Below are 55,944 nucleotides of genomic sequence, written 5' to 3' on the forward strand. Positions count from 1 at the left end.
GTAATATGTCGTTTGCATTTAAACTCAAACAAACAACACAACGAAAGAAGGCAATGCTCTAGAGTGTGGACTTTTGTATTTCTTTTTATTGATGATATGTCAGTTGCTTAAAGTGACATTATGCTAATATTTTCATAGTCAAGCTGAGCTGAATTGACATTATATTTCCAAATATTGACTGTCAAAATGGCGTATGTCCAACAGTTGATATTGAAAAATGTTTAGAATTGAATTTTAAATCTGCCTTAAATTTAAAAAGACTGCCCCACTCTTTTTATAAACTAATCTTTTTAGGCAAATTCTAATGGATCTTTACAGAAATTCCATTTGGATCTGTGTGTTATTTATTGTTTATACGAAGTAAATAATTAAATTGAAAGGATTTATGGCAAAATAAAAACTAATGTTAATCTTCATCCGTTCACTCACTATATACCCATGGATGGGCATAATGTCTCTTTAATGCCGGCTCGCCACGGCGAGCCGGTATTACGTTAGGATTTTACTGAAAAATAACCTAAAACTCCGAGTCCATCCAAAAATTTAATCGAAGCTTGGCTTCCAGCTTTCTACAAAATTTATTTATCAGGGATAGGATCCAAAATTATTCAGCCAATCAAATTTAATCTTACATAGCGTCAAAAAACCTTCAATTTTCACGCCATTTTTAAAAAGCAGCAAGTATTATTTTGAGCGCAAAGATATAATGATGATTAAAATGTTTGTTTTCATGAATTCTTTTCAAAAAATCATATTTACACTGACTTTTGTTTTAGCGATCTCACCTGTTCCTCTGTAGTAAGTTTTCGTTTGGTTAATTAACATAAGTGTCCATCTGGTTTGTGCGTTTTTTTTCCTTTTTCCTTTTTTTCCGGTAATTTTATCCTTTATCGGTATTTAGTGTATATATTTACTGGCCGGGGTCCGGGAGGCCCGGACTGGCCGGGATCCGGGATCGTATAAGATATAGAAGAAAAACTAATAAACTATATTTGTATTGATTATTGTCGTAATGAAAGGACATTAAACGTTAAGTTTTTTTTATTGTATGTAATGAACGTTAAACTAATCAAACTTAGGATATAAATATATTTAGAGGTATTTATTAACAAACTTTAAATGCGGAAATCCCAATACTTATAATTATATGCCTAATTAATTGGAAAAATCAAAGACTACATAAATCCCGGGATCCCTTTATGTTTTAATGCGATCCCAGCTTTTCTGAAAACTATATTCTTGAACTGGCCAATTCCTGGGATCTTTTATATTTTAATACGATCCCGGCTTTTCTGAAAACTATATTCTTGAACTGGTCAATTCCCAGGATTCCTTCTATGTTTTAATAGGATCCCGGCTTATCTAAAAAAACATCTTAGACTGGTCAAAATCCGGGATCCCAATATTTTTTTATTAGGATCCCGGCTTTTCTGACAACTTGTGTTTACTTTAGGACTTGTGTCTGTCACTAATTCCAATACTAAATAACATTTTACAACTTAACTTCGTATAAAGAGACATCTTTATGAATTCTACCTATCTAAGATTTATTTGGTCAAGGTCAACAGGCCATACAGTAAATGTGCATAGACATAGGGACTTCATTCTATCTGTTTACATGCATCTTCATATATACTCATATTCCTCTTTGTTAAACTTAGAGAACTGGCTTCCATAACTTTATTTCACTTTTATTTTGATGTCCGCTGAAGTCTCTTCAGCTAACAGAACTATCATTTTTACATTTAAACGCACCCCTGGAAAAAAATTACGAAGCGAGTCGCTATTAGCTTTTTAAAAGCTAACCTTGTTACCATATCTCTGTTATTTTTTTTATTATCAACTTAGCAGGTTGGCGTATTTGCAAAAAATAATATTACTGTTGCCTCTAATGAATTGCATTAATGAAAGATTGCTATTTTATAACCAGCTAAATTCATGGAAGACATTTACAAAACATGTGATTGATTGATGTAACACATCATATTTACATTCATTCTCGAGTTAAAACTTGTTACCATTAACGTAATGTTTTGCTAATAAAGATTATAGATGGTCAAATAAAAAGAGATAAAGCAAATACGAGGGGAAGTCAGAAAATATCCGCACTTTTGACTCGTTCTCGAAAACCATTCATCATTTAAAAAAATAATCTTTCTACTGTTTTTCAAAATATTCCCCATCTACGTCTACGCACTTTTGCCATCTTCGTGGGAGCTTTTGTATTCCCGCTGTGAACCATGACGTAGACCTATGTTTTAGGTACTGTGTAACAGCAGATATCAAAGCCGCACTGGTCTTATATTTCTTTCCAGCAAGCAATTTTTTCAGTTCTGGAAACAAATAAAAGTCACAGGGGGCGAGGTCTGGACTATAAGGAAGGTTAGACAACAATTGCCATTTGTAAGAGTTGATAACCTCCACTGTAACTTCGGCGGTATGGGAGGGGGCGTTATCGTGAAGAAGGAGGGCATTTTTCTGTGGGACGCATTTGCTGCGGACAGCTGTCTAGGCATCCACCTGGCACTTACCTTGCTCATGTCTAGGTGTTCGTGTAAAATATTGTGTGCCGATGCCTTACCGATGCTAAACTTGTTGGCTACCTACTCCAAAGTTACCGGACGATTTTTGTTGACAAAAGCTTTAACATTTGCTACCATTGTTGGGGTCACCGGCTCAGTTGGCCGCCCAATCCTAGGCCTGACACAATTACTTGTTCTGCCTTCACGAAACTTAGAAACCCAGTTGTAGAAGGTTGAACGTGATACACATTTATCAGAAAATCTTTTTTTAAGCCTCTTAATGATGTGGCAGGGCTTTTCACCTTCTGCAACCAGAAACATTATTACAGAGCGTTGTTCCTCTAACAAAGAGTCCATGATAGACGGAACACCTATCTTATATCAGAGGGCAAAATACTGTGTATACACAAGTATCATTGAAAATAAACTGACCACGTTATTGGCAAATGAATGTAGTTTGCACCAATATATAAATTGTGCATATAGCTGCACGTGGAAAGAGAGGAGCATGAAAAGTCCGGGTATTTTCTGACCGTCCCTCGTACATCATCAGATAGAGATTCAACTAAGCGTTAAGGACAAAGCAGTATGTGCTTTTAACACATTTATACAAATCGTCACTATTTTCTTTAATTTCATAGTGAAAGTGTTTCAATGTAATACATATAAATGTACCTTTATGGTCTAACATTACTTTAAGTTCAAGCATCTACATTAATTTTAGCTTTAATCTTTCTTATTCTTATCTTTTATTACAGAAAGACAACACAGCAGCAAAACTTTACTTATGCTTTAAATCATCTTGTGTTTATTCAAACAATATCCCTCAACAAATGGTTAAAGCCATATTTATCAAGAAAGGAAATCTGTATCTCCTTCTTTAATAGAAATATAAAATCGAATATTTGTAAACTTTACAATACATTATTAATTAACTTTTCAATATTAGGCACGTTTTCACTTCATATTTAAGGCTTATATTAAGTTCACCACGACATTATGAACATAAAACCAGGCCATTATGCAAACAGTACGGCCTTTATGAGAAAACTCGGCTATTATGAGATTGGAGAATTATGATTGGCTCTCCAGCTCGGCCATTATGAATATGCTTTTTTTTTCATTAAAAAGTCGCCATTTTGAATTGCTGCAAGGTAGGTTTCCCAGACATTTTTAAACAAGAATCTCATTTGCAATACCTCACAACAACGGAATTTCACATTAGTTATTTCTTGTTCACTCAGTACTTAACGGTTTTAGGTTATGTGTAGTAAATTAATAAAATTGTCAATAATTAAGTATTTTCATAATGGCCTTGTTATTGGGCTTTAGACTGCTGTCATATCAGCCTTCTGTCTTTGGCCTCAAGGTAATATGACAGTCTTCAGTCCAATAAGAAGACCATTATGAAAGCACTTAATTACTAACATTAAAAGAACAACTGTTTATCAAGGTATTATTAACCCTTATCCTACTGTTAATGTATTTGTCCAAATTGAATTTGAGTTTGAAACGTCCATTTGAAAATCAATGGATGCAAAGTAGAGCTAGCAACCGTATAGAAAGTGCACAGGCTGCACGAGCGTACAGGCTCGCCTTGCTCTATACTTGCATGCACACGGATAAATACAGCTTGAACATATGCAACTTTATGCTTGAGGACGTAGGCTCTGTTCATTTTACCACTACATCTCAAGAAGACACTAGAACCGGTTTTGCAATGACCAATTTTCCATTATTATCTATGATACTTGTATGGAACTGAATTCACAGGTAAGCTTTGTTATTACTTTGGTAAATTGAGATTGAACTATATAATGTACTCAGTATTGGATAGGTAGGTTTTATGCCATGCCATATCATAGTCGATTAACAGTCGTGTTATATGATTTGGGAGCGAATGCTATTGTGCACAATGTTAATCTCTATGGGTAACTCCTCTACTCTACCTGTTCAAATGTGAATCTGGCTACGTGGACTTCAAGTCACGAAGTATGTGTTCTCTCATAGTAGATCTTTGTTTAAATAGAGTTTTTCTTGCACACAAACATAATAGCTTTCAAATCGATGAATACATGAAGACTAAAACAGTCATATACTTTTTTATCCTAGACAATAACAACGTAATATAATGTATCACTTTTATTATCAAATTTCATTTCATTTGTGTTTTTATGTAAGATAAGAGGAAAAACGTAAAGAAAAAAACAGAAAGTTGTAAATTTCAAATGAATTGCTTATTTTATCTTGGTAACCTCTGCTGACGCTTTTTTTTGTTGGTAACACTGGTATTGGTCAATTGCTGTTTTAGTGTATTTGACGAAATCCTTTGGTACTACTATGGGTATCCCTAAAATTATAAATTAACAGTTATAGCTAAATTGGTTTTCATCTTAAACTGAATAAGACATTGAAATAAAGTATTTAATATTTTTTGTGTGTTTTTCAACAAATCTCTGTAACGGCCGAATAATTTAATTCAAGTTAATGTTTATTTTAAAACATGTTTTAAATTATATACTTTAATATCTATGTTAACGATTGTATATAGTTGATATAAGTGGTAAACTTCTGTTAAAGATATACTGTGCTCATCTTTGAGTAAAATATTTTCATTGAAGAAATTTATTGAAATCTATAAACTTCTTATTGAATATGTCTAATTTGAATAAAAGAACGTATAAACTATATATTGGAATTTGCATTCCTTATTTAGGGCAAGTAATGCTGATCCTTCCTTAAAAAATGCCAGTTTTTTTAAAAGTGTGTCCACTTAAAGTGTTTAGTGTGTGATGTATAACATATCTACATTATATGAAGTCAAAACATGTATATCTTATATTTACAAAAAGACTGTGTAGCATTTATCAAAATTTTCTAATATCATATTTGAGCATAGTATATCTTTAAGTAGGTTTATTATTTTAAAAAGAACTAACATCGTATCACTATGGTAATATTCTCTTTGATTGTCTTAAAATTGCATTTTTTTTTTTGAAAAGACGGATTATAGAAAGAGAAACTCACTCTTCCTCCGCCGCCGCAACATCTGTAAGGCCGGTAGGGGTGTCTACAGTACCCACAAATATAAGTGCCATATCGACAGGTCGGATAACACGGGCCACCATATTGAGCTGAACAGATAAAGATTTGTATTACTTCATATAAAAGCTAAGTTTCCGTAAATGCAAATAAAATAACAGTTTCATTACAGTATCTAAATAGTTTGTTTGTTTGATTGGGTTTTACGTCACACCGACATAGTCGGGGTTATATGGCGACGTTCCAGCTTTACTGGTGGAAAAAGACCTCAGGTGCCCTTCCGTGCATTATTTCAAGCATGAACGGGCACCTGAGTTGAACCACCGATATTTTATGAAGTTTCTATACTGTGCATTTCAATGAATTACATTTTTTTATTATGTAATAATTCTTCAGTAATGAAAAGTGTATGTTCTTCTTCCTTTCTTATTGTAGAACCAAAATATCATATAAACTATTTAGCCCTTTATAACTCAAAGCGGAGATGGGGAAATCTTAGCTAGTGACTTTAAGCATTGCGCACAGGACATCCCAAACAAAACTGATATACATAAACAATTGTTTGAAATGTTATTAAAAATAAGAAGACATTGCATTTACTTTTGGATATAGATATACTGTTTTGGTTTTAAATAAATTATTTAACATACCTTCGGCAAATTCAGGCAGAATTGAAATCGCCAAAAATCCAACTAGAAATAACAGCATCAATAGCTTAGCCATTCCGTAGATGAACTTGTAACAACGTAGAATTAGAAAATTCTGGGATGCTATGTGTGAATATCATAAGTCCCTTCAGACTTATATATATATTTATATACTGTACCTATGTCATTATGTGCGTGTATATCCTTCACCTTTGAAATATTTTTATCAGATTTCTGATTGATGATTTATCATACCGCAGAATTTTAAAGGAATTGGTAATTATTAATGATTGAAGATACGTAATTTAATGAATAAATAATCACATTAAAACTTCAATTTAAGGTAATTAAGCTTATGTTTTGTAAATATAGATTTTATATATTCCTGGTCACATGGTTGTCATTGTTTGAACTCCTATTAAAGTTGTAACTGTAAAAGGTGGTTTGCACCCCGGGACAAGAAGGGAAATACCAATATTTTTCCTGAGTAGTTCTTTTACCCTAGCGGAAACTTTCAGTCATATGAAGAAACCCTGACACAGTCGATAAGGCATTTTCGGTATTCACAACCAATCATTGCAATTGTTCATTACAAGCATTATAAGCTTTTTTATGAAAGGACTGGTTTCGAACAGGCACAACACTTCTTGTCTGCTGGTGTTATGAGGGATGTTCGAAATGTATTGCTTATTTCTATCTGGAGACTTCAAATTTCAAGTTAGCTCATTTCATGCCCTCGAAGTACTTCCCGTGGCTAGAAATGCAAAGTTTCAGCCGATGTATCCACTTCTTGAAGGCGTCACGGTACGCTGATTTTGGCACAGTAATAAGGTACTGATGAATGGCAGATCCAAGTGCCTGTCGGGACTTGTAATTCTGCCCAACAAGGAAGGATTTCAATTTCGGAAAAAAAAGAAATCACATGGGACAAGGTCTGGAGAACACGGGGGGTTAGGCAAAACAGTTACTTTTTCTTTTTTCAAAAACGCCGAAACTATTGCGGAGGTATGAGCGGGTCATTGTCATGTAGAAGACGGATATGCTTAAAACCAGTGACAGGGCGTCGTTTCATATAATACTTTTTTCAGTTTCTTAAGTACTACGTCTTTGTTGTACTTCCCAGTGATATTTTTGCCCTCTTTCACCGGCACTTTTATTGCCACTCCTTCATCAGAGAAGAAAATTGCATAAAAAACCTTCTTTGCACTCAAAGACCGTTTGACAATTATCGGGCGTTTGTTGTGTTTAGTGGCCCAGACTTTGTTGCTTACTTTTCTGACGGGCTAAAAATAATGGACCCAAGTTTCATCACCTGTGACGACATTGGCAAACTGTTTTTGTCATATTTTTGAAGCATTTGAAGCAGCTTTTTGGCCACCTTAACCCGTTGCCACTTTTGCTCATCTGTCAACAGATGTGGCATCCATCTAGCATAAATTGTTCTGATTTTCAAATGCTTCTTCAAAATAAAGTGTACCGTCGATAGTGATATTCCTATCTTTCGTGCAATATCACGAACTGTAAATCTGGCATCTCTTTCAAAGATATCCTTTATTTTGGAAACGATTTCGTTACGAGATGCAGATTTTGGCCTACCTGATTTTGGTGCATTTTTATGCACTCTACACCTTTTCCATTGCCTAACTGTGTCATAAGATACACAAGAAGGCCCATAGGCAGTAGGGAGTTCAGTCATCAACTGCTTCAAAGAGCAACCCAGTTTTGAGCGAGCTTTGATGTAAGCCCGTATTTCATCTTTTTGTCGACGCTTCTTCCAACCATTTTTACTACAGTGGTCAATGACTGTGTGTTTTTAAATGGCAAATTGTATGTCTTACACTAAGTCTTACATGTACATTTATACACCGTTGTGTAGGTATTGAATTACCCTAAACAGGTATATATTGGTTTTTATCGTGTCCCACGTGGATCACGAGATAGAGGACAATATGCAATTCTTTTCGAATAACCCCCGTAAAATAGATGTGAGAAAATTATGAGTGGACCCATTACGATCTCAGTAGCTACTGTATGAACATTGTAATGATGTAAATATTTTACTTGATGAATTTGAGAAGGTTGTCAGTTTTTGTAGTGAATCTCTGTTGTATAGTAAACATAACAAAAACCAAAGACTACAAAATAGGGCATGGTTTGGTGCTGAATGTAAAACCGCCAGTAAAATTTCTAGGTCTTCACTGCGAAAATTTAGATTATGTCAAATTTTGAATAATTTAAACATTTATATTGACAATAAGCATTCATATAAAAATATATGTAGAAAAAAAGATATGCAATTAAAAGAAATTGATATCGATAATAACGTTAATAACTCCAAAGAATTTTGGAAGAAAATAAATAATATATCAAAACCAGGTAAAAGAGATTCACCTATAAGTATAGATACATGGTTTACTCATTTTAAACAGTTGTTTTCTGTTGCTGATATTGATGGAGGTATCGGTGGACATTTACCGGCTACAGTAAGTGAAGATGTAAATTCAGATGAAATAGATAATTTAGATGAGATTGAGAAGTTTCTGTTTAATAGCCAAATATCTGAGGATGAAGTAAATGAAGCTGTTAAAAAATTAAAGTCTAACAAGGCAACTGGAGGCACACTTATACCTTCGCATATCATTTATGGTTTAGATACTCTACTTCCTTATATTGTGCAAATTATTTAATAAGATATTTATTTCTGGGATATTCCCTGAAAAATGGTGTCATTGTGTAATTATACCTGTTCATAAAAAAGGTAATTTGCTAAACCCTAATAATTATCGAGGAATATCCTTAATTGATGTCATAAGCAAAGTATATATTAATATTATTACCAACAGAATTACTTTTTACATTGAGGCATATGGAAAGCTTTCAGAATATCAGGCAGGTTTTAGGAAAAACTATTGTACAACTGACAATGCTTTTATACTATACTATATTGTATCTAAATATCTCCAACAGAAACGAAAGCCAGTTTATGTAGCTTTCATCGATTTTCAGAAAGCTTTTGATTCTATAGATCGGACGATTCTATATGATATATTACGTAAAAACAAAATAACTGGTTGTTTGTATAACACAATTAAATCTATTTATGTATCGGTTAAAAGCTTTGTTAAATCTAAATCTGAAGTTTCTGATATTTTTGATTGCCCTACAGGATTACGTCAAGGCTGTAGTCTAAGTCCGATATTATTTGCATTATATATTAATGAATTACATGATTTGTTTTTAAGTAATAATATAAGGGTTTTTTAATTGTATCCTGATACTCTGGAAATATTTATGATTATGTTTGCATATGATATAGCATCTGTATCAGATACTATCGTTGGTCTTCAACGACAGCTCAATTGTCTCCAAGATTTTTGTAATCAATATAAACTTGTTGTTAATATAGACAAAACAAACATTATGATTTTTAAAAATGGGGGACAATTGTCAAAACATGAGCATTGGCACTATTCTGGTAAAAATATTGAAGTTGTTAAAGGATTTGATTATGTAGGTGTTCATTTTACCAGCAAATTATCTATGTACAAAATGGCAGAGCATATGTCTATTAAGGCAAAAAGAGTGTTTCTGTATATTCTTAGTTCTGTTCAGGAATATGGTTGCATACCTTATAATACTTTCTTTAAAATATTTGATGTTAAGATAAAACCCATTATGCTGTATGGTTCGGAATTGTGGGGTCTTCATAATATTTCCTGTATTGAATCACTCCATATATTTTGTTGTAAAAGATTTTTACAAGTAAACTCTAATGCTTGCAATGATGCAGTTATGGGTGACTTGGGACGATAACCAATGTATATCTACTCACCAAAAAATTGTATTAAATATTGGCTACGACTGTTAAAAATGCCAAACGATAGATATCCTAAATTATGTTATAATATGCTATTATATTATGATACAAAAGGTAGGAAAAATTGGGTTTCAGATATCAGAGAAAATTTATTTAGTAATGGTTTTGGCTATATTTGGGAAAACCAAAATGAAACTATTAATGATGATTTTTTGAATCTGTATGTCAATAGACTAAAAGATCAATATCTACAAAATTGGAGTGCCAAATGTATGCTTAACAAGAAATTGACATATTATTCATCATATAAAACAAAATTTACAGTTGAATATTATGTACATGTCCTGGATATTGTTAAATTTCGGAAATATTTTGCTTCTTTTAGATGCTCTGTTCACAATCTTCTTATTGAAACAGGTAGACACTATGGCTTAAGTAGAGAAGAACGTGTATGTCCTAATTGTGAAACTTCAATAGAGGACGAGTTCCATTTTATGTTAATCTGTCCTCTATATAATGATATACGCTGCCAATATATTTCGGAAAATTACAGAATGCTACCAACACTTGATAAACTTTATTCATTAATGTTTAACAAAAATCAAATTAGAAACACTGCAATGTATTTGTTATATGCATTAGATAAAAGACAAAGTTACTTAGATATTTTTCAATGAATATTGAAATACTGTTAGTTTTGTATGTAATCATGTCTGTATCACTCACTGTCTATGTATGTATATTATATATATGTTGTTAATGTTTATGTAAATTATCAAGCATGATTTAAGATAAGACATGTAAGAAGATAAATATGTGATTTATATAAAAAATAAACAGAAACTCCTTGAAAAAGAGGGGTTGAACCCCTCGAAACGTTGGAGATAGAAAAGTTTGTGTAGTAGATAATACTAAAGTAATATCGTTTAGAAGCAAATGAGATTTTAGGCTGTTAAATCTGTTTTGATATTTTCACATATTTATCAATACTCTATAAGGCGCTACAGGATAAATACACTTTTGTTGTAAAAGATGTTATGTTGTTTTGTTTGTGTTTTTTTTCTTGTTGTTGTTGTTTTGTTGTTGTTTGGGGGGGGGGGTAAATGTATATTTAGCTGTTACAACTTATTATCAGTATCGAAATTATTTTACATACAAAACAAAAACATACAAAACAAAGATTTATGAATGTGCATACTAAGAAGTGTGTGTCTTGATTTGTTTTTCTTTTGGCAAAATACATATGTTTACCGTTCAGTACTTCCAAACTATAGCGTTCTAAATTGATAAGTGTTTGAAAGTTTGAAAAAAAATCCAAATAAGATTGCCATATTCTAAATGAATTGAAATAAGTTACTAAACCGGCTACCTACATATTAATAATACTAATTAAGCGACTGTTTCTAAAAGAAAAAAGTACTTTCAAATACGTCGTTCTTGACCAATTTAATTTTAAAAATACTAACTAATGTACACTAATATTCAAAACAAGTCGTTAATTGCTTAAATCTGGTTGTTTGCAAGAAGTTAAGTGTTTTTATGAAATAATAGGCATTTCGTGCATTTTTATTATAAAGTATGAATGCAATCAAACTAAATTTATTATAGAAATCCGCTTTATCTTTTTTGTAATATTGATATGCATGACACGAAACTTTCTAAATAAAATTATAAAGTGATGACAAAAAGGTCTTAATTTAGTGCCATATCTATTTATCATTATAAAATTAATTGATTGAATAAACATTGTGGTTTCTTCAAGGGCATATTTCCTTTTAATTTGCGATTTTTTTTTTGTAAGTATATGTTTTATGTAATTAGTTTTGAATTTAAACTAATATAATGAGGAAAATATATGGTTATTATTTTTGTCGCATTCATCATCTAGATAGAGTATAGTCTAAAATAATTTTTGTTTCAAAACAAGTAACGGAATACATTGTGGTTAACGGTTTTACGTAATTACTAATTTGCGTCATTACACATTATTTTTTATTATTTATTGTACACAACTTGGATAAAAACGGATTTTAAATGATGCATTTGGTTAATAGTGTTAATTAATAAGATAGATATATAAATTATAGTAAACATAATGGATTTTTATTTATTTATTTATTCTTATGATTTCTATTTTATTTATCTTATTTCATGTTTATTTTTTAGATAAGAACACCAAATACTATGCTTATCGTAGCTTTTAAATGAAGTTAAAAAGGTAAAGTAGGAAGAAGTATATATTTTGAAGAGAAAAAAAATGATCCGAAGTTAAGCTGTTTGAACCTGAGGAAAGGCCAAAGCAATAAGAAATGGCTAGTTTTTTTATTGATCAGCCAATTTTCCTAAAAATAGCTACGCAAACAGAAACTTTTGACGGTTATAGCAAACGTTTTTGGAGAAATGGCATTGATATAGACGATGGAAACTTTGGGGAAATTCAATTAACATTAGTGTCACCTCATGGAGTATGAACTCACACCGTACAATCAAATGGGCAGATAGCAGTTTGGAATATGTAATGACGAAATGTTAACGTTTACGAATCGTATGATAAAAGGATTTATTGTCATGAGAAAATATAACTTTTTGTGACTTAAAAATAAAAAATGCCGCATCTCATCGGATAGTAAGTAAAGCTTGCACAGGGCTATGCTCCTTTGGATGTTGACTATGAATCCATAACATTGATTTACTCGAACACAGTTGGGATATGTTAAAATAGATGAAAACTTACCGTCCGTCAATTGTGTTTCGTGCGCCGACATATATATACTGGTACAGCTGTGTAACGCAAAAGAATCGATATTTCACACAATGTCTAATCACGTGATAAGGCGGAGTAAAAGAGCGAGAAAAAGACCTTTCACAAACAACATATATTGTTAAATCTCCTCAAGGATGGAGATGGTAGGGATGATAGAGGAAAAGTGGGAAATACTCAAATGTCAATTCACAAGGTAAGATATTTTATCAAGATACTAGGCGACCACTTGATACAAAATATAAAACTAGAAACAAAAGAATAGAAACATGGAGTGACACCGCTTAATATTAAGATATCACAAACGAACATTTCAAATTTTTATATAAAAGGTACAAGTGATAATAAGTTCACAAGGCTTTAGATTTAAATAAAATAAGCATACATTTTAAAATCCTATTTTGTAAACTGGTTAATATATTTCTATAAGTAGTAAGGTTTTGTAACTAGTACTTTTTAATGCTTTTTTTATTAATTGAGAGAAAAAATATAGCATTTCAGTTGTGTCTGTTTTTTGCATTGATGAGAAATAAATAAACATTTAGCAATATGAGCTTTCGTTATTAAAGGACATGATTATGATAAATTAGATAAGGTTGGCTAATTTTTACATTTCTTTAAATCGCTTTGTCATCCTTTTGTTGGTTTGTTTTTGTTTGTTGTTTTTTATTTTTTGTTTTTGTTTGTTTGTTTGTTTTTTATTTTGTTGATGTTTTTTTTGTTGTTGCTTTTTGGAGTTTTTTTGGAGTTTTTGTTTGTTTGTTTTGTATTCTTTTTGTTTGTTTGTTGTTGTTTTTTTTTCAGGGTTTTTTATGGGGTGTTTATGTTGGGGTTTTTTGTTGTTGTTTTTTGGCGGGGTTCGTGTTGGTTTTGTTGTTGGGGTTTTCTATCAAATATTTTGTTGATTGTTTTTCCTAGCAGATATCATCCATTCAGAAAACAGCCCAACGCTTTCTAGACACAGGAGCTCTAAAAGACTCGCTGAAAGACACAAATATAACATGTAACAAACATTTATTAAATACACTCAGGTGGAAACATTTTTACGGCCGTCACACGAATAAAGATATCTATTGTGAACAACAGGAAAGTATGGTGGCTGATTTAGTACGCTTTAGTGCGTCGTGTTGGCGCTAGCGACAACAGAATAAAGCACCAAACGGCGCGTTGCCGGACTTTCGTCTTGTCGCCCTGTCGCTAACGATGTATGCCAAACGGCACATTGTCATGCGGCGTGTTGTCGCGATATCACATTGTCGCTCGGTTCAAATCGAGGGATTGGCTTATAAGCAAAGTGACAAGGCGACATCGCGACAACGCGCCGCACGACAACACGTCGTTTGGCATGCTTCGCTAGAGACAGAACGACAAGACGACAGATCGACAACACGCCGTTTGGCTCTTTGTCGTGTTGTCGCTAGTGACAAGACGAAAAAGGCAATAACGATATAGGTTGCATTGTCGCTATCGACAACGCAACGCGCAATGTACTAAATCAGCCACCATATGAGAGTAATGTCAACGGAACGCGATATCAATAAACTCGCCACGCCATCCCATCTCTCACCGTACAGACGCGCGCAACATGCACGTGCATGCATACTGACCAATGCACATAAGTCAGACCAGCCTCGAAAATAACAAACAATACGTTAAAAGTAATCCTCGAATTTAAAATATAACAAAATATAACATAATTGATGATGTGGTAAGTATTTTATTAAGTTTCGTGAGTGAAATGAATAATTATAAACTATTATCCAATTTTAAAAAAAAACGGTAAATTAAGCAGCCATGTTAGATTGGTGAACTTTAAGATTTTTGTTCTGTTATTTTTTTCTCCAAAGCACTTTTCCCCGTCTACATGTTACATCCGTAGCTGCTACAAAATCCATTGTATGAACACACTCTTCTGTTTCTTATGGTTAATATTATTTAACTGTTTCGGTTATACACCTTTAAATCAACAAATCATTTTGAAATAGACTATACACACATTTTACTGCACGGGTGGCTGCCTTTAAAACTACCGGGTATATATGAAAAGAAATTGGACTGTCTCTATTATGCGACTGTGAAATATAATATGCAATATTGAATATACAATGAATTTAAGACTGTTTGAACAAATTTAAGCTTTAAAATTGACGTAGTTTGATATAATGGCGGACAACCAACGGAAGTGCTAAAATTATTTTATCTAAAGTAAAATGATGAAATATAGAACAATGATTTTAAGGCTGATTTTAATTTTATCTATTGTACAACATATTGGTAAGTAATCGGCGTTTCTATTATTTCGTTATATTCTTTCATGGTGATAATTTTGATATTGGGATCATTAACAATAAATGTATATGGCTGTGTGTAACTCTCGTATGGGAACAGAAAGTGGCTTCATGTAAAATTGTATTATATTTTAAGTCTTCAAATAAGATTTTCAAAACAATACGTATGTCAGTTAGAGGGAAATTTCGTCGCAATTCAACCGAATATCAGGCTTTGTCCGTCCTTTTAATTTACTTTATCGCAGTTTTTGTTTTGTCTTACTGTAGTACGATACTAAATAAAAAATAAATGTAGACTTTATAATACGTGTATTATTGTAAAACAATACGAGTGTAACTGACATTAATGAAATAAGTATAAAAATGATATTGTCTTGTGATGTGGAAAAAACAACGATTTATAAGACGTCATTAAATTACTTCTATGAAAAAATGTCCGAACGCACCTAAATATTTTTCATAAACGTCAGCGTCGTAACTGGGGATCAAATGTAATGTTGTTGTTTGTTGTTGTTGTTGTGTTGTTTGTTGTTGTTTGTTTTGTTGTTTGTTGTTGTTGTTTGTTTTATTATTTATGTGGGGGATTATTTTGGGGATTGTTATTTGTTGTTGTTTTTTTTATTATTATTTTTTTATTATTGCTTATGCTATTATTTTATTATTATTGTTTACTATTTGCTGCTGCTGCTGCTGTTGTTGTTGTTGTTTCTTTGATAACAAATAAAATGCCTTCACATATTTATTCAGGCCAATGTCTGAATCATAGAACATTTCACGTGCCCTGTATATATCCTTAACATTTTGTCGCGGGTTGAATTTGATGAGATTGTTGATAAGAAACGTTTCAATGAATCCTTAGTGCTATGTCTGTATCAAAATTGTATTACAATGGGGTTTGTTTTCCTTCATGATTGTCCATGTACTTGTCATTTATATGATACTCTTGCAATAAATTACATATTTTTTTAAAATCTGAACTTATTATTTGTTTGTTTTCAGCGGGTCTGTTGTGTTATTTCTGCCATGACACGAGTAATGAGGAAGGCAAGAACAAATGTCAGACCTACTACAGGACTATGAGATACTATGGGAAGAAGGCCAATGAAACTGGTTCCTTTAAAACGGATAAATATGTAAAGAATTGTTCGGACTACGGGCGAGCCGGACAAACCGAAATACTGTATGATTGCATCAGTGGAGGAAAGAAGTAATAATTATGTCTTATGCCTTATATCATATCATTTGTATTAAATCAGATATATTGATAGATATATACTTCTATAGATACTCCTCCAAAGTTTCTGCTGCTTTTTTAATCAAAACAAAATTTCCTCTACAATAAAACATCTATATCTATTTAAAAAAAAAAAATTTATACTAGGCATTAACTTTTTGTAGAAATTATATATGTGTCTGATATAAAAACAGATTCCCCGCTTTGTCATATATTGAAGACCGTTATGAATTCGATGCTTAAAATATCAATTATCCTTTTGTTTAACTCTTATTATATTAATTAATTTTGTTAAGTTTGTTTACTTCATCTTCAAACGGAAATACACGGCAGATTGTTTACAAGCCAAAATACCTTAATATTTGTTTGATTTTTTCAGAGGCGGTCAAAAGTTTTATTCGCGACTGTAGCGACGGGACAACTTTCTTCAGTTCGGAAATAGATGCACAGTTTAGTGAGGCATTGATACAACCAGACAATCAGACAACATGTAAATACACGGGACAGGGTTATCTTGCATGTGTGACTATATGTGCCGGTGATAATTCCATTTACGGAGATCAGTTCGGGTACGGGAACTTTTGTAACGGCCCTGCTATAGGATCTGCGTCAACTCTACATGTATCGTTCGGTCTACTGATGGTTGCTCTTAAAGTAGCATTTTCATAAAAAAAGAACTTATTCTTTACATAATATTTCTTTTTACTTAGTAAAATAGTATATGTGCGATTAATCTGCATGATTTATTGTTAGTTTGATGCTATTCAGTATCCAAGAAATGATAATCAAAAGAACCACTACGTTAAATAGGCCTAACATGGGTGTTTCTGTTTTTATTTTTCTTCGAGCTAAAAAGTCTTATTCTAATAACTGATATCAGTTCAAAGCAACATTATGTTATCATAAATACAAAAGCATGTAATTTCTTCTTTGCTTATATTGGCACCAAAATTACGTCACATCATGGACGTAAGTAAAAAGAAAAAAATAAGCCTTTGTAAATATACGGGGGAGTAATTTGTAATAGCTATGTCTTATCGTAGGACGTCGTATATATGTACGTACATGTATGTCTGTTTATGGGAAAATTTCCGATTTGTGTAGAATTGCACTAGTATTTCGTGTATAAACTTCAATGTCGTGCCTTTATTATCTTTTGTCAGAATTTTGTTTTATTCTCAAGTCAGAAATTAACTTTTGCTTCTTTCAATATGTATTTCGTCCCGACTATGTGTTTTCATCTACGTACTGTTTTTATTCAAATGATATTTATTTTGTACATGTATTGAATGTGTTTCTGGGAGTCAAAAAGGTGTAAAATTTGAAATTAAATAAACATGTTTTATATTACAATGTTTGTGCTATTACAGCCCACGCATAAGTATTCTTAAAGTCTTACACGTCATTAAACACATGAAAATTGCTACAACTTTAAAGTAACATAAGTGTAGCATAAAGCAATAATTAACTTACCCGTGTTTGTCCTAAATTACTTAAAGTAAATAAATTACTATTCATCTTAATAAAATAAAAACTACATTCTTAATCTTTCACACTCAGTGAAATTACTGTCCATGGTAGTATGCCGAAAATTACAAAAATGATGTTGATTTTAATATGTGTCTAAGTGTAAAAGCGTTCAAACACGTGTTTGTATGCGTTCATTTGGTATTTGAATACATTTAATAGCATGATATAGCCGAAGTATGCTTTTTCAGATATATAACTGCCTGTGACGTTAGGTGTAACAATTCCTCACATTTTCCGATGTTTTTATTCAAAACATGACCCGACCGGTATTCCGTACCTTTTCCCTCGGTACTGGTTAGTCGTAATCAACTTTAAAGTCAATATTTTTCAAACATTATAATATGCTTTTTGTTTTGCTAAATTAAAATCAAAATATTTCTGGATATACCGGTATTTATTTTTATATACAATATAAATTCACATAGATTATTTTTCTGTAATATATATTCATATTTCTAAATATTCCGTAAATCTTTGGTATACATTTTTATCTTATATAAGATTAATAAGAATGAATGTAACATATTGTTGACCACTTATGAAATGAGCCGCGTCACGAAAAAAACAACATAATGGGTTTTCGACCAGCATGGATCCAGGCCAGCATGGGCGCATCCGCGCAGTCTGATCAGGATTCATGCTGGTTGCTTACAAACCCTATTACAAGTAGAGAAACTGATAGCGAACAGCATGGCTCCTGATCAGACTGCGCATTGCGCAGGCTGATCTGGATCCATGCTGATCGCAAACACATTATGTTGGTTTTGTCATGACGCGGCTCATGTCATAAGTGACGGTTTCCACGAGTGAAATATGATAATTTTACACCAAAGATTAAAATGAATCCTGTATTTATAGAAAAGAACTTGGATATTCTGTTTATACAGAACGTTTTTTTGTGTTTTTTTTTCGTTATTTCAACATTACAATTTGAAAGACTTCCCCTTACAATTTGAATATTGACTTAATTTAGAAGAAATAAGTCCGTCAAGATACCAGTGAATATACGGAAAATATGTTATACTGCAGTAAAAAAAAAATATTTTGATGCAGTGAAAATACAGAAAATAAAAATACGCATTTTATTTCATCAATATTTTCTAATATTACATTTATAAGTATATAATAAACTAAATTTCGTCCTATTTTAAAATGTGCAATATTATATCATGTCCAATATTAAATTGGCAGTATGCCGATTTAAAGTAGTACATGTAAATGATTACTTATAAACACTAACCAATTTAGTGTTTGAAATTATTTAATAGAACACTCCCTGTTGATTTACTAGCCATATTAAATTTAGCCTTTTCACCAAAGTTAACATATGGTATGATTCATTTGAAATACTGCAATTCTAATGGATAAAATAATAATTTCAAACTCTAAAAGAGCGTTTTGCAAATACTATAGGAACGATATTGCATCTTGCATTTATTACAGACCATGTAGAGTCTTAGTTTGTGTTAGTCGGAATCAAATCGTGTAATAAATCAGTATTTGATGCATTACTAAATGATTTTACCTTGTTACTGATAAGTTCACAAGGTAACCGCGACTCATATAAAACTGGAGTACCTACAACCTATATATACAAGACATTATTTGTCTTACGTTTAAGAACGTTATTGTTTAGTGCGCGAAAACTGCCGTCAAATTATATATAGAATAGACATATTTTGTAAAGATTCTGGTATGGACTGGACAAGACGAACATTATGGTTTTCTGTTATGGAAGTCGTCTTAGAACCCACCAGTCTTGATTCTATCGAGGACCTTTCATTAACATGGTATATTAATTTATAAATATATGGGTGTTCATTTCACATCAACTATATCTTGTTTCATAAACACACAATACATTGTCTATTCAGACTAAAAAATCAATTCTAGCAATCTAGCTATGCCAAAAGTATTTTGTAAACATTCCTATAAAACAATACTGAAATTGTTTGATGATTTCTGGTAAAACCAGAGTTTTATTATTTAAAGACATCCAAAAAGCATACAACATGTATTTTGAAAATTATTTGTAAGTACATTAAAAGCTTATGAGAAAAAAAATTCACATAACACGTTATATATTTCATTTCCAACAAAATCTGACTATTCCTTCACACACACGATCATATAATGGTTTCATTAAAATGATTTACATTAAACAAAATAGATTTGATTTTTTATAACAGTTTCAGAGAGTGCACAATGAGCGCTGTTAAAATAAAAATAAAAAGATGGTTAGCATGCACTAAAGTCTGTCCGGCTGTAGGGCCGTTACAAAAGTCGGTATCACAGAGTTGTACACATATGTTAGCCAGATGACGATGACTGTATCCACAAGTAGACTGGTTGTCGGGTCTTAAATATTTCCTCTGAAAGCTCAACCTTGTCAGATTAAGATCTGCGGAAAAGTCTGTACCGTCACTACAGTCTCTAATAAACGCATTAACGCTACCTAAAATTGTAAAAATTGTGTGACTATAATAGTTGATTAGTGGTAGAGAGACGCAAATCTAGACTATGAAATCTATTGTAGTAAAATATTATTTTATGGCACAAATATAAATATTTCTATGTAATATATAAAATGGTTGGACCAGAAGTTATTTTAACATCGTCGGTACACTTTGAAACTATCAAATACTTATTATACAAATGTAAGTAAAATAGAAGTCAATTTAAATCATACACAAGTAAACATTACCTGAATCAATAGGCAGAAAACCTATGTTAGATCTAAGCATATCAAACACTAACCTTGTGAGGTGATAATCTCTATTTTGCAGAACTCGTACAATTGTTGGCCGGTCGTAGGTCTCCTATAATGCTCACATTCTTTTAAGTAAGGGTATTTCTGTAATAAAAGTAAAATATACGTGTATTAAATCAAAGTACAAAGTTATAGTCTAATTATAATTGGTTATTCTAGATCAAATAATGGATCTAGTGACATGCCTTTACGGGTTCTTGTATCTATCTTTATTAATTTAGATTTAGTTGCAGTATAGTTTGGTCTCTTTTTAACTATTTTATACACAAACAATAACAAAATCAAATATTTGAAACTTGTGTAAAACCGTGACCATTTCCTGTCATGGCTACAATTTATCTGTTGACATAATCCAAAATAAAAATCACATTGGATATATACTTATGCGTTACCATATAAAAGGGTGTTCCAGGAGGGGCCAGGAATGCGTATATTTAATATCAAATAACTAACCAATAATATTTTCTTTAACAGCTTTTATGATGGAGGAAGACTAGCATAGAATTATTAGCTATATAAACATAAGACATTATGGCTGTACCTTCAGAGAATTTGTTTTATTGTTCTTTTCGTAGTCCCCCCTCTCCTTGGCTAAACCGCGAACTCCTCGCAGACAGTCCGATTTTGCATCGTTACCAGAATCGCTGCATTGATAGCACTTTATAGCGGCTGAAAAATAAATAAAATGATATTATTAATTGCGTAAGAACTGCGTAAAAAAAATAAGAAAAAAAATGTTCTGCACTGCATCTAGACGAAACGTATGCAATAGATAGTAGTACTTCCGGGGGCAAAATAACTGATAAAAGGGAGATTACTCTAAAAGAGAAAAAACATACTGACCGACTCTGTAATTTATAGAGAATTATTCATGTCACGGTAGGTTTTATAACAGAAACTTAAGTTTGAAAGATTATTGAGTGACTTATATCGTCCGTTGTTTCGCTTGTCGCATTTATACATAAGTGAATTGATCCAATTTCTTTTTTATTTTCTTATTTATTTATATTTTTAAGGTGGTCAACACAGTATAGGTCATATGGAGACTTTTCAGCTTTACTGGTGGAGGAAGACCTCATAAGCCCTTCCAAGCATAATTTCAGGCACGAACGGACACCTGAGAAGAACCACCGACGTTCCGCATGCAGCTTGATAGTTTCCTCACATAAAATGAATCCAAAGTCCTTAATGGGATTCGAACCCACAGCGTTATGTTGATGGTATTTAGTATCGTACTTCACAACAAACCGCGATATAATCATTTATAGATGATGTTAAGTGTGAGAAAAATATTCAGATATAACAATATAGAAAATAATAAATCGTTCTAGAACAACATGTTATATTTTTCAGCATTTAAATGTTCATACTAAATCGCTTAAAACCCTATCAACATTATTTTTCCAAATCAATGTGTCATAAGAATATCCAAATGATTCATTTCTTTTGTTGTAATCAACTTTTGAAATATTTATCTAAATAAGAGGCCAAAGTAGACCAATTCACTTTAATGAAATTGCTTTAACGTTTATAATACCGCTGGAACCGAAACTAATAAACCTGTTCAACCATTATAAAACCAGGCCAGCTTATACATCCATGAAGTTTGACCAGGCTCTATAATGCTAACTGATCAACTTTCAATAACAGCGTGATATCTCTAAAATGAATAATAGACAGTTCTAAAACTGGAACCAGGACGAGTCCATTATTGAAATACACCAGCTATGATATTTTGATTTATTATATTCTTATAAATGAAATATTGAGAAATATTTATGAAAAATGCGTATTTTCATTTTCGTATTTCCACTGTAGAAATTTATTTTCACTGCAGTGAAACGTATTTTCCGTATTTTCACTGGTGTCTTGCCTAAAGTAAGCCAATACACAAAATTAAAAGGAATTTTTCCTATCCATAAAGTTAAAAAAGACAAAAAGTATATAATAAACAGAAAATTCAAGTTTTTTCTATTAATACAGGATTTATTTTCATCTTGTGGTATGAAAATTATTATATATTACTCTTGGCTACTGCCACTCATGAGATATTTATTTTCATACCACTCAATGAAAATGAATCCTGTATTCATAGAAGAAAATATCCTCTATATACCTTTCTTGCCATTTAATCTTTAAATTGTAAAAAAGGAGAATAAAAACATAAACGTTTAAAAGTTGTGTACATGGTGTCACAAGTTCTTAATAATAAAGTATTTATTTCTTATGTTCTATTATGTACTAAAGACTCAGTTTATTTATATATATGTAATTTTAAAAACTTACCACACCCTGATATGAATACAAGCAGAATGACTCCGCAAGTTACAGGAAACACGACCCCTCTTATAACCATGGTTTTATATATATTATCAAATTAAAATCCAAAATACATAACAAAAAAAGAAATCGATGATTATTTTTAGTTTCAACCAAATTCGTCCATTCTTCCTGTTTGTCAAATATCACAAATATTTAAGTTTTGAAGAGCAGTTAAATATAAATACATTGTTTGATTATTCAAATCTGTTCATACGTAACTTTAGCTATTCAACTTACCCGGAATATCGAGTTACAGTCAATATAGTTTATTTCCACTTTGTATATTGACAACATGTTAAAGGTTTAAACACAGGTTATGTAAAATTTTAAAATACAAATGGGACATTTATCGTTGCTGTTTGTTTGTTTGTTTGTTTGTTTGTTTGTTTGTTTGTTTTAAAGTTAAATGCAAAATAAGAAATTTGATAGAAATACGAGATAAGTTATTGAAGTAAAGAAGATACGAGGGTTGTTCACATATGAATCGTCTGGGTCAATTTTCAGAAGTGCTTAAAAAACATGCCAAAAAAATCATCTCAATCCTTCAAAATACTCACCACCATGTGATATACAAAGTTTTAATCTTTTAATACAAATTTTAAATGCGTTTTCATAATCTTTTCCATGTATACTGTTCAGACACGGGAAAATAGCCGAACCGTCATATTTTTGCGTACAGCAAGGTGTTTTTTGAGCCTCGGAAATAGAACATAGTCACAAGGGGCAAGATCTTGCGAATAAGGTTCGGAAGCTCGACAACCTTTTCCTGTTTCAGATATTCTTGTATGATGGCCGCTTTGTGTGAAGAAGCATTGTAATGCCACAACCTGACACCACGGAGACCTGATGCTGGTCGACGGTTTTTGAAATATTTCTTTAATTTTAATGAAGGACCTTGTATTTGCAAAACTTGGCATTTACAGATTTACCCTTTGGCACGGCAATTTGAATATCAGGACCTTGATTGGTAAATAAAATTACATACATGACCATTTTGACGCTCATGGTGCCTTTTGTTATGCAAAGTTTGACTTCCTTTGATTGGCCATATTTTGTTATGTATCTTTCGCTTGGGCTCATAAAAGTGCACCCACGTCTCATCGCCAGTGATGATATTTGCGAAAGATCGATTGTTGTATTTAGGAACTGTTTCAGCAATTGTTTGGATATTCTTATCCGAGCAAGTTGTTGCTCTTTTGTAAGGAGATGGGGTATCCATCTGGCACTTATCCTTCTCAATTTTAAATAACGTCTGAGAATCTACAGAGATACCAACGCATTTAGCTATATATACCTAGTTGTAAATCTTGCATAAGTAGTAATCAAATCCTTTACTTTTTCAACCATTTTTGGCTAAGTTGCAGTTTTCGGACGGCGTGCATGTGTTGCATCTTTTACTAAATCCAGACCACTTTTAAAAAATCTTACACCACCGTGTGACAGATGACAAAGAAAGTTCATTGTTCCCATAAACACGACATATTTCATTAAATATGTATTTCGCCTGTATACCAAGAATACAACGGTTCTTGATATAGGACCATAAGCATCTTACTGTAAAACATGACTACATGTACAAGTACTTGTTTAGCTTGAATGGTGAGCATTACGTCGTAAAGGGCGGACGTGTGAAGATCATAATACATCAGAGCAGAGTTATCTATATTGAAAATGTCAGTTAACAGTTACCCGTCATATATCAAATAAGACAGGACTGTGAGTTGTGTGTTATATTAAAGGAGTTATCAACAGTTAATGGCAGAAACACTCAAGTTTACCCATGCTAATCAGCTTCATTTTAACGGTCATATTTGGGATAGTAACCATCATTTTGAAGATTCAAACATGCAGGTCTAAAAGCTGTGTCCAAATAGCTGACGGTGTATTCAGAAATCTAATAGACTTAAGGAACTTTCGATATAAAGATACATGTATAACAATATTTTAAGAAATTTTACTTTTAAACCGTTTAAGACATATCTTTTTTTTTCTTTATAATCATGGTAGAATGCCTATTTATTATAATGATTTTGATTATTTCAACTAAGTTTTTTGTGTATGAATAAAACAAATAGCAAATTAGACAACAAGTTCGGATGATACTCAAAACTCAAACTTCTGCGAAACATTACTACAGTACAAACAAAAATAAGAAAAAAACAACAGTAAATTCTCACATACCTACGGTGACACAAAGGTGCCATGTGTGTGTTTTATTTATCTCGTGGCCACGAGATACTATGTCGTGGCCACGAATTACTAAGTCGTGGCCACGAGTTATTAAGTCGTGGCCACGAGATAGCCAAGTCGTGGCCACGAGATACTATGTCGTGGCCACGAGTTACTAAGTCGTGGCCACGACATAGCTAAGTCGATCACAAAATTGTCCAAACAAAGAGCTATAGTCAAAATTAATGTCTGATGGGCCTTGGAAAGTGACATTCTCATATGATCCTAAAGACAAGTTCAAAGTGAATACCTTCGGTATTTTCAAAGATTAATGTTGCATGTAAAAGTAAGTTGTTAAGTTTAAAAAAATCATAATATATATAGTGTATTCTGATTGGTTAATTATCTCGTGGCCACGACTTAGCTATCTCTTTCCCACGACTTAGTAAATCGTGGCCACGACTTAGTATCTCGTGGCCTCGCCTTAACTATCTCGTGGCCACGACTTAGTAACTCGTGACCACGACATAGTATCTCGTGGCCACGACTTAGCTATCTCGTGGCCGCGACTTAGTAACTCGTGGCCACGACAAAGTATTTCGTGGCCACGACTTAGCTATCTCGTGGCCACGACTTAGCTATCTCGTGGCCTCGACATAGTATCTCGTGGCCACGACTTAGCTATCTCGCGGCCACGACTTAGTAACTCGTGGCCACGACTTAGCTATCTCTTTCCCACAACTTAGCTATCTCGTGGCCACGACATAGTAACTCGTGGCCACGACATAGTATCTCGTATTACGAGATAAATAAAAACACACACATGTCACCTTTGTGCCACTGTACATACCAATGAATTGAACAAATCGCTTTATGAATGTAAGGGAGTTAATCGCGGGAAAAAAATGACAATTTCATAAACAATTTATCTACCTTTAGTTGTCAATGAGGTTTGTTTACCCTCGCCACCAGAAAATTACCGTATTGGAGAGCAAGTTGAACATAAACTTGATTATCTTAGATATTAGTTATGCAGTACTACTGTGATACTTTCAAGGTGATCTTTACAGTTTGTTAACAAAGGCTTATAAGTGTCCAACTTTATTTGTCATCCAATGAAAACGCTGTATTTTGTGTTAATTTCCATAGACGAACACAAGTCGTTTCAATATCAAATTCCGTTCATAGTCGCCTTCTATTTTTCATAGTGCTTCATAGAACCGCGTTTGTAAAAATAGTGATTTGCATAAATTTGCACATACGCTTTCATGGGCCGCTTATATTTGCACGACAATATGAAAATATTGAACATGGGCAAGCCAACGATGTGTCTGTTTGTAAATCAAAATTCAATTGCTTGTAACCAAGATAGACGTTAAGACCTATGTGAATCAATTACTACTGACAATTATCAGATGTAATAAGACTTCTTAATATTTGTACAATGTCAAAAAATAAATTTGATGAATTTATGCCAGTAGTGTACTTTGAAAAGATCAAACGCTTCATTTGTATTCATCCAAATTTAAAGTGCGATTTTAGGTACAACGATCATACCTAAAAAGAAAGATTATAATAATTATTATCATCTGACGAATTATTATACTACGAACTTATGTTTTAAAAAATATTCTTTTTAATAGCATCCGTGCTTTAAAGCTGCATCCCTCCATGTGAGCCGAAGTATTTCAAGAAAATCAAACTTGAGACAAATGTACTAAGATTTTAAGAAGAGTAAAAATATTCATTTGACAAGTAATGTTTTACACGTTATGTGCGACAAATGGCTTATTTTGCAATATTAATCACTATCTTTATTATTATTATTTGCATTAATAACGCAGTAATGTCTATTTTTGCTTATCTATAAACCTCTTTTTGGTTATTTACGTGGATTCTAAGTGCCATTTGCAATATGTATATTCCTTGTCACAATATTTTACTTTTAAATACATTTTCAAAATTTTCATGAAAATTTGCAGGTATCTGAAAGCATGCTGCTTTAATGTAGGTCTATAATCAACAATTTGACGTAGATTGTTTATTTTTTACTGCAATTGCACGTGTTTATCGTGTCATGCACTGTTTTCGTTGTTAACTTTTATTTGATTCAAACTGTGTTGATTTTTAATCAATTAAGTACATTACTACCACGTTTTCAACATCGACGAGATTTATATCTCAGAAAATTATCCATCAAAATATTTAAAGGTAAAAATGTGCATATGAATAACGGTTGAATGAAATTATTCTATTAGATAATTTATTATATAAACACGTAGATAAACATTACCATGATTACTAAAAATTGACTTGCATACATATTTAGTATCGTTCAGAGAATTACTGAATTCTAAATTTATAGGTCACCTTTTTTATTTGGTTGAGGACATAAATGGTGACATGTCCGTGATCCGTTATCTCAGTGCCTGAAAGGCCAGATAGACCCTCATTAAGCCTAGAATACGTACGTACGTACATACATACATACATACATGCATACATACATTACATAATTACAATTTTGTTATACATAAAGAGTTCAGTTAAGTTATACGTTAAATGATCAACTTAGTGACGCGTATTTAAGAATACGAATGTTAAGAGTTCAGTTTAGTTATAAGTAATTAAAGAATTCAGTTTAGTTATATGTTAAGAGTTCAGTTTAGTGAGTTCAGTTTAGTTATACGTTAAGAGCTCAGTTTAGTTATAAGCAATTTAAGAATACTCGTACGCTAAGAGTTCAGTTTGGATACATTGCAATTGAGAGTTCAGTTAAGTTATCTATAATTGAAGAGTCAAGTTTAGTTATGCGTTGAGAGTTCAGTTTAAAGAAGATAAATCTGCATTATTCACTTTCTTTATTATCGTAATATTAATGAAATTTAAATATGACCTCAACATGACCTATATCGTTCATACATCAACACAAGCCTTGCTGTTTACTTTATTTAAATGTAGCCTGTCGTATAGAGCACTCAATATTTTATATTAACTTGACATTGTTTGCTTAATCTTTTTCCTATCTTATTTTATTCTTTTTGAGGCTATTTTGGAAGATCATTGACATTTGATTTATTGTTGAAGAATTTTCTGACACGTCTTTCTTTATTTATGATTTTAGAGAAAAAACATTTTATTTTATATTTCATAAGAATTTATTATTCTACTTTATCGATCTGTATTCGAGGTTTGACAGAAATAACCGGAAAGTTTAACCGTGAATGTGATCATTTCAGGTGAATATGTATCGAGCGAAATAGGTTTCAAACTAGCAAAGCATTTCTTCGTTCTATCTTTATAGTGGGTAGCAAATTAGATAAATTAATATATATCTATAATTCTCAGTAATTGCAAAAGTCCTGGACTTTTTATGGATAAATGTCATACATACTAGTTTCAGAAAAACAAACTTAAAACGTTTGCAATTAATTCTAGGTTGACCCCCATATTAGGGTATATTGAGTAGATTAGGGTAAGACATACAGGACATTATGTCTCAAAAAATGGTATGTGAGAGGCCTTTTGATAAATTATCTAAAAATGTGTTAAAACGCATTGAAATTGCGGGAATTTAAACAACTAAATGTAAATGTCAAACAAAAGCGAGAATCACACGAATCTAGTTCATATATTAAGCTTAAATTTAAGCTTATAATTTTTACTTTTAACTCGTGTGTTTTGATTTCCTGCATGAAACTTACAAGTACAGCTGTAAAATGAACAAACATGGTATATATTTGAATAAGGCTCGAACTTATGATCCATGGGTTGTTATATAGACAGACACCCTACCCACTAGACAACCGCTCAAAGTTGTCAGATTTATTTTGAAAAATTCAAACATACAAACATATTTTTTTAGAGAATTTTAATTCGTATCATCGTAATCTAGGGCTCAATATATAGTAAAGTTATACAATGAATAGATAAAAAAATAAAGAAAATGAGATTTTGCATAAACACAATCTCATACAGTTTTGGTACTCCATATAAATCATTTAGCTAAGCCTTCCTAACAACCATCAAAAACTTTACCTAAAGTTTCCATGTGCTACGTTCATAATTACTTTAAAAAAAAACATGGGTTCAATTTGTTTAAATTCCTTATTGCATGTAATTTTTTTACAAAAGTGAAAAATAACAACAACAACTAAAAGTAATAATCGACATTGTGTGACAAAATGGTCATATTTTTTAATAAATTAGGAAACATAAACATCGCTTTTTTATTAAATTATCATTTAAAAAAAAAAACAAAAAAAAACAGAAAAATATTTAACTCCGCACAAAATCAAGTCCCTTAACTCTCTAGAAAACTCATGAATAATGAAAGGTAACTCTTGGTACAGAACATTTTTGTACTTCTAACTTGAAGTGACATAATGCCGAGAAAAAAAGACATTACAATTTCTGAAAAACAAGTAGAAATATAAATCGGAAATGGTTTTGTTGCTGTTGTTTTTCCATTGTTGATTTGACTAAACGTAAATCGTTTGAACGGAAAATGCGCAAATAATTAATTACAGAATAGTATAAGTATAAAGCTGAAAATAATTTCACAACCGGAGAAAAATCACCCTTTCAATCGCACATGGAAACTTTAACTTCCTTTAAAGGGACTCCACTGAGGTTTTTGACAATATTTCTTCAATATTTTTGTACAACTTGATATATAGGTTTGGACAAATAACTCGTGTACAAAATTACAGATCTTTCGCCCACTCTGCTTCCCAGAGATTAAGAATTTTAAAGCGAAAATGGACCAAAATTGAAAAAGGCTGCCACGTTTTTCACTCAAATCGGCCAAAATATGACATCAAAAGTCGATTATCAATTTAATATACAGAGTATATTTACATATTCGTTATTATATTGTCCCCATTTGATTTATGAAAAATTTCAAATTTTATGTTTTTAGGCTATTAGACCTCAGTGGAGTTCCTTTAACGTTACAGAATACTAGTAGTCATTTTCAAACATGATCAATGGTTAATCGAACATGAAAATATCCGACTGATAAACATTTCTAACAAATCACTGATAAACATAACTATCTAAGCTGATAAACATACATGTATGTAACCAATCAGATTCCCAATTAGCTGCTCAAAACACGAGGCAATAGTCCAATATCTGTCATAAATATTTTGCGAATCTAACCAATGTTTACTACTCGTATTTGCTAAATGTTTGATGGCGTACCGGGGCCTCCTTACTATGGTAAGATAAGCTTATTTTACCATAAATTATTTTTATTCACCCGTAAATGATAAGTACGTGAACATAAATTAAATATCAACATCTCGTTTGTCCATTATTTCGTTAACACCTGAATGAATTAAATAAATTTTCATAAAGTTTTTACCTGATTCATTTTTTATCAAAAATGTTCCTGAAGTGAACATCAATATAAAAAATGGGTTTAGTCGTTATTTTTCAAGATCAACAGAAACAAGAAAAGTGGAATGATATCCAAACAATTTCAAATTACTCATAAGCATAAAAAAAAATTCAAAGTTCTTGTGTGCATCAAATCATGATTTTTTTACTTGTATTTAATTGAATGTGCTCACTTAGATTAAAGTAACTTGCACGTCGGGATTATATAAACCTTTAGAACACTGGACACGCTTTTTGTAAAATGTAAATTATATATAACACACACCAGTTGTCCAAATAAATTGCATTGAATTGCATTGAATCATAGTATAGTTTGTATCCAGATTTGTGGTTCTTTGACACATAGTCAGTCTAAGAACGGCAACTCTTGTGAGTATATTTTAACTGTCTCTGGCTGTACCAATGCCAATTTTAATATTTTTATGATTATACATTACCCGAAAAATATAACGGGTAGGTTCAAATTTAAAAAACGACCAGCCCATAAAACTAAATCAGGGAAAAAGTGATTCTATATGAACAATAGAGATGTTGAAATAAATACATGAGATAATTATATGTTGACTGTATGTAACTCATCATTCGTCTCGGAGAGCCCCGTCACGTGACGATTTGCCGGTAAATCGTCTACTTTACTCCAGTTTTTACGGCCATGACAAGTTCTTTGTCCAACACCTTCAACACGGTCACCTGAAATGAAATGTTAATATTTTAGCTGCGTGTGTGTGCGGGCGCGTAAGCGTACGTGCGTGTGCGTTTTCCAGCGTCTAGACTACTAACATATTATGAAAATGAATCTAAGAAAACATTAATACTTCAAGGATAATACAGTTTCGTTTTAATATCTAAATGTTGATTGGTGAACAAGAGAATGTACAAGAAACAAACAAAAAATGAATTATCTGTCATGGAATCCATTGTATAAAAGTGTCAACACAATGTTATTGAGGTTTTTCTATAAGGAGGAATCACGTTTGAACAAAAACTTAAGAACAGTTCAGTTACGCAATGTCTAATAATATTTTTTAATGATTTAAACTTTTTTTTAAAAGATTATTTTATCCATCAATGCTTCATATTGATACAACATGATGATGATGATGATGATTATTATTATTATTATTATTGTTATCATTATTATTATTATTATCTATTATTATAATAATCATAATAACAATGATACGAGTAAAAAGTCACGTAATGTTATGAAATATAACTTTTTTTCGATGTAACACTTAATTAAGATCATATAAAACAGTATATTTACCATGACATCTTGGTCCTCCTGTTTAGCCAGTTTATCGGCGATGTTTTTCCTGATGTCGACGTCATCAACGCTTATATCATGACGTACATATCCGCCGTCATCCATCAGCGCTAGAATACCATCACGTCCCATATCAGCCACCTGTATGATAGATACCTGTATTATTTTCACACCTTATAAAATATAAACGTTTGAACTTTTTCAATGCTTTCATGTGAGGAAGCCATCCAGCTGGCTTACGGAAGGTTGGTGGTTCTACCCAGGTGCCCGCTCGTGCCTGAAATAATGCCCGGAGTGCCACCTGGGGTCTTCCTCCACCAATAAAGCTGGGAAAAAATCGACGACAAAATCTCGGCGGGACGCTCTAGGATGGCCCGACTTGAGTGTACGGTCGCCCATATGGGCTTTCCGACGGCGACCTTAAATAAACGCATTAAAAAAATAACAATGTAGCCTCCTTTCATTTTCAACGTTCAAAGAATCCATAACAAATGCATATCGTACCCCATACAGCATCGTTTTCATTTTTATAGGCCAAAAATCTATATCAATTCCATCTAGTTTCGTTTTCATTTCATCTCAACAAAAAAACATATGAAAATACTTTTTGTATGTGAAGTAAAAAAATAAGTTCGGTCAAAATGTTAAAAAATGGTGGTGTGAAAGAGGTTACTACACATTGTTCAGAAAAAAAAGTTATTCTATTGGACTCTCACACAGCCGCAAACCGCCTCATTCAATATAGGTTTGACAGCTGTGTACTCCTCGTCCTGTAGAATTCAGTATTGCACATAGCCTCATATTAACTAACTGAATCAACGACCCGGTACATAAACGGCTGTTACACAGGGATAAGCCCAATTGATCTGATATTATCCTCTACCACTACCCCCTCTTCCCTCCAGGGACTAACACTAAAGAGGTTATCAAAATTGCGTAAAAGTGTCATATTATTGTAGTTATGAATACTTAAATGTCGAAATTGACTTTAAATCATATTTTTGGGGGTTGTGACAGGGACTGAAGGGAGGGGGAGGGGGGAGCGGTAGGGGATAATATCAGATCAAAGCGTCTTATCCCTGTGACATGGTACTCTCCCCAGTAAGAACAGAAAGTAGTTGGTATCGTTAATAAAAATATATTTCTTATCTACTGAAATATTATGGAACAAAAAAAAAACACATTCAGGCAGTTTGTCCAACATTAAAGATCATTTTTATATGCCCGAAAGAATTTCGGGCATATTATGTTATACCCCCTGGCGTCCCTCCGTCTGTCTGTCCGTCCGTCCGTCCGTTAGCAATTTGGTTTCCGGAGCATAACTTAAGTTCCATTTTGCCCACAGTATTCAAACTTCATAGGATGATTGTCCATATTGGGTAGAAGACCCCTATTGATTTTGGGGTCACAAGGTCAAAGGTCAAGGTCACTATGACCTTAAAACTGAAAACAGTTTCCGGAGCATAACTTAAGTTCCATTTGGCCCAGAGTGTTCAAACTTCATAGGATGATTGTCCATATTAGTAAGAAGACCCCTATTGATCTTGGGGTCAAAGGTCAAGGTCACTATGACCTTTAAACTGAAAACAGTTTCCAGAGCATAACTTAAGTTCCATTTGGCCCACAGTGTTCAAACTTCATAGGATGATTGTCCATATTGGGTGGAAGACCCCTATTGATTTTGGGGGTCACAAGGTCAAAGGTCAAGGTCACTATGACCTTAAAACTGAAAACATTTTCCGGAGGATAACTTAAGTTCCATTCGGCCCACAGTGTTCAAACTTCATAGGATGATTGTCCATATTGGGGTGAAGACCCCTATTGATTTTGGGGTCACAAGGTCAAAGGTCAAGGTCACTATTTCTTAGAAATTGAAAACAGTTTCTTTAGCATAACTTAAGTTCAATTTGGCCCACAATATTCAAACTTCATGGGATGATTGTCCATATTAGGTAGAAGACTCCAATTGATTTTGGGGTCACAAGGTCAAAGGTCAAGGTCACTATGACCTTAAAACTGAAAACAGTTGTCGGAACATAACTTAAGTTTCATTTGGCCCACTGTGTTTAAACTTCGTAGTATGATTGTCCATATTGGGTAGAAGACCCCTAATGATTTCGGGGTCACAAGGTCAAGGTCACTATTACCTTAGAACTGAAAACAGTTTCCGGGGCATAACTTAAGTTCCATTTGGACCACAATATTGAAACTTAAAAGGAGGATTGTTTTGTGAAGGAGGTAAAACTTTATTTAATTCCCATGTCTTAGAAATCTTTCATCTTTACTAAAAAAATCAAAGGGCTGCAAGCTCTGTGGTATTTTCTGATCTTTGCAATCTAAATCATACTGACTATCTGTATGTATTTTCCTATATCAGTTTATTTTTATATACTATAATTCATCTAACGCAGCGACTGCGTTAAGATTTTTTTCTATAACAGTTTGAGATTGATACATATGGAATTTTGCATGACTAGAGTTGCATCAAAAATCATTTTTATGACAGCCACACTTTATCCTTGCATATTGTGGCTACTTCCTTAAAAAAGACACTTCAAAAAAAAAAAGTTGCCCCGACTAGGATTTGAACCTTAGGCCTCGCACACCCTAAGCGAGAGCGATACGAGCGCGATACCCCTGCACCACGGTGAAGTAATACGTAATATGTAGCCTGAATAAAAACAAATACATTGTAATTCTAAATTGAGAATTTCCATTTCGTGTTTGTAATCCTTATCAATTTCGAGGTATTTTGTTCACGATAAACCTGTTTAACACTGATAAAAATAATTTAGCGAAAATCTTCTCGCCAAAACAGTCCGACATGTATATATTCCACTACTCGGCAGTCAGATTTATTTGTGTACTACGCCCTGGAGTATTCAGTAATCGACATAGCTAAAAATAGCATTTTCATTGATTAAAATGATATTCATCCGCGAAATTTGTGATTGTAACCTCATATTTTTATTGACTAATCTGAACTTTCAATGCACTGTAATTCGTTAAATGCCTACATTAAAAATTATTCTGTCTGTTAAATTGCTGGTTTTTAAGCAGTTTTGAGTGAGAACTACTTTGCGTTGTTAGGTCTGTTAGGAAATTTTGTGTTAGACCGTGGATGTTAGCTATGTATTTACTGATCTTGCGATCAGAAAATACAAAAATCATTTTCGGGCATATAATGCTCCGCCTAGCGGTGCTCTTGTTTATTTAAGTTCGGCCAATATAAATTGTTAGCATATACCAGATATTCCTTGCGGTCGGAGATAGGCACTTTCATTGTATGTGTGCTTGGCGAGATGTCTTCATATTTCTTGCCGGTCACAAGGTCAATGCCGACGAATGAATCTTTGCATGCCCATGCTTCCCTGGCCTGAAAATTTAATATAAATTCTTCTATAAACCGTCCTTCAGCTATTGTAAAAGAATGTTAATCAAATATCTGCATTACATGTTGCTGAATCAGATATTATAGACAAAAGTCATTTTCATGCATTCCTGAATAGTTAAAAAAAAGAAAATGCATAGATCTAATACATCTGTTATACAATCCAAGATTGTGCAAAACATGACACAGTCTATTATCGTCATATTTCTAAAAAAAAAAGAACATTTTTCTTACGCAGTTTTAAGAAAATAATGTACAGTAGATTCTATGTAGACTGTATAAACTTAATTAAGGCTACCTTGATGTAAGCATATCGACAATCTTGCATGGAAATCCGTGAAGCATCACGTAACCATTCTTACGCAGAGCTGAGGCTTTCACTGGTTTGGTCAGAGACATCTCGGCGTCACCAGACTCCATTTCAGCCATGACGTCATCAAATGACGTCGGTGGCGTATTTTCGTCAGCCTTGCAAAAGCAAAAGAAAACAACACAAAAGTAAGTAAAACTAAATGTCTTTAACTCCTCGCTGTTTTTATAACATATGAAGTGGGTTATAAATACATGTATGCTATCAAACTTGTTTCCAAATTACAGACACGCAAGAGGAACATAAAGTTGGCCTTTAGAACTTAAAAAAAAATGACGTTCACATGTATAAACTTGAGTTGATAGTGCATCGTTAGATTACAGCTTCGCATGTCATCGGCAACTTCAAAGGGAAATGAGCACAATTTCATCTTTCCGCTGAATGTCTCCAAATGTAGCGGATAAAAAACCATGGACAGCGCATGACTTATTGACGGATGATTTTACCATCCGATAGGACTGTCCCGAAGGACGAGGGTTTCAAATGATTAGTGCTGACTCTTAAATTACCTTTATCTGAAAATTTATTAATAATACCTCAGTAAAAGTAGGTTAAAGAATCTAAATATGTATGTAATAAACACTTAGCTACACGTCATTTATTTGAGCTGCAACCGTAAAAAGATATTGTTCTCCAAGATTAACTTAGTCCACTTTTATAAAACTATATGTAAACTAAAGCAATGCACAGGCCCTGAAGGAAGTTCAACTCGGAAACATTAATTAAAATCAATTAGTTACAACAGCACATCGATCTCTTTTCAGACACTGGCTGAATATCTGAAGATGCAAATCAATTGTCGAAATTTTTATTATGAAGTTCATTTATTTATTTTTGTAACGAAGGTAGCTATTTTTAGTATTTTAGCTTCCATGCTACTATCATGTTTTGACAGGAAGAGACAAGTTACCTTGGTAAGCAGGTATCAATTTGGAGCTGAATTGTGTCACAAATTTCGAATTTTTAAACTGCATTTGTTGAAAAAATAAGTAAAAATAGCTCGCTTACTAGTCTATTTGTGAAGTTCTTTGCTGCTCGTAGATTCTTCTTCATTTTTCATAGAATTTCTGTTAATCCAAGAAAAGGGAATATGTGGCGCATATACAAAGTATTTCGCTACTGTAATGAACAAATTGATATCGACAGATTTATATTCAATACGGTTACAAATCACTTGCGCAATTCGTCGATAATTTCAACTGGTTGTGAAATACCGAAATTGGGTTTCCCCTTTGAATATACATTTAAGTCGCATGACACCTGAGGCGACAATCGGAACGTCCTCGGCTATTATCTATTGTACTTATGGATAGGGCCGAAAAGCTGCTGAGCTGGGAATAATCGATCTCTTTAAACCGCTGGTAAACACCGCCTTGCGCGGACAGTGCATATACTTGCATCTAGCTGTACTGTAGCGCTAAAAAACCTACTGCGTTAAAGGCCAAATTGATCGATGGTCAGACTACACTCCATCACGGATTTATATTACATCCGTGACTCCATAGACCTACATTATAAGAAATGACCCTTAAACGTATCTTAAAATTGAGAAGTCATGCTAAATATGTGATTTTTCTAGACTGAGATGCCCGACGCATCCAAATGAATGAAATTGTTATAATTATATGGTTGACCGACCAAAATGTTTCCAAAGATGATTACCCACCATTCTAACTGAATTATTCTAACGATCACGGAACTGACATCTTCTTTTTTGAATGCAAATATCCAAATGTAAAATTACCTGATGTCCCAATGAATCTTAAGGGTTTCTCTGCTCTTTGCAGTCAATCACTGGCCGTGTACAATACAGTAATCTGACCTGGTAGTTACGCATGCGAAGAGTTTTCAGGCAACAGCTGGCAGCTTTAAAGCTTCCTCATATAAAAAAAGTTGTCATCAATGACGAGTGATTCCGAAAGGCAACAACCATAACTATCAAGTACCCACCATGACCCTATTATCACTCAACGCAGATGGTTGCGACTTTCCGCAGCGTTGTTTTTTTCCTGCTCCTTCGGATCATCGAGTTAACACTTGTTGGAAAATTGAGTACCGCTCAAGCCGGTGCTATAGGGGGCATGAAGTATGTTGGTCATTTTATTACCTCTTATGTATAGACTCGATCAAACCTAGTCTGCAACTTTCATGCAATATATTTTGTTGTAGTCAATGCTACCGAGGGATCACCCTTCTTCCAGATTTTTTTTCCAATTCAATCAATGAAACTATGAACTAATATTGGCTTATATTGCAGATGTACCATTGTAAGACACCGCTCAAGTATTATTAGGACATACTGTAGATCAAACAGAAAATTTTGTGTAGTTGGCAGTTTTCATAATTATCAAGAATAGGGCTTGCGATAATTAATAAATGCCATATAGGGTAGTTTTTCTTTCATGTAAAATATCTGCTCCCTTCCAAAGTTTTAGCTCTAATATGCTTTAAAACCGGTTCTAATCTGTATTCGAGCCCTATATAAATATGGTTCTAGAGTAGTTGACCTTCGTGCAATACCAGTACATGATAGGAGTTAATACACATTTTTTCGTACATTAACATCTGCAGAAACGTTTTTAATATGCTTGACCCGGGGCGAAATGTAATTTAGAAAGCCCAAAGACTTCTGTAAATGTTTATGCACGAAAAAAGGGTACATTAGCGCTATTCTTGCATTAAAGTATACGTAGAAATCGGTAATTCCACGTACGTTATCTGTATTTCGTATAAATAACTCTTGCTTGTGCCATGCTTTCCACGTGTTAATTGATGATAAAACTACTGTGACTCTCAATGCGGTCCGAGTCATGCATATTAAAAATCGTGCAACAACGATGGATGGTCACTAGAATATATCCGTTAATGCATACCTGCGTGCGTAGTTTTTATGCAAGAACACCGGTTTCTGATCAGCTAACCAATTTGTTCAATCTTTTTTTTTCACAGCACATGCAGTAAGTTAAGCTCACCCTCTAAACAGTTGTTTAGTTGGTACATACTCTATAACGAAGGCTAATTTTTGTGCCATAAAGCGCTAGTGTTCCTTAAAAACACACTTCATTTGTATAGCTTCTACTTTATAGTAGTTCTATGCAGGTTCTACTAAAAATCAACTTTTTTCGACAGATTTTACCCATGGAAATCATTTTCATAGACTTTGTTCAATAACTAGAATTAGGACATGTTTTCAAGAACTGACCAGATTCTTATTTTAAAGAAATACATATGACATTTTCAGAAGAAAGGATTAATTAACCTTTAGCTAATTGTAGGGCTGTTTTTGGCCAGCTGAATTTCATCATGCTTACATGTTGGGAAAACATCATTAAGCACACTGCCATCTATAAGCTTATTTCTTGTCTGGATTCATAAATCTACTACTATTTTAAGTTAACTTGCTAGAATTGTGATAGGAAATGTCACTATAATAGGGTCAGACAACCAGTGTGCACATATTTGCAATCTGTCCATGGTCTAAGCTTTTGGTAGCACATTCTTTGTTAATATCATAGTAAAACCCCTATAACTTTGAATGGACTGTTCTAAATACAAAGCTGGAAAACACATGTACACTAAACAAGTTGAGCAGTTTAAGAACAACATACAAGGACTATTTCCAAAGTTGTCCGTAATATCTCCACATATTACGGACACATAAAGGTAAAGTTCGAGCTGGAACTAATATGCCTTTCTCTGACGAAACTCAAACCACTTACTTAAAAACAGTATTAAACAGTTCCAAATAAAAACAAAATATATAAGGCAACTCAATTGTAATTACAAAAATGTACTTTTTTCAATCAGCTTATTCATTTTCTTTACTGCATAATTATTAGATATCTTTTTAAAATCAATTAAAACTATTTCCTTTGATCATAATCAGTGAAATACAAATTTCGTTAAATCACATCAAAAATCATTAAATGCATGCCTACATATTTTTTTCTCAAATTTAATGTACACAGTTTAATGTTTCAATTCTTAAAAGCAGTTTTTTTGGTCTCTTATATTAATTGTGCATTGCAGGATTTCTCTTCCTTACAAGATTAAAAGAGCACCAACAAGTCCCTTCCATATTAGCCTAGGACAAGCAGCTAAAGTTTCAGCCGAGGGAAAGTACGGAATGCTTTGTAATTCTCGGAAAACAATGCAGGATTAAGCGATTTTATATTTCTTATTTGGAGATGCTTTTGTCATATATAGGAAAAGAACCCCTGCAGTACATACAAGTCATTATGACAGTTTATACACCTTAAATCAACACAACATTCATGTGTAAATCAAAAGCAATCAATGGCTTAATTAAGATTACTTTATGAACATTTGAGATGCACCATGACAAAACCAACATAATGGGTTTGCGACTAGCATGGACCAAGATCAGGATCCATACTGTTTGCTATCAGTTTCTCTACTTGTTATAGGCTTTGTAAGTGAACAGCATGGATCCTGATCTGACAGCCTGGTCTGGATCTATGCTGGTCGCAAATGCATTACGTTGGTTTTGTCATGGCGCGGCTCAATTTTGTAAATAGCTAATGATTTAACACTTCATGAGCACATTAACAAAGCTTGCATATATCCCTGGAATTAAGAAAATACAAGAACCAATTGCAACAAGTCTTGTGTTCTTCTTACAAACAAGTCCTTCCATTCTCAAAATCAAACTTAAGATCACTCAGAAGAGATAATGTTATAGTGTTTACAGTAACAGAAGACAAAACAGAAAAGAAAACTAGTTTGTAGTTAGGCCAGCTTACACACTTGGTGCATCCTGACCTACCTCTATACTGTGTGCTACCTTCATATTCTCATAAATTCAGTATACCCAAAATGGACACTGGATAAGTTTATTTCAGAAATTTAGGATGGGTTGAACTTGGTTAAAATTCTTTCTAAATTCATCAAACTTATTTAAAAGGCATATTTACTACAACCTTATGCCTTATAAATATTTCAGTAATATTAATCAAATTCTTCAATTATATATAGATACACATGCTTTCATGTAATGTTTATTCACTAGATGTTAGAATCATTTGTAAAGGCATTAAACGTAAAATCAATATATAATTTCATCAATTAGTTAATAAGTCAACTTTTCAAGACCTTTTTATCAATAAATAACTGAAAAATAGATAAAAACAACAGACTTCAAGAGTATTTGTAAATTGAAATGCATAAATGGCAAAAAAAATCGTTATATAATTTACAACATCCAATTTTAAGATTTAAATAAAACATATTTTGGAGTATACTTAACTGAAAAGTAGGAGAGTAATACAAGAAAATAGTTTGCATTAATCATGTTGTACGTCTTTGTTAAATTTTCAAGTACTCACACTAGCTACAATAAGAGTCCAAACAAACCAGAGGAATATTTATTTAGTATTCTTTTTTAATAGTTTTATATTCAAATTTTAAAAACTTTTTGCTTAATACAGTAGAGAGCTGTAGTTTGTTCTTTCTTATTCCCCCTAATAATTGTATATACTTTTCACAGTTAGAACAGGCTATCGTAAAAAATAAAATATTGTCATTTACTCGTATGTGTATCACAAGTTCGCAGCCGTCATTCTATCTGTATTCTCCCCGGCCATCATGAAGTTAGCACTATTGCTCGTTTGTTGGTAACAAATAAACATTTTTTTTAAAACAATTAATGACTCTTAGGACTCCAATGAAAAAAATAAATCAAAAATAGCACTTTGTAATATAATATTAACCAGCCATAAATCCAAATCAGTTGAAATGTGATTGATTATCAATCCAGTATCCTATACTTTCCAAGAAGACAATTGGGTAATTTCTTATTCTAGTCATTGTCCAATATATGAAGACGTTAAGCTAGTAATTACTTCTCATTGGTTTTAACAGATACAATAACTTCTTCACCCATGGCTGACAGGACTGTTGCCTGAAAATAAACAAAATCATATATATAGAGAGAGAAACTAACAAAAACAAGATATGTTTGTAAACATGTATGCCCCCTATCAGCAGCCAATTAATCATGTGATAAGGTTATTATGCATGACTTCTGACCAGTGATCAAACAATTAATAAGGGTTATAAAGTATCTACTGGTCATGACCTTGACCTTTGACCCCTTGACCCAAAACTCAATAGGGGTCATCTGCTGGTCACGACCAATCATCATACAAAGTTTGAAGTTCCTAGGCCTAGGCGTTTTTAGTAAATTGATCAGAAACCGTTTTTACCTACAAGGTCAATGTGACCTTGACCTTTGACCCTTGACCCCAAAATCAATAGGTCATCTGCTGGTCATGACCAATCACCATACCAAGTTTGAAGTTCCTAGGCATAAGGGTTCTTAAGTTATTGATCGGAAAGCATTTTTACCTACAAGGTCAATGTGACCTTGCCCTTTAACCCCTTAACCCCAAAATCAATAGGGGTCATCTGCTGGTCATGACCAATCACCATACCAAGTTTGAAGTTCCTAGGCCTAAGGGTTCTTTAGTTATTGATCGGAAACCGTTTTTACCTCAGAGGTCAATGTGACCTTGACCTTTGACCCTTGACCCCAAAATCAATAGGGGTCATCTACTGGTCATGACCAATCACCATACCAAGTTTGAAGTTCCTAGGCCTAAGGGTTCTTTAGTTATCACTCGGAAACCATTTGGTCTACGGACCGACAAGTGCAAAGCAATATACCCCCTTTTCTTCGAAATGGGGGCATAACAATGCATACAGTGGCAACATTCATCTGTTTACAGTTGGTTTCAAATTTTCATAAATACTTAAAGCTGCACGCCTCCAGATGAGCCAAAATATTTCAAGAAAATCAATATTTAGAAAAATGTACTAAACTTTAAAGAAAGGAAAAAATATTCAAGATCTAGGTTTTATATTACATTTCATTTGCGGTTTAAGACTGATTTTGCAGTATTTTATTTCCATATTTCTACTGCATTACTAAAGCAGAAGGGCTGTTTTTGCATATGTTGATGATATTTTGGTAATTTTCATGCATTTCATACGTTAATTACTTTATTTGTTCACTTCACAATATTTTACAATTTAATACATTTCTAAAATTTTCATGAAAATAATATGAATCTGAAGGCGTGCTGCTTTAAAGTTAATCCCCACTCATCAACTTTCCTATTTCTGAAGTCAAACACTTGGGTAAAGCGTTCTTATACAAACCAATTTTTTGCAATAAATAAAATTCAACTATTATGGAGCAATTCTTGTAAACTTTCAAGACTTTCCTTTTGAGTATGAACAAGTTGAAAAGTTCAAATTTATACTAAGTAAATGGCTATAACTCTAACAAAACTGAAACAAGAGGGCCATGATGGCCCTGAATCTCACCTGTATATAAGCCCCCCGGGGCCATTTTAAACCCAAGGTCTTTTATTTGAACAAACTTGGTAGACACCCATTGGTAGATGTTTCAGAATAAATATCTAAGCTCTAGGTCTTTGGGGTTTTTAAGAGGATTTTTTAAGTTTTACACATGCTGACCAACATTTCTGTAAAGTTTCATGACTCTAGGTGAAATACTTTTTGACCTACACACAACACAAGTTGAAAATTGCAAATTTTCACTAAGACAATTACTCTAGAAATACTGAATAAATTTGGAGTTAATCCCCTTTAAGTGACTGAGTTATGCTCCTGACATCGCTGCAGACGTCTCTGAGACTGACACTACAGACAAAAGTAACCCCTGTATGTCAACTTTTTCAAAGCAACATAATAAAACCTAGCATCAAGACTATAATTTGTTTTTTATTCACTTAGATTATCACAAGCATCAAGTGCTCAGGTGAATGGCTGAAATACAAGGTGAGCTAAAATTTTGTTTAGATAAACATGTTTATTGAGCATTAAGTACATACTAGGAGGTTACTATCGTTGGAAAATTTTTCTTTTAGTTCTTTGCCAACATCGCTGTCAGGAACCTTAAGGTCATCACGTGTGTCTCCAGAATCAAGCATCAGACTAACAAAACCATCATCAGTAACGTCAATCACCTGAAAATAGTGAAGTGAAAGTTGAAGTATTTAACAAAACAAGAGCTGTCACACAAGTGACAATGCCCCCGAAAAGGTTTCTGAAGTATACAGGTATTATGAAAAGAAAAGAGACTGAAAGTAACTTATTGCTTATTATTGTTCCTGTGAAATAAAGTGCTATTTATAGCAAACAAAACACCTTTGGACAAGGGTCTTGGATGCGACACATCATCTTGATGTGGTAGACATTTATGCCAAGTTATTTAAAATCCTTCTATGCATGACAATGTTACATTTTGGAAACTAATGTTAACCTTCAAACTCTTTTCAAATTTTAAAAAACTTACACTATATGTTATAACATGTTCAGTACATGTGAATGTGAACAAAAAGGGCAGTTGAAAGTGTCACTTCTTAGTACGCTAGTACGCTAATTGGGTAGCAAAATGGTTAAAGCATCCAATAATTACTGTCAGTTTACCATACCCACTTTATAATCAGCAAATATGGAAACTTGTCTAGATATGCTGATATCACTTACAAAAGATCTGTTTTTCAGTCATCACTTGAAAATAACTTGATTATAAATTAGGATTTTATTAATATGGACCCCTACATAAAGTCTGATGAAATTTAGTGGTACATCATGTAAATAGTTGCTTTAAATACACCTAAGACAGTGTAAGAAATTAGGATTTGAATCGACCAGCCTAGTCGACAACCAGATTGGAATATTCACTAGCCCAAAAAACATTTCACTAGCACGATTCATTTGTTCAAAACAGTTGTTTATATTGCCTCTGAAAATGCAGTAGCCTGGTCAGGCATGTTACTGTGAAAAGTTGGTAGCCCGAGGTGAAATTTAGTAGTCTGGGGCTATGGGACTACTGCTAATTTCGAACACTGCTAAGACTGAGGTAAATGGTAAAACTCTGTTGCCAATAAATATGTAACTTCCCTGAAAAAAATTTTATCACAATTTTAAACAGGTGACTATTTTGATATAGTCAAAGTCGTACAATTTTCATTGTTCCATTTAAAACTCACAGTTTCTTATTATTTTTCTGATAACATCTGAGAATCAAGTATAGCATTTCTACAGGAGTTGAAGTAAATACAGAATGTGACTTTATGCAATTTAGTCAGACATGACATCAGCTCCACCGACTATGTTTGAATTTAGGTTGTTATTGAAACATGGATGGTTGTTCGGGATATGTTTATCACAAAAGATAAAAAAAATAGGAATTTAAGTGAAAAAATAGTTCCCTTTGAAATTTAATTTTTTTTTTGGAATTAGCCAAACTGGAAAAAATTAGGATTTTTTAGGAATTTTAGGGACCCTGGACAGCCTGTCAGAATAAATCCACAAGAAAACCCAAAGGTGCTTAAGTACACATCCTGACCAACATTCCTGTAAACCCTACAGGTCAAACGTTTTGAATTACCTGCAACACAAGTTAAATATTGTAAATTTTTACCAAGTCAAGGGCAATAACTCTGAAAGTACTTATAATATCCACACGAAATACCCAGGTGCACAACTACACATGCTGAGCAACATTCCTGTAAATTTCACGAGTCTATGTCAAATACTTTTTTAGTTACGTGAGACACAAATTGAAAATTGGAAATTTTTACAAATTCACGGGCAATAACTCTAAAAATGCTAAATATATCCACATGAAAATACCCAGGTGCACAACTTCACATGCTGATCAACATTCCTGTAAGGTTTCATGACTATATGTCAAATATTTTTTGAGTTACATGCGACACAAGTTGAAAATTCGAAATTTTTACTAAGTCAAGGACAATTACTCAAAAATACTAGAAATTTCCACACAAAAATATCCAAGTGCATAACTACACATGCTGAGCAACAATCTTGTAAGGTTTCATGACTCTAGGTCAAATAATTTTTTAGTTATGTGTGACACTGACACAAGCTGAACACAAAAATACCCAGGTACACAACTACACATGCTGATCAACATTCCGGTCAAGTTTCACGACTCTAGGTCAAATATTTTTTTAATTACGTGCGTCACAAGTTGAACATTGCAAATTTTTACCAAGTCAAGGGCAATAACTAAAAATGCTAAATATATCTACATAAAAAAACCCAGGTGCACAACTTCACATGCTGATCAACATTCCAGTAAGGTTTCATGACTCTAGGTCAATTACTTTTTGACCCACATGTGACACAAAAAGGGGGCACAAAAATGGGAGTTATAGTTACCCAGATTATGTACTTTGTATTGATTAGTGTGTAAATTATAAAATCATTGGTACCCGTAGAACTTGAGAATAATCCAACTTCCCTCTTAGGTAAACGTCATACGGACAGATGGTTCAATTACTAAATGCCTCCGGGACATAAAAATACCACATTTTTATATTTCTTGCCATTTCAAAGTCTTTATTTTTTAATACTTTACCTGGTATTCCTTGCGGTTCACATTTGGTACATTCATGTTATGTGTAGATGGACATATATCTTCGTATTTCTTGCCAGTAAATATATCAATTCCTACTAAATGCACCTGTAATATACATAAAAGAACTGGTCAACATTTTCATGAATACTGATTAGTAGTCGAGACAAAAATTATTGAAGGGCCATAAATCTGACATAAATAATAGAACTGGAAGATGTCAGTGATATTAACAACTTAAATTAGAACTGTACTTACCTGAAATATATTTCATTTCATTTTTGAATAGCCCAGACAAGTTTTGTGCCAGATGAGGGAGAAGTGATCCCTATATGCTGTGGCTACTATAAAAATCAAGCTGATAAATTTAATTAATAGAGGGAATGTATAACATCGGAAAGTTTAATGTGAATTTACCTTAGCATGTCCATGTTTGCCAGTCTTTGATGTTGACATTTCCACAATCTTACATGGTTTATCTTTTATCACAACAAAACCATTTTTGCGAAGAGCAGAACATTGCTGTGGGTAGGTCTGGGATGCCCCAGATTCACCACTTTGAAATTCTTCATCTGCCATTTTGACAACCTATAAATACACATGAAAGGTAATTTTGGTTATTTTGTTCAGACACAGGGATCGAGAATTCCACTGGTCTGCTAATATTTGCAGAGCTAGGGGCAGGAGGACTACAAAGTGCAGTAGGACCAGCAGAAATTTGCTGATGTAACAGACTGCTTCTAGAATTCTTTATATCATTCAGTTAACAAGAGAGCCATGATGGCCCTGAGGTCGCTCACCTGTATATAGGCCCCCCAAACTCCCATCCCCCAACGTTGCAGAGCCAATTTAACCCAAGGGCTTTTATTTGCACAAACTTGGTAGACACCCATAAGAAGATGTTTCATGCTAAACATTTAAGCTCTAGCTCATTGGGCTTTTCAAAAGAAGAATTTTTTTAGTTTTTACTATACAAATATAGTTAAAAACAATGACACCCCTGGGACCGGGCTAGTTTTGACCCCAGGGCTTTTATTTGAACAAACTTTGTAGACACTTACTAGAAGATGTTTCATGCTTAATATCTAAACTCTAGCTATTTGGGTTTTTTCAAAGAAGATTTTAAGTTTTTGCTAAACACATATAAAGAAAATCAATGACCCCCGGGCGGGGCCAATTTTGACCCCTGGGCTTGTATTTGAACAAACTTGGTAGACACCTATAAGAACATGATTGATGCTCAATATCTTGGCCATAGCTCTTTGAGTTCTTTAAAAGAAGATTTTTTAAGTTTTTACTATATGCATATAGGGAAAATCAATCGATTTTGACCCCAGGGCTTTTATTTGAACAAACTTGGTAGACACCCATTAGAACATGTTTCATGCTAAATATCTTAGCTCTAGCTCTTTGGGTTCTTTAAAAGATGATTTTTTAAGTTTTTACTATATGCATATAGGGAAAATCAATGACCCCCCGGGGCAGGGCCAATTTTGACCCCTGGGCTTTTATTTGAACAAACTTGGTAGACACTCACTAGAAGATGTTTCATGCCAAATATCTAAGCTCTAGCTCTTTGAGTTCTTTAAAAGAAGATTTTTTAAGTTTTTTCTTTTGGTTGCCATGGCAACCAGAGTTTTGCATGGAATTAAATTCTTTGAACAATTTTTAAAGGTGACCACCAAAGGAACATTCCTGTGAAGTTTGGATGAAATTGGCTTAGTGGTTTATGAGGAGATGTCATTTAAAGTAAAAGTTTACGGCCGTGCGGACGCCGGACGAAAAGCGATCACAAAAGCTCACCCTGTCACTTTGTGACAGGTGAGCTAAAAACCAGACATACAGCTTCTGTTTTAGGACAGGGCTTCCGTTAACGGGCGTACAGCCGTAAATTACGCCCGAAAATCGTATCTGTACGCCGAAAATTAAGATCAATGACGTACCGCTGACTTCCAAAAATTTAGGAATACGGCGAAAATCGTAAGCCGTGACGTACGCCACGACCATTGTCCGACATTTTCTCACTTTCCTGGCGTACGATTGGATTATTTATTTAACTCCGCCCCCTGAATTGAATGGTTGACATGACATGACAGCGATGGGGGAAATTATGCGAATGCACCTGGCTCGTGACGAATTAGCGAGTGTTGATTTATGACCTTGATAAGCGTGAAAACAAAGTGATTGGATTAATTGTTTGTTTTGTACGGATAATGGATAGTTAATTGACGTAAACTGTGGTAGGTATCTGTTTTTAATTACTTTAATTAGATAAAATGATTTATTCTTTATTGTGTGCATCGGTAAGTTTTGAATGTATCCGAAAGTTTGCCGAGTCGGCGAAGCGTGTTTTTGTCTTTTGATTTTTTTTCCTTTTTGAAGTTAAAGACGTTTTATTTTCACACATTCTATCGATGTTGATTTGATTTGATTTTTTTTTCACTCGCTAATTACGAATACGAAATTATTATGAGAAGCAAAGTTACATTTAAAAATCTTTTTCCCTACCCACTCTCAAAATGTCTCAATGCTCACTTCTGCAATTTGGCGTATCTCAAAAACGTAATTAAAAAATTAATTTGGTCAAGAACGGTGTTCGAAATTACTTTCATAAAACTTTCAATTTATAAGCCTGATTAAATTTAACCATTTTCGGTTGTTAATGTGTTATGATTCATTTGATACACTGAAATTGTGTTCGGTACTGTAGTAAATAATTTTAAACACAAGAGATATTTAAACAACAATTTTTATTTTACAAATAAGAAATATAACAATGCTAAAGGATGTCATGTTTTTTTTTATTTCAGGAAATCTACAGAGATCCACCCTTTTAAAACACAATGAATCCAAGGACCACAAAAATGCTGTGCAGGCTGATCACAGCTGTATGGTACTGATGCAGAGGTAGAAAAAGAAGAACCCATCATACACATTTCAGAATCTACTTGTACCATGATTGATTAAAGAATTAAAAGTTTCTGGAAATATTATTTTTTCTGTTATATCAATGAGCAATTATTTGAATGTTATCACTGAAGGGTTCTACACGGTTACCACTGTCCTTAAATAACAACAATACAGTCCTTTTCAGGGTAATGTTCTTACTTCTATTGAAAATATTTACCCAACAATCATGTAAAGATACTTTGAACTTTTTAAATATGTATAATAAAACATTTAAAGGAATGACATTTTCAGAATCTTGTGATTAAAATAATTGCTTTTACTTGTATCATCCCATACTATAAATCAAACATTGAAACATGAAAATTATACGCGTAAGAACAACTGACTTCCAGAAATTTACCTCATGACTTCCAAAATTCCTTGAAAGGAAGTCCTGACTTCCTAAAAATAATTCCTAGTGGAAGCCCTGTTAGGATATGTATTAATTACGCATTTGATAAAAGCTCTGAACATATTGCATTGTTAACTGGTTAGAGGTCCTGATGTACCAAATTATACTGGCACTTTGGCATTATCCCCTTGTTGTGCTATGCTCACTAATCTTACTGACACTTGGGGCATGATGTGCTAGGCTCCTGGGCAGAGACTCGAGAGGGGATACAAACTGGCCAAAGTAATTACATTACAAATGTCACCCAATCTTCTTTTTTCTCTTGTATGAACATCAATTGTTGTCTTGACATTGTATACATTAGCAACATCGTACATTGGTTGTTGCAATGAAGTTAAAATAATTAGCTGTATGTCAGAATGAGGTAGCTTGGATTTTCCTATGCTGTATATCAGACCAAGACTGCAAGTTAACATCAATTGTATTGCATCAAGACAACCTTCTCATGTGTATATGAAATATTACCTTTCATAACATAAAACCAGTCAACCAGTCATTTTTTTATCTTAAATGAAAAAGTTTGTTAACAAGCCATCCCTCTACCTCAAAAGTGTTTTAGTTCTCAACAAAATTTTGTATAAAATTACTCAGCATTTAGCAAAATCACTATCCCTTCCCGACCTGTAAATAGGCCTATTTACCCCAAAGACTACCCCCAGACACCCTAAGCAGGGCATTTTTTGTCAAAATTGTGAAGGGGCCTGGGCTAGTCCATAAGATTAGACGTTACAGGCTTGTTATAGATTTATGTTGGTCAAGCCTGACGTCTAATAGTTATTGGTCAAAAACGCGTAGCATTTTGAAAAATTAAAAAAATGTCTGTTGACTTGCCTTTTTAGCTTTATTCAAAAGCTTATCTTCTGTTCTTTCAATTGCATGGTCTATCATTAACAAAAAGTTTCAAACAATGTACTTATTAATTAAAAATAAAATATAAATATCAATCTATTTCGCTCATCGGCCATACTGGTTTAGTAAAGCGTTTTACAGATTGATTCCAATTTTTTGAACGGAAAAATATTTTCGACCACACTGACGGTGCATGGGCAATTATTTCGTTGAAAAAAAATTCCGTTAGAAACTTCTGGAGTCATTTAAACGCTTGCATTTGAATTAGCCAATCAGATTTCTCGCACTGTATGGCGGCCATTTGTATATCTGCTGTACATGGAATTTAATTAAATGAGAGGATTTAATCATGACTTTTCGGGTGTGACAGTTCAATTATTTTGTTGAAAGGTATTTAATTTTTAGTTTTGTTCATAAATAGTTCAAAATTTATGTAAATACACGCTGTTTTAATTGTTAAAATGCATTAGATCTAAATCGATGTCTAATGTCAATTTTTTTGCTACACGATTTTGCCAAGATCTGTTAAGACCTAACGTAACATGGAAAATGAAAAATGTAAAATATCAGATTAATGAATGATAAATATGAAATAGGTTACGTATAGGTCTTATAATTAGGACTGGGCCTGTTCATTTTGTGAAAAAAAGGACGATATGTCATAAAATTGTGAGAAAAAAAGACTTATATTACTTGGCATTTCGCGACATTTTGAAACCAGAAATGGTTGATTATAATTTCTGACCTGTGTATAATCTGCTTCAAGTCAGTACATTAAACCAGTTAACATGCGCAAAAACCATTTACTTGATTAAAACTATTTATCTCTTATGAAATAGTGAATTTTTTTCTGCAGCTTTGTGAGAAAAAAGTGTAATTTTGAATTGTAAAGGGGCCTTATATCGGCCCCCTGTTAAAGCCGGAGAATGCCCTGCTAAGACTACCCCAAGACACTTTTGCTGACATGTAAATACGGACTTAGTGTGAATAATGTCACATTGTTTATATATAATAAAACTTTCCCAATTTATACCACAATAATAGAAATAAGTGTCTTAAGTGAGTCCTAGGAATAAAATGTGTATTTTTTTGTCCCAGAGTAGTCTTGGATTAAATAGACTGACCCCAAAATGCCCAATATGGCAAGCCACCTAAAACATGAAAAATAACTTTAGAAAGACTATCCAATGGATGAAAATCACACACTATGGGTTTTTTTACGATGTCCATCTGTTAATAATGACCATGAAGATCCAATCGGTTATCGTGGTCCAGTGTTTACAAGTCAAGAGACATGAGAGATGAATAAAACTCGGAACTCAACTGCATGGTAAACTTTTATTCTCGTTGAGATAAATAGCAACATGTGTTTGTGTTTCAAGGCATGTTGTCATAAATTAATCTCTTAATCACCACGTACAAAACTTTGTTCATCTGTTGCCATGGCTTGAAACAATAGAAAATATTTTGGGTTGAGCCGGCAGAGAAATGGCGGCCAAAAGCAACAAACCGTTGTGCAATAGCTACAAAGTCATTCTTTGGCCGACTTTCAAATACAACATACATAATTAATTGAAAAAATCAAAATTGATAGATCGGCTTTACACGGTACTTATTGAAGGTTTATTTAAACAAGGTATCTTAGTGAAAATATCATTAAAGTGAAAACTCACGTGTGCTCAATCGCAATGGTCGGAAAGAAAGATTATTGCGCATGCGTACCACGTTCCATAGATGTCAGCACTTACCTTAGGATAAAGACCGGTAAGACCAGCGACCGAAAAGCTCATTCTCTCGCGGAAAGGACGTATAGTAGATTCTACTCCCCTACCTTAATTAATCTGAAAATTTTTTCTTATAAATTCGATAGAAATGAAGTCACAAATTTTCCTTATTTTCGTCATTTGACAGTAGATTTGAAATGCGAAAAGGTCACAGTTCGAACTAACCTGACCCTGGGAGAAAAATAACGTACAGTATTATTTTAATGATAAAAATAATACATTGTCTAAATAAAAACAATATAAAAAGTATGGGTAAATATAGATAAGATAAGAAATAGGCACAAACTAGAATGTTTATATATATACATACATTTATAGAACATCAAACAAAGATTATGATATGCTATTTTATTTATTATGAATGAAAAGATTTTTTTTTATTTAATTATAAGACATTTTTCAAGATCAATAATGCGTCAATCATCGTTATATGAGAATTATATAGGCCTACGGAGCATCTTCACACCGTTAACTTCAGACGACGTTCCTGTGAGTGAATGAAAAAATGTTAAAAAGAAAAAAATGTTAAAAAGAAAAAGCATAATCTTAGCTAGGATTGTATAAGAAACACGATACAATGTAAATGAAAATAATTGAATTATTAATTAATATAATTAAATAAAACAAACAAAAAACAACAACAAGCAACACACGGCATCCTGCCGTTATACGCACCTAAAATCATAGGAAAATAATCAATTTTTTTTGTATTTTTTTTTGTATTTTTTTTTTTTGTGTAAAATCGCCGGATTCAATGCATTAAAGACACATGATAGTTGTTTGTTTCTCACAAAATAATTAGTTTACTACAAAACGCAGACTGGCATTTATATGAAAAGATTATATGAAAAGATTTCATTGTGACTTATGACTTATTTTTGATTGCTACGTTTATGTTACTTCTGGCCTCCAAAACTTTATAAGCCGCTATTTAACATTTTTGTTCTTCATCCGAAGCAGCCTTAAAGTTACGACGTAAATCTACGACGTCTTAGCTAAGACCATGTTGATAAAACGCGACGTAGCCGTAAGATCGGTCGTACGACCAAATCTTGGCTACGACCGGGCGTACGACCGTTGATAAAACGGCACCCTGATGCGGCATTATGTTCACGTCATGTCATAGTATATAAACGGGTACGATGAAGACCTTAAGCTACGTTTATATTTGAGCGCAATTTTCACTTAATAAACTTTTTTCTCCAAATAGGATGTTTCGCAAAAGTAATTCTAGGGCTAATTTACTTGTTTTGGGACCGATTTGACTAATTTGGGGGCCAATTTGACTCATTTTTGGGCCGATTTGACTTTTTCACAACGCATTGAGGCCGATTTAACATATTAAGAGGCCGATTTTCATGACTATTTTTGGGGCCGTTTCGACTTGGGACCGATATGACTTGTTTGTATTTTAAAGTACCCCGGCTTCCTGTCCAATACAATTTTTCAAACGTTTTAATTGTTGAATAGACATTTGATATTTAGTACTCGGGGGCTTTAAAATAAATTGTTTGAAAGTTTATGTTCTCACTGTGACCAACGTTGAATATACCAGGCAAACTATAACAAGATCAAAGGGAATTTTGAAACCTTGTATGGTTGAAATATCCAAATTAAATATAAATTTGATGCTTGAAATTGTAATGTGTGTAGTATGATTTGTCGCCATATTTGAATTCATATATGTTTTTGCCACATATGGGTCTCATACCTTCTTGCACGCTCCCTTCTTGATGAATAATTATTAAATTGGTTAACTTTAAAACATTCATTATTTATTTTCCATTGTCAGAAAAGTAATGTAAAGTAGTTATATTATATGGTAAAACCCGGGATATATTTAACGAAAATTGATAGTTTAATCTGGACTGGAATGTCACAAACAATGGTCCGAACTGTCCAAGTTATAAACCAAAGTGCCAAATGCATGGTCTGAAATGTCCAAATATCTGGTCCCGAAATATGGCCCCAAAGTCCAAAAGCTCGAAGTGTCAGCTCCGAAATGTCCATGGTCCAAAATGTCCCATTACAATTAACTTAACCCACATAATTATGAAGTTTGAAATATAATTGCCTATTTACCAGACATTGACTTTCTGAGCATTCGGTAAACTGAAACTGTTTACTCGAAAAATATGAAACTTGTTGTATTATTATAAAATGTTTAAAATCACATGTATTGTCGTTGAATTTATTCACGTTGGATTGTGGTCGTTGAGATAGCATTAAATGTTAGTATACAAGATTGGAATTTATGAAAGTTTAGAAAACTTTCAAAATGGTCATTATTTTGTGCAATACATAGATGCATGTAATTTATCTGTAAAGAAGTGTATAATATATATACATGTATATTCTTATCTTATTTTACAGTCGATACCTTAATGCATTGCAATATTCCCTTACCTTCGTGCAATTTAACTAGTGTAAATAATGCTTAAAATCCGTAGTTTTTTACACACAAAAGGGTATTATAATCTGTAATTATACCTGTTTTTTCCTTCTCACTTCTCTCCGTTGTATATGAAAATGTATATATTACACATATTTCAGAGCTGTACATATATATGTATGTATATATTATCCATTACATATTTACACCCCTGCTTTGAGCTTTGATTTACGTTTTTAGTTGCTATATTGTATGTTGTCATGAGATTCTGTGTTGGTGCTGTGTTCTTGTATATGTGACTCTGTATGGGTTGGTACTTGCGCGCGTGTGTGCGTGTTTGTGTATGTGTGTGTGGTCATTTATTGTTTTTTTCTTTTGTTGCTGCTGTTTTTGTCTGTTTAGTTTGTCGTTTTTGTTGTTTGTTTGTTTTTGTTTGTTTTGGTTTTTTTTGTAAAGGTAACCCCCTTTGACTGCTTGCGTCTTGAAGCTTCTGTTGTTGTCGCAACATTAGTCGTAATTTCCTTTTTACTTTTATGTGAAACTGACATTTCCATTGACCGGTCGTTAAAACATTATAGGAAATAATAGAACTCGACAAGGATTTTACTGAAAACGATTAATTAATAGGCCTACATTTACACAAGTAAAGGGGTGTCGGGAAGAGGGAAATGAGGGTCGGGGAAAGGGTAATAAAACAGAATTAGGGACAAATGGGAGATACTTACCGTAGAAGAGACAACAAGTGAAGATGGGGCACAAAAGTGTCACCATTAGCCCCACCATGCATATGTTTCTTAAAAACGAGACAATGTAAATAAAAGTAAATAAAATGACTCCCCGCTAAGTGAAATTCTAACATTTGTAATGGTGACAAAAGATGACAATAGTATTATCAATACTGTAAAATCATTACATAAGTTCATGAGTATGGATATTACTTGCTATTTCTCTTTAAAAACATTATAAAAAGTTGGGCTCGTCCGGGATTTGAACCCGGGACCTCTCGCACCCTAAGCGAGAATCATACCCCTAGACCAACGAGCCATTTACATTGAGACCTGCAATAAAGATAAAACTTAAACGTATCTGTCATGTGATAAATCACATGACATGCATCCGAATAACTCTGATTCATTGGGAAACTTTGATCGTTCAAGGAAGTAATTGTTTCAAACTTTTTTTTGTATTCTTACTGGTTGTAAGTATTATCAAATTTATTTAATATTACCATTGAATCAATATTCTATCTGTATAAGATTTTATAGGCCCCTTAAGATAGGATTTCATCAGAATTAAACATTTTTTTGACATCTGCGTTAGCAGACGCTTATTAAATGAAAGAAGACCGTCGTCCGCTTGTGATAGAATCGAGATATCGTTGACGTTACTCAATTTTCATCCTAAAACAATTAAAGTTTTCGTCAACATGAATATAAAACACAAAGTATGGTAATATACGTACCTGGTAAGACTTACAACTTAAAAATTATATTTCAAACTTGTCACTTAAGTTATTAATATTTTAATACTGTTACAGTAGACCTCCCAACAATGGCCAGTATTTATACTTGTTATAATAACCCCGTTTTA

At 33.1% G+C, this 55,944-nt stretch overlaps 3 protein-coding genes, 1 long non-coding RNA gene and 1 other non-coding gene across 5 annotated transcripts; all 5 read right to left on the reverse strand.

Moving 5' to 3' along the window:
* Positions 1-4,651: 4,651 nt before the first annotated feature.
* On the reverse strand, positions 4,652-6,375 carry LOC132745083 (uncharacterized). The gene is made up of 3 exons (XR_009627788.1): positions 6,215-6,375; positions 5,550-5,656; positions 4,652-4,872 (listed from the first exon to the last, which is right to left on the reverse strand). It is a non-coding gene; the product is annotated as an uncharacterized LOC132745083 (long non-coding RNA).
* A 13,479-nt stretch (positions 6,376-19,854) lies between these two features.
* LOC132745082 (uncharacterized) lies at positions 19,855-23,161 on the reverse strand. Its single transcript, XM_060733911.1, has 4 exons — positions 22,898-23,161; positions 21,153-21,280; positions 20,599-20,695; positions 19,855-20,296 (listed from the first exon to the last, which is right to left on the reverse strand). Exons 1-4 carry the CDS (start codon positions 22,965-22,967, stop codon positions 20,022-20,024), a joined length of 570 nt encoding a protein of 189 aa, XP_060589894.1. The 5' UTR covers positions 22,968-23,161; the 3' UTR covers positions 19,855-20,021.
* Positions 23,162-29,389: 6,228 nt separating this feature from the next.
* On the reverse strand, positions 29,390-35,602 carry LOC132745087 (eukaryotic translation initiation factor 5A-like). The gene is made up of 4 exons (XM_060733913.1): positions 35,462-35,602; positions 35,020-35,148; positions 31,773-31,913; positions 29,390-31,195 (listed from the first exon to the last, which is right to left on the reverse strand). Exons 1-4 carry the CDS (start codon positions 35,489-35,491, stop codon positions 31,133-31,135), a joined length of 363 nt encoding a protein of 120 aa, XP_060589896.1. The 5' UTR covers positions 35,492-35,602; the 3' UTR covers positions 29,390-31,132.
* A 3,692-nt stretch (positions 35,603-39,294) lies between these two features.
* Positions 39,295-51,941, reverse strand: LOC132745088 (eukaryotic translation initiation factor 5A-1-like). Its single transcript, XM_060733914.1, has 5 exons — positions 51,852-51,941; positions 46,386-46,556; positions 45,972-46,076; positions 43,411-43,545; positions 39,295-41,453 (listed from the first exon to the last, which is right to left on the reverse strand). The coding sequence occupies exons 2-5, from the start codon at positions 46,545-46,547 to the stop codon at positions 41,391-41,393; spliced, it is 465 nt and encodes a 154-aa protein (XP_060589897.1). The 5' UTR covers positions 46,548-46,556; positions 51,852-51,941; the 3' UTR covers positions 39,295-41,390.
* A 3,385-nt stretch (positions 51,942-55,326) lies between these two features.
* Trnap-agg (transfer RNA proline (anticodon AGG)) lies at positions 55,327-55,398 on the reverse strand. The gene has a single exon. It is a non-coding gene; the product is annotated as a tRNA-Pro (tRNA).
* Between the last annotated feature and the right edge of the window lie 546 nt (positions 55,399-55,944).

Source organism: Ruditapes philippinarum, unplaced genomic scaffold (genome assembly GCF_026571515.1).
Source record: "Ruditapes philippinarum isolate M1 unplaced genomic scaffold, ASM2657151v2 ctg3035_1_1_1_1, whole genome shotgun sequence".
Lineage (NCBI taxonomy): Eukaryota > Metazoa > Mollusca > Bivalvia > Venerida > Veneridae > Ruditapes > Ruditapes philippinarum.

Coding starts and splice junctions, on each gene's coding strand:
- LOC132745082 (XM_060733911.1), bottom strand. CDS start 22,967: ATGGTTATAAGAGGGGTCGTGTTTCCTGTAACTTGCGGAGTCATTCTG. Junction 20,696..21,152: donor ATAAAACAAATTCTCTGAAG/GTACAGCCATAA, acceptor CTTTTATTACAG/AAATACCCTTACTTAAAAGA. Junction 20,297..20,598: donor AGAGATTATCACCTCACAAG/GTTAGTGTTTGA, acceptor TTACAATTTTAG/GTAGCGTTAATGCGTTTATT.
- LOC132745087 (XM_060733913.1), bottom strand. CDS start 35,491: ATGCAAGATTGTCGATATGCTTACATCAAG. Junction 31,914..35,019: donor CCGACCGCAAGGAATATCTG/GTATATGCTAAC, acceptor TCTATCATACAG/GTGGCTGATATGGGACGTGA. Junction 31,196..31,772: donor AGGAGGACCAAGATGTCATG/GTAAATATACTG, acceptor ATTTCATTTCAG/GTGACCGTGTTGAAGGTGTT.
- LOC132745088 (XM_060733914.1), bottom strand. CDS start 46,547: ATGGCAGATGAAGAATTTCAAAGTGGTGAATCTGGGGCATCCCAGACC. Junction 46,077..46,385: donor GCAAACATGGACATGCTAAG/GTAAATTCACAT, acceptor TGTATATTACAG/GTGCATTTAGTAGGAATTGA. Junction 41,454..43,410: donor CCAACGATAGTAACCTCCTA/GTATGTACTTAA, acceptor GTTTATTTTCAG/GCAACAGTCCTGTCAGCCAT.